The sequence below is a fragment of the Scaptodrosophila lebanonensis genome, unplaced genomic scaffold, assembly GCF_003285725.1.
Source record: "Scaptodrosophila lebanonensis strain 11010-0011.00,11010-0021.00 unplaced genomic scaffold, SlebRS2 tig00000001-arrow-pilon, whole genome shotgun sequence".
In the NCBI taxonomy this organism is placed as follows: Eukaryota; Metazoa; Arthropoda; class Insecta; order Diptera; family Drosophilidae; genus Scaptodrosophila; species Scaptodrosophila lebanonensis.
This window is the reverse complement of record NW_022060529.1, coordinates 4,620,728-4,676,316: the sequence shown is the minus strand read 5'-3', so window position 1 is coordinate 4,676,316 and position 55,589 is coordinate 4,620,728. Positions and strand designations below refer to the sequence as shown.

Here is a 55,589-nt window from a genome sequence, read left to right as displayed (position 1 = left end):
AAAGAGAATAGATTTTGGTCTGTTCTTCGACAGAAAGAGCGAAAAAGAATTAGAAAAGCTTAGATGCTTTGTATCTACATAGCTCAGTATAGAGTAAGGCCAAAGCAGCATTTGTCACGTGAGATTATCGTTTTACAATAATGGTCATATAAATAGACTAAACAATTCAGCAACGGGACGAACGCATTGAGAAATCATTAGAAATATTGCAAAATTAATAAAATAAATTGAATTTACTTAATTTGTCCACAAAAAAGTGATATTAGAAATATGCTCAGATTTTTACAGTCAATCAGTTTTATTCAAGTTATTTGCTTTAAAATTACCATTCTACCGATAATATACCTGCAAAGAATTTGAGTGCCAATGCTAATGTTTATTAACTATAAAAGTATAAACTGTTCTCATTTAAAAATTTATTAAATACTAATACACTTAACCCATAGTAGCACAACCATATCAAATATTGACAATTTAAAAAAATTTAATTAAATAAAATCAATACAACTCCGCTTGATTTGAGTATCTACTTTTTCATTTATATTTTAAGTATAATATAAGTGTACACATTTATAAAGCTTTCAGATGATAAGCTTATCTATTTTCTGAATGTTGGCAACGTTTATTGATAACAAATATAATTTCATGTGTTGTTGATTGTGATAGAAAGATATCAAAATAGTATTAAAAAGTAAACAATACGTTGGTGCACTTGATATATGCAAGGGTGTAGGCAAGGGGGGCCATTTGCCCCTCCCCCCCTAGAAAAAATGTTGCCATATAAAGTCGACCACAAGTTCATTAATATGACGCACTATTTCGCCTTTAAATTGATCTGAGTTGGATTTGTTGAAGTTTTTTCATCACATTCATAAGTTATTTTTTAAATGCATCGTGCATTATTTAATCAAAATTTTAATTTTTTGGTTTTTGCAAACCATTTTTTGATTTTAAATCAGAGCTGGAAAACCGAAAGAATTCGAGAATTATGCACCAACATGTGTACAGATGTCCACATGCATCAATAGGACTAAGTCTTAGTTGAATGCAATTGAAAAAGTGTCCTTATAAACATATCCACATCACGTACGCGACTTTTGCCAATTGCAGAAAATTGCACACAAATTATATCAATTTCGGAACGTAATCATTGAAACTTATCAATTTTTTCTGCACTGCTAGCGGCACAGAGACAACGCGACAGACTTGGCAAAAATGTGAAAATCAAATATTTATGATACGATTCAATAAATCTTTCCCTACGGCAAATGTAAACTACAAATTTTCTTTGACGCAGCGTAGAATTTGTGTTATTCCGTTTCTCTTCGCACAGATTTATGAGCAATTGCATGGCGTGGCAAAAATTCAATTTAATTTTCATTTCATGCCTTGCTTGCAAGGTTTCTTATAAATGTTTGAAAACGCAAATGGTGCGCATATACTATATAGATGTATATATGTATTGCTTTGCAGGAATGTTGCTGCTGAAAAGAATACATGTATATATAACCCAACCCAACAAATTAAACTGTTAAAATGTCAATGTTCAATATGGAGATCCTTAAATTAAATTTTAAGTACACAATTGGTTGAATAAAATCTGTGATTCTCTGAAACAAAGAGGTCGCTTTCCCTTCGTTTCTGTTCCTACTTAAATTGTTGATTGAATAAACTGTCAATAAAGCCCTCTAATTTAATAACGCACACAGACAGATCTCAACGGCAATTATGACAAGGCCTTATCCAGCAATAAATATAAGCAATCCGGACAAATTTGGAAGAATGTTTTTGCTGCTGCGAGCTTATAAATTGGATCGCCTGTGGCGGCTGGATTTAGGCATTGACATGTGCGCAAACAAAATCAATAGGACAAGGAGAAGACCACGGAGTGATGAAGGCGGCAGCGCGAACGCAAGCCAGAAACGGATGTGTGTATGGGTGGACCATTAAGAACAACAAAAACCACAACAACAGCGACAGCATCCAATTCTTTTGTGGGCCACACACTCAGGAATGCCCTTTGAGGGTGGGCCCGATGTGTGTGCTGTGAAACGATGCGTAGCTGTTAAAAACGACCCCCATAAAATAACACGATAATGAGTGGAAACTCGGAGGCATAGTGCGAATAAGTTCTCGCATTGGCATCTGTAATTGTAGCCAAGCATTCGATAATGGTCATTTCATGCAGTGTGGAAAATTCTTCGCACACTCTTCTTAGCCATGTTTTATTTTGGATTAGCGAGAAACTTTAGTTGGGGCTGCCGCAGTGGAGTTGACACAGACAAATCCACAGTCTTGGTGGAGCTCTACAGCATGTCAGTGTCAATAGTTTGCCGACAACCAAAATAAACGAGCTGGCATTCAATACGGCATTCGTACCCGTATCCCTGCTACTTAAGTAAGCTGCAGTTTAATCCTGCGCCAACGGGCATTGCATGGTGAAATATATTGGCAATATGCTGCAGTGTACAGTTACAAATGTCGGGGCGGAACGCCAATAAACACGCAACGACATTTTAGCATAATGCATGGCAAGTTCTCTTGAAGCCAAAACTAACAACACGACAAGAGCCAACTGAATGTCTGACACTTTGATGGCTTTACGTTTTGTGGGCTTGGATGTGGATGCGAGTGCGAATGCTTATGTTTATGTATATGTGCCTGTGATTGTAGTGGAACTGCGAAGGCAGGACACATTGAGAAAATGAAGCATTCTTTATGTGCGGTTCGATGGATGGCTCGTTGCAAATTTTGTTTTCTTAAACAAATGCAGTTTCAAAGGACTTATCTCTGAAAATGCATTCCCGAAGCCAATTTGCATACTTCCAGTGTATCAAAATTCCCCTTCTTGCAATATATACAAATGATGCACTAACAATAAGCTATTGATATGATAAAATAAAGGCTTAGTTCTTCTAATGAAATTCAATTAGCTGCCGTTTGACATCAAGACGATGTTTTTAGGGTGCAGTTTTAAAACCATTTGTTTTTACTTTTAAAAAAGTGAATGCACAATAATAGAGACAGGTTTGATTTTCTCAGAAGGCACTTAAATACCCATACCAGCATCAATAGAGGGCTCTTTGGGAAATTTTTTCCGCGTTACTTAGGAAAGTACCGAATAAAAAAAATCATATGATAAATTTAAAACCAGAGATCGCGCAGCGTAAATCGAACATTTAGTTAAAAACGATTTAAATATGGGCTTAAATAGTTTAAATAAAATTATATTGAAATGCCTATTAAGCAAGAGGTTATGCCACAGCTGCACCAAGCAATGGTAGCTAAAACGCGTATTGGGTCTGAAGTTTGTATACTGAAAATAAAAAACCCTATATTTTATTTTCAATACAAATATATACTTTTAAGGTTATTTTCAGTTTAAGTTTGTACAGAAATTAACGATATACTTGTTCTGACTCCAGTAGTAGTTTGAAAAGTAGACGTTGAACGCAAGTTTTGTAAATGGAATTTTTTTTAGAAACCTAAAAGACTGATTATGAAAAATAATTATTGGACTACATTTCAATTTAGCATGACGAGTATCAAATCAATAGTATATATATACGGGCTTTAAGCCACTTTTAAAAAACAAAGTGCATTACAAAAGTGTCGCGTGACTTAAGTGTAATTAAATATTTGCAACATTCTTCTTTGTCTTGAGTATAAATTATTATTTATATATTAATACGCAATACTTTTTAAATGTAACTGTACAAAGAATGTTCTGCATATACTTTATATTTATAGGATGTACGCATATGAGGGCTGGCATGCGGTATTACCTATATGGAATGGCTATGCGTTTCAATTAGTGACCTTTTGTTTAGCGAACCCATTCGATGTTGTTGTGTCAATAAGGGTGTTGGCTCTAAGCTTGTATATGTGTGTGCGTACCACTTTCTCCTTATTTGTATGTATAAGTAGTTCATGTGGCTTGAAACAACAAACATGGCCTTATTTTAAGCAGCATCGAGAAGATGTTTTCTTCAGGCCCGGCAAGTGAAATTCTATGCCCGTAAAATGTTTGCATAACACTTATTTTTAGTGAAAAGCTCGCAACGTCAGGCGCGCGACCGCGGTAGTTCATCTTCACATACTTACATACATATACGCATGTATGTATAAGTACATGTGCATAGTCGTACAGATATTAGTATGTACATAGTTGCACATGCATATACATAAGAGCTTTGCCGTCGTCATTCAAGAGCATATTAAACATAGCCAATGGCATTCTAGGCGTCTCAAGTGTTGGGCACGCTACGTCTTGGGCAAACACATAGACAAAGGACGACGGCTGCTGCAAGTGCGAGGAGGGCGATTGATGTCGCAGCTAAATCTGCCACCGACTCAAAATATGCAACGCGCCTACCTTTGTCAATGCCAAATCAAATGCAACAGAAAATGTGAAAAATTACAGCGGGATGTATATTTTATACTACAGAATAAAAATAATTGATTTTTATTTTTAGAGGTAAAATACTGAAAAATAAAAAAAATGTACAGAAATATTAATTATGCTGACAACGAAATTTTAAAAGCAAATGTTTTTGCGCATTCTCTTAATGTTTGTATGTACATACATATACATTAACATATGTATGCAGAAATGCTTTTACAAAAAACGTTGCATACCTTTGTGCTGCAATTTTAATTTTCCAAACCTAATTGTACTTGACAGATATTTTTTAGTAAAAATTTACAATCTGTAGTTGACAGTTACAAAATAAATTCTTTGATTTCAATGTTAGGACCTGCTCTCCAGTGCATATAAAATGTATATTTTTATGATATTTCATTATATATAAGGAGTAATTTCATATATATGTATATGTTTCATTAAAATACATTTCTTTTATACGCCGTAGCCAAGGGGTTAATGGATGTACTAAAACGTTTATATAAAGGCCGTAATGTTGCGAGGCATATACCTTACTGTAGGTATAAACTACGAGAACTGACCAATGAAACCAAGCTTGGTACACTATGTTAAGTAAGATCGTGCGAAGGATTGATTGCGATTAGATCACGCCATAAAGTTATGAGTTTTGTCTTGTGCCTCTTTATTCTGAAGTTTTATCAAGATTAGTGCATGGTAAACCATTTGTAGTGCATTACAATATTCAGAAGTTTTATAAATATAGGTTCAGATTATTGTGAGGCACTATTTAAAACCCATAAATACAAAATTTGGTCATACTGAAATAAATAGACCAGTCTTTATTAATTAGATTGACTTTTGTACCGTTCGTTTCTAGGACAGCTACATAATGTGAATTAAGCTTGCTGTTTCTGGTTACTGTTATAGCCATGGGATCTCACGCATGCTATCCTCTTTTATATACATTTAGTATAGTAGTATACGTTTTCCTCTTTGTGTAGGTTTAGGAAAATTAAGGACATATTTGTAAGCATTTGTGTTTTAAATAAACGTATAAATTTTTTGGAACGCATAAAGTTAATGACTTAGACTAAGCTGATACTTTTATAAACACAGAACTGTGGTTGTGAGGCGCCTCCAATCGCACCTATTTCTAAGCTGCTACTAACGTCTAACATGTTTGCGTTTTAATGTCATTAAAAAACCGACGGAGAAGTGCCTCTTAAATTACAAGCCATAATTTTCGCATATTAGTCGAACACTGCATGGGGAATCATATGCATTTAACATGCAATTGCGTGCCCTGGTAGGGAACGACAACGATGATGAGGACGACGATAGCGATGGCAGCGGCTATGTTGGGTTTGAATTCGCAAGGCTGAAATTAAAACATTATTCACAAGCAGACGAGTCCGACGAAGTCGACGTTAATGGCGAGCCAAGTCAAGGATCAACACTGATGGTGGGCTAGCCGAGCAGCCGTTTACCTGCTTCGCATGCCAACCAACCAGCGAACAAGCCGAAGAATCAGCGAGTCGGCCTTTCTCCCATCAAATTGTTGCGGGTTTAGTACTTTTTAAGTTATAACGAGACCAACGCGAGCCACAGAGCCTGGTAATTTTAAGCTTTACGTGCATGGCTCACTTGCAAACCCATTTGTGGCTAAGTGTGCGTGTATGCCTCCTTGCGGAGGGTTAAACTACTTATACATATGTGGGCTTGCCGACTGTTCGCTCTGCATCTTGAATGTAATCAAAACTGAAATCAAAATCCCCGGCGACTTTCTAATGAACTGGTTTGTTTCCACCATTTTGTTTTTATGCACATGCCCTGGCCGGGCCATTGCAGAAAATGGAGTCGAATTTATTGAGCTATAAAGGTGTCAAAATGTCTGCGTTGTTGTTCCTCGACTTGCTTGTGTTGTTGTTTTTGTATAAGGCTCTCTATTTGCCTTTGCTACATTTCATGCCTTATACGAGTATGCTCATTGTGAATAATTAGACCGGGTTGGCGTGTCTTTCAAATACCCATACATATGCTTATCGGGCTCTGTGTGGTTACTCGTATGTGTGCCCGTCATCAGCGTAAAAAATCTCATTAGGAGCAAATGTGTAATATAATGACTTTTCTTTGCCATACATGTGGCATTCATTAGGATATGTTAGCCACTGTTTCAGGTGAGCCTTGCCAACTGAAGAAGCCATCAATTGATTACTTTTATGTGTTCGTTAAAGGATGTTACAAGATGTAACATATGGGAGCGAATAATGAGCACAGGCTTTGATTCAAAAGGAATTTGAAGTAAAGGAGCTTTAATTTGTATTAGAAAACGTAATTCATATCTAAATTATTAATTTATTGTGAGCCCAGAGGCATGGCTGACTTATCAATTTGATAGGAAGCTGGAACAACAAATAAATTTGAGGACATTTTAACTGCTCAAATAGTATTTAATGAAACAGCAAAGTATATTATTTTAGGCATTCATTCTCCATTCGCATATGGCGTTTTCAGCTTAGAAACAGAATAATGTATAGAGCTTAAGAAAATGTATCTTCTATTGTTGTCAATACATAATGTTCCATACAATTCAATCAATAAGAAGTTTTATATGCTAAGTTATTAACTCCTTATTTTGCATAACGTGTGATATATTTTTGCTTAGATTTGTTGCTAGCGAAGCAGACAATACATTATAGCAACTCATTCATCTGTGTTATTCCCCCTTAATCACTGCTTATTCTTCTTTATGGTTCCCATGAAGTGAACTTAATTATTTGGTTATTTGATCATTTAGTTATCCTAAATTTACATTGATTTTAAACTCATTACAACTTTAAACATTGTTGGGTGAAAATCACAGAAATTTACACACGCTTTCCCTTGTTTTGTTTGCGAATTGATAGATAATTTTTGGAACCTTCCACATCCTACACTTCCTATAAGATGCCAAACTTGTAAGTATTTTGTGGTGTTTGCAAATGAGCCTAATTAATTATCCACACAATAGAGTATCTGAATGGGTTAACTGCTTTGGCAATGCAGAGCCAAGTGGCTCTGCGCCCCTGGCTTCACTTTTGAGGCCAATCACGTTTGAGCTTCGCTGCTTGCAGTCGGTGGCCAGTGAGGCACGCCGTTCTCAGATGCGGAGCTTGATCTTGAGAGATCTTGCGGAATATAGGAGCGAACTGGGTAAAATTAACAAGGGTTTGGTAATCGATGCAGCCTGTTATAGGTGCTTGTGTAGCAAGAAGAACAGTCGGGATATGCTGGATTGCATGCAGAATTAAAGGAGGCACGCATTCACTTACTCATTCAAATAAAACATTAATTTTGTCACAACAAAGGCGACAGGCACCCTAGGTGCGTTAATAAAGACTAATTATTTCGCCCGGAAATTCTCTTAAACAATCATTAAGGCAAATCTTACGTGGTGACTAAACACTTGGTACTTGGCCCTATTAAGTCTTTGGGGCGTTTCATCTTTGGCTCGCTTAATTAGGCATCGTGCTGCTAATTGTTTGTGGATGATGCGGCAGTTAGTGAATGAATCGCAACTTTCCAATGTTCATTTAAAAGTCATGAGCTTAGCCTTTGGGTCGAACTCTACTGCTTAGAAATCAGCAGCAATTGCTACTTCAATATGTTCGAGTACTTACATACATACTTAAATAAATTCGCACGGATGTGAGAAGCAGTCTCAGAACTTTGAAGTGCCCCCACTTCACTGCTCTGCGGTTTCCAACGAACCCTTCTCATAAGTGAATGGCCATAAGGAATATCGTGTGAAATATGTGCGCGCCCTTCTGCAGCACTACATGTGGCCTGGCCCATTGTCGTTTGTTGGTCAAATTGTTGTAAATTAGTTTTAACACCTGACTGAGTGGCTTTTCCACAGGGTATCTGCCTCTTTCTATGACTATAAGTGTGTGTGTGTGTGTTGTGTTAAGTTTTCCTCAACAACTTTTGGCTACTTTAGTGATTTGGCTGTCAGCTTTGGTTTTGTTCTGGCCGCCACAAGCAGGATGTGCCAGGATACGAACATGAGAAACCCTTTTGTTGTCCCTTCGTTGACTTTGTCATCTGTTTTGTGGTGTGTGAAATTAGTTTAATCGCATTTTCAGCATAAACTATGTAAGAACATTGGTTTTCAATTAAATTGGATTTTTGGGAAATGGGAAGTGGTTGGCAGTTCTGGGGTTAAGCAGTGAGTGCTGTTCCACTTGTTAAGTCTATTTATAAGTATTGATTTAAATTTAATGTGCTAAAAAGGTACGAATATGTTCTTCCATATCATTTTAAGCTCTTGAGTTAATTTGAATCAACAAATCGAGTCGAAAATTTAATAGAATTGCAAGTATGTTTTGATTCATTCTTTGTTACAAAGTGTGATTAAAGTGTGATTATTTTATATGCAATACTTTCAGTTTACAAGAAAAAGAAATGCTTAAGATACAAGAAAGTAATCATTATAATACTTCAAGAGAAAGTCCTTTCTAAGGAATATATTTTTAAAATCGTAAAAATATTTTAGTCGATATGTTGGTATATGTATGTATGCATATAGTATTTGTAAAACCCTCTTTATTACAATCATATTATTATTATTATTTCATGTATAATTTTCATAATTTTAATGAAACAATAATAACCGTATAAAATATTCCGCTAATATTTCGACTTTAACTTAAAGACTTTATGTATTGTGAATATATTAAAGTAAAGATACAAGAAATAATATGACTTTATAAAAAAGAATAACGAAGTAAATTTTTGAAAAATATCTTCATTTAAATTTGTGATCAGTGAAATTGAAAGGGAATTTGCGCACAACTATTGGTTTAGTATTTTATTAAATACTTATGGGTTGTATAATAATTTTGAAAAACTGAATAACGCATAAAATGTCATATATAGTATACTGCTAAGCTAATTAGATGTAAAAAGAAAACACTGTTGCTATTTTTATTTAATATGATTGACTGATCAAATTTGTGTTACAATTGGTATTATTTACATAATGAAAATATATGGAAAATAGTCATTGAAATGATGTCAGGAAAGTATTTTTCTGCATTTTGTGACTGTACGAGTATACTGAAAAATTTTGGTTTGTGGTTAATGTTTTGTAATTTATATTTGACAGCTTTGCAACATGTCATCGAACGGAAAGCAGCGAACTTCTTACAAATAGGAGGCTATGCTCTTCAGACATCTCACCACAGTTGATTTTACACTTTCGTCAGCATTTTGTGGCATCGGTTTAGGTGCATTTTTCATTTCCGCCTCAGCGTTGCGGTATTTCCGTTCATTTTTCACATATTCTACTCTGGCTACGAGGAGAGGCGACCCGTCGGGCAATATGTCGCACTTGTATGTTGTCGGTCCTGTTCGCCGTGTGCCGTGCTCTGCGCCCAAATGAAAATGCGAATTTCTCAGCAATTCATTTTTCACATTCACGTCGCCTGTGCCATTGCTTTCCTTGTCGCCGTCGTCGACGTCGGCGTTGGCGTCAGTGTCACACCAAAGCATTGCGTAATCCTTTTAGAAATGACTTTTTTCTGGAGCTTTTTATATTCGTTTTTGTGTTTGCTATTCAATAGTGTGTGTTGTATTTGGAATATGTGTGTGTGTGTGGATGTGTGCATGTGTATGTTTCATTCCGCTAAACGGCAACAGAACATCGTCAATTTTTCGACAATGAACGGCCTCTCAAGCGGCGACAGCATTAATCTTAAACGGGCTGGGACTTTCTGTCACATGTTGTGGGCATAAGCTCGGCGCACAAATATGTGGCAGCTGCGCGTTTAAGTGTTTGGATTTACTTGAGCGGGCTGAAGTGTTATTGCCACAACAACAAACGGCAGCAGTTGAAGCTGTAATAACAACAACAACAACAACAGCAGCAACGAATTCAACAGAAATAACAACGTAAACCCACATGCTTGTCCACCACCTGCCCAGCGAAACCGAAAAGAGCAACGAGTAATGCCGTAAGAAGTCATAAACCACTCAGTGGCCAACTAAAATACCACAAATATTTGCTGCTAACCAACTCCTTGCTTTCTCGGTTGCTCAGTCGCTCGCTCGCTGTAAATCCAAGCGCACACAATCAGTCCCAGTCTCAGTTTTAGCCCCACTCTCAGTCTCAGTCTCCTGGACAGCCCGGCTCTGAGCAGCCCAGGTTTGCAACTCTCCTGGCACTCACGTGCGCTCACGTTCGCAGGTTTATGTGCTTTACTCTTTCGCTTTTGATATATGACGGTTGCTCGGTTCGTCTCACGGCTCCACCTATCCAAATTACCTTTTCGGCATGAAGTTCTCGACGTGCCGCGTCTGGTGGTCTGCCCTTTTTAAGTATTGTACATACATACTACCTCCTTTTATGTATTAATGTGTAGGTGTGTTTGTGTGCCCCGACACTGAAAGTGCTGCCATTTATTTTATTGCCACCTTTTCGCATACAGCTGCAGTCGCTCCCAGTCAGAGAAAACAGCCACAGGAAACGGTCCTGCAATGAGTAAAAACTTTGAAAGCTGCCATAAAATAAACGAAAAAGTGACCCAAATGTTGTATTTTTACTGTATTTGGATTTGCGAAAAATTTTTTATGATTGGATTTTAACGAAATTTGGTTGTCAGTTCTAAGGACAAAAACGCTGAGCATCCCCGATTATATGCTTTATTTATCCGTCTTTCTATGTATTTTATACAGCGAACACGCACAGCAAGTCCCTATCTTTGCCCAGCGAGAAATGCAATTGCACTATATAGTAGTTGGCCGTTTTAGTTATTGTCGTGGGTCAAGTTTAACAATAAGCCGGCATTTGACATAGCCCCTCGACATGTGTGGAGCAACGCTTAAGTAAACAGAGTAAGATAAAAAGATAACTCTTTAACTGAGTTATTTGTGGTGTATAGATGTATCTTTTATAAAAGGTGGCTGAGTTATTTAAGATGTATATATATATATATATTATTTTAGCATAAATAAATCAGAGGTCAGTCAATGAAGTAACGATATAAAAATGCATCGCCTTAATACGTTTTGGTTAATTTTATACATTCTCAAATTTTAAAAAGCGAGGAAAAGGGGAAGCTTATGCAATAGGCTTAAGAAAACCTACTTACTCTCGAAAACGTTGTAAAATTTTCAGGCTTCCTTTGCATTACATTTTTTTAAAATATATTTGGAAGGCTAACATTTTAAAAATGAATGAAATATCTTTCAAACTTACACAATTTTGCGATATTTAAGAAGGTCTTAAATGGTCTTACAAATGCAATTATTATGAGAGATACAAAGTAGGTGCAATTCTTCCATTTTAATTTTTCTGAATTGATTGAACGGACATTTCCTTAAGTTGCCGTACCACTTTATCCGAAGTAATTCTTACCCAATAAAACATTACTATGTACATAGTACATACATTTCGATGTTAGTCAAAGTTTAGTGTTCATGTGGCAAAAAATACTTCTGTTTCAAGCTCAATCAATACAATTTTGGATATTGTTTCGGTTATTCGTTTTAGTTTTTGGCTTGTATTGTTTTAAAGACATAAAAATTCTAAACAGTTAAAAACAAAATTTGTTTTACATCGTCTCAATAATTAGTTGTAGAAATTTTTCCGTTCATTCAGCAGAGCGATGGATGTGCTCTCGATCAACCAAGAGGTATTTATCCAGCGCTCGGATGGGCGCATCCATAAGGCTTGCATCATTAAGTTGGACGGAGGGGTCAACAATGTAATCACCGTGGAGTGGTCCGAGGGCTCTACAGTTCGCGGCAAGGAATTGCCACTATCCGCCGTTGTTCAGATGAATCCCGAGCTATTTCAGCAGTCGAATTCCGCACATCCGTCGCATAGCAGCAAGGCTTTTCACCCGCAGCCAGTAACAACTTCTTCGCCCGCTTCGAATACCATCAATGGGCGGAGTGATGATCCTGGCATTCGCGACCAGCCTAACTCATATGTTAAAACTGCCGCTACAGAGCTGCCATTTCCAGAAGCTGACATACCTCTTACCATACATCGACTTGCTGGGCCGACTAATTCCAATATCAACACAAGGGCTCGTTCCCCACAATGCATAGCAGAGCCACGTAAGCGGCCAATGCCTAGCGAGCCAGAAATCCAAAACTCCGGTCGGCCCGATATAGTTCAAGTCATCGATCAGATGCGCGAGAGGCGTGAGAAACGCCGAGAGCTGCAGGCGTTGGCTAGGCAGCAACGGGAACAGATTAAGAACGCCGATCCGGATAATCCTAATTGGGAAATTGCGAGGATGATTCGAATGCATCAGAGGCAAATGGTGTTCGATCCGTTGCTTGGTCCAGGCCAGCCCTTAAAACAGCACCAGATAATGGTGTGTGTGCGCAAGCGGCCGCTCAATCGAAAAGAGGTGGCTGAGAAGGAGCAGGATGTGATCTCGGTGCCCACTAAGGATGTGCTGGTGGTTCATGAACCTAAAAAGCAAGTTGACTTGACCAAGTTCTTAGAAAATCACAAATTTCGTTTCGATTACACCTTCAACGAGCTGTGTTCGAATGCCACCGTGTACGAGTACACGGCCAGGCCGCTAGTCAAGCACATCTTTGATGGCGGCATGGCCACGTGCTTCGCGTACGGCCAGACGGGTTCCGGCAAGACCCATACCATGGGTGGCGAGTTTACGGGCAAGCAGCAGAACTGCCGCGATGGCATCTACGCCATGACGGCAAGCGATGTGTTTGCCCATCTGCTCATCCCTCGATATGCACAGCTCGGCCTGAGGGTTACCTGCTCCTTTTTTGAGATTTATGGAATGCGCGTTTCGGACTTGCTGGTGCCTGGAAAGCCGCAGTTACGTGTGCTGGAGGATGGCCATCAGCAGGTTCAGGTGGTAGGTCTCACCGAAAAGCCTGTGGAGAACGCAGAGGATGTCTTGCAGCTCATTGAGATGGGTCACAGTGTACGCACCTCCGGCCAGACGTCAGCGAATGCGACATCGTCCCGCTCACACGCCATATTTCAGATTGTATTGCGCGTTGGCAACAAAGGAAAATTACATGGAAAGTTCTCGCTCATAGATCTAGCGGGGAATGAGCGGGGAGCGGATAACTGTTCGGCTTGCCGGCGTACGCGTCTGGAGGGTGCTGAGATAAACAAGTCACTCTTGGCACTTAAGGAGTGTATTAGGGCGCTCAGCCGTCAATCACGGCACCTACCCTTTCGAGGCTCAAAATTAACGCAAGTCCTGCGAGACTCTTTTATTGGAGGCCGCAAGGTGAAGACCTGCATGATAGCCATGATCTCGCCAGGCCTGCACTCGTGCGAAAACACGCTTAACACTCTACGCTATGCGGATCGCGTCAAGGAATTGACATCGCAGCCAGAGGGAAAGGTGAAGGCAGCTACCTCAGGTGGACGCACCTATGAGATGGACAAAGGGACAACGGCGGCACAGAGCACCAGAATATCTCAGCCAGCCGCAGCATCTAGACCCAACCACACCGCTCCGCTTACTAACAATTTTAACGGCAGCTGTAATGTTTGGAATGTGACCAACGTAACTCAAGCATTAGATAAGAACAATATGGTGTTCCTTAATGCCATGACCGAGAGCTTTGTGGAAGCGCAGAAGCAGCTGTTGAATTCTTTTCATGCCTCAGAGCACAACTTGTCCAATAACCAGTCCACGGCAGCAACATCTCCAGGCGCCCCCAGTGAGTTGCCCATAGCATTTTCTTTTGAAGAAACTCTAGCATGTTCAACGCCTTTCTTGGAAGATAATTTAAGCAAAATAAGGGAGACATGTCATCAATAGCTACCTGGGGCCGATTCGGTGACGGACTATTCGCTAGCTGTAGGATTTCTACGACAAAATCAAATGATTCAGAAATCTTACCAAAATATTATAGTTAGTCAAAATTATATGTATCTAGATTAATTAATATATTTATACAAAACACTGTCTTTGGTTCATTCATCTACGGATACAAGTTTCCTTAAGTGAACACTAAGATGGAGCTGGGAAAGGCGAAAATTTAATAAGGGAAATGATTTACACATTTATAGTTTATGTAAAATGAAAGATTAGTTTTCTGTGCGTTTCTACAAGTATAAAAAACTAGGACGGGAGTATTTATCATAGATGGGTATCGCTTTAAAAGGTAAGTTATTGTATATATTTGATTCAAATTTAAATTGGAAAGGATTAAGTTAATATTAAAAATAGCAAAAACAGTTCAAAGAACAACGGGAGCTGTGCGAAATCCCTAATATAATACCGTGGATGTGGTAGGGATGCGTCAAGAAAAAAATATTAACTTTAGGGAAATAGGAATACCAAGTGGTTATGCCAATTCTGTTATGCTTTTAGATGGACAGATATGGCTATATCAACTTGTCTTGTTATACTGATCAGTAATACAAGTATATACGCATTTTCACTAACATTTTCACAGGGTATACTCGTAGTAGGAGATAAAAACCGAGGGGGAGATTGAAATTTAACATGAAACACACACATTAAAACCTCGAGTATCAATGTTTCATACGGGTTTTATCATTTTAGTGTTTTGATATTCCCTGACACAGAATTCAGTATATTTAATTGGATATCACATGCCGGTTTTGTATGCAAATTTCAGTAAATTCCATAGAAAATGCAACCACGAAGAACAACAAAAGAATAAAAAATCGAATAAATCAATAAGACTCTTGCCCAAAGTGAAAAACAATCAAATTCAATTCAAGGATATAAGCATTGTATGTACTATATACATATATATTATTTATGCAGAATATTTTTCCACAGGCTGATTTGAATGCGATGTTCGTAGACAACTTTGTCGGAGTGTGTGTGGATGTGGGTGTTCGGGCAGTTAGGGCAGTCTTTGAGTGCCACATGCCACAGCAAGTGGCACAAGAACAAAGCTATTGTCTTCAGTGTGCCATTTTTCATAACTCGAGGGCCGTTGACAATGTTTATGTGTGTTTGAACCCTTTGGGTCCTAAACTCTAAGCCCATACGAACATATGAACAAATTAACTAACAGGTCGGTCCACGAATCTCGTAGTTTCAGTTTCTATACATCACTGCTTGTCCACACCGATCTGAGCTCAGGTTGAAAGGTAAATAAGATGATTGTTGTTTCTTGGGTGCAATGTTGACTCTTTTTAACGTTTTATAAATGAATTAAAATAAATAAAGCCTGTCTGTGCTTGAGAAATTGCAGCACTATTTCTTAAACGTACAGCTTCTTTTCAACACTTTAATGTGTGGCCGCTTTCACTCGATTGAGCCGCATTCAATTCAAGTCCCATTAATTTTCCAAAGTCACAAGGAAATGCGAGAACAGACACAGTGTTCTTGAAATAATTTGTAATAAATCGTGGATTTTACTGCTCATTAATTTTGTGGCATTCTTTTCAAGTTACTCGACAATATATCAGTGCTACCGCACAATCTTTGGGGACAGTGGCAGATCAGACTGAATGGAATTTAAAGATTCGCGAGCCACACACATGCTGTTTAGTGTAAAGTGCTGATTAAGAAGATTATACAAGTATAATTAACCATTCAGCTGAGCTGCCCGATAAGCAAAGCCCCAAATGCACAGCTTTAACTTTAGGGCTTTAAGTGCGCTGTCAACGCTCATTTTGTTGTTCCTTTGGCTACTCAAAGGGTAAATAACATTCCAAACAAACAATGTGCCCGCCAAGGCCAGTCCCTAAACTTCTAAAGAGTGCCCAGGAGCAGACAGACAGACAGGGCAAATAAAAATAAAAACTTCACGCATTTTTATGTGTTCACATTATTTTTGCTGCTGTTTGCACTTTATTACATTTTGACAAACAAAACTTTGCTCCAACACTTTAGCAATTTGCTCCCCAATCCCCAATCTTCACTCGCCACTCTCCTATAATTTTTTTCTTCAATGCAGACTGACATGTGTTGTGTTATGTCTGTATATATCTATATATACTACATGTGTGTGTGTGTGTGTATTTTTTGTCTTACCCTTACATACTCCGTAAGAAAGAAATAACAAATCTCAACATTATGTTTGCTTCTTGTGTGTGTGTGTTTGTTAGTGTAGGGGCACATTATGTTGTTCGCAGTTTATTGTTCTTTGCAAAATTATGTTGTTCTTGGTTTTACTATTCCAACAATAATATCGTAACAACAACAAGTGTAACAATCGTAAAGTATCCGATCCTTCTGCCTCGTCTATATATGTGTATGTGTATGTAAGAGTAACTGTCTAGCAGTAAAAGAGTCAATAAAGTTTCTGAGCCATTGTGTATTTGGGCGATTGGTCTCAGGTTTCACGTTGAACAAATTTTGGAATTACAATGGATTGGATTGACATATTGCGCAAATCAATAAAACTGTCATGCCTAAAAAATGAACACATACGAAGATACCTTTATGCATAAAACATATAACTTGGTATTAAATAGTTGTCAAGGACATTCAAAACAAGGTCAAGTAGGCAGCGTCAAATTAATTTTTAAAAATGTGTATATGGATGTGTTCCGTGTGTTTGTTTAAGGGCCCTTAACTCAAAGTCACGCAAGCTTTGAGTCAAAATATTCCATTTAATTACTGCTTGTCGCTGGTGCAATTATAATTTGTTAAGTTTTCTTTTTCAGGCCTGGTATCGATTGAGTTACATAGGACTTGCAGTCAAGGCTTGCACCTCTTATAGTTACCGAGCAGAAAAAAAAATCACAGCGCGCTTTATTCTTTCAAAGCTTTTCATAAAATGAAGGAGCTCTTGGGATAATTCAAGTATTTGTAATTAATCTTGGAAAATTCTTATTTATTTTTCTTTTTATATGTTATGAGGAAATGTAACGAAAGTAATAATCAGCTAAAAGCTATGCAGAAGAAATTAATAAATTAATTCGTATAAAGTGTTTCCAATAATTAGGAATTCTTAGAAGATGACATTTTAAATCTGCTAACGTAGAAGAGTTAGTTGATTATTTAATTTTTGTATTATTTCCATATATATTTTATTATTTGAGTGCAAATTAAGAGCTCGTCACAAATGTTATTCCTTTCCGCTAAAGTAGCTTAATATGCTTTGTAGATCTAAAAGCAAACAAAAAGTAAAAGATTACAAGGACTTCACTCATAAAGTACAGAAAGAGAGCGTGTCAAGAAAAGTAAACACATTCCTTAAAAACGTGGTAGTTAGTTTGAAAAATAATAATATAAGAAACCTTATGTGGAAAAGGTCTTTATCTTCTGCTAGTTGTGTTTTTTTTAAGACTACAGAGCTCTTAGATATTTAATTTTGGTTTACTCAAAAACCAAGTCTATTTTGTTTTGCATAACCTCAATAAAAGAAGATAATTAATTAGCATATCATACCTTATAAAGATCAAAGATATCAAAAATATAAAAATATATGTAAATAAGTATATACAAATTTAATTAGTTCCTTTTCGTGTCACGCTACGATCTGTGATTTATTTGAATGAATCAACAAATGGGCAATTAAATACTTGTAGATTTTAATTTTAATTTCCCTAACACTGAAAAATATATATATTGCGAGGAGATGTCTATGATATGCTTCATTGGTATTATTAGAATAATAGCCCTTGTGTAGTATTCTGTTGAGCCTCGACGTTCGCCTCGATTGTTGTCGTTTTAGAGCCAGTAAATTGTTCGCAACTGCATGTTTGTCTGTTTACTTTTACAATATCTCTCTTGGTGTTGTTGTGTTTGTGTGTGTGTGTGTGTGTGTGTGTGTGTGTGTGTGTGTACGCGCAACAAATTGATTGTTATGTTTATGTGGGTGTGTCTTGGTCAATTGTTTGACTGGCACTGTGCTCCAATATACAGTATATACAACTAGTAGTATGTTCATAACTGAGTGTCGGTCTGCACGTCCGCTTGGCCGCCATTCCGTCTGAATGTCTGCATGAATTTGTATGGGTGTCTGTGCATGGTTGCCATTTCTGCTGAAGAATGACTTATGTGGAGAATTACAGTTAAATAATGTTCAACATTGTCCAGTGAAGCAACAAATAAATAACGTCTTATCCTTGAAAATATGCTCGCATAGCTATTTCACAATCGACCCTTTGATTGCTGGTTGAGGCATTTTGAGTTCAATTTACCATTAAGGAATTATACACATGCATACATACTTACAAATAAACGTACATAGTATGTACCTATGTGGCCTTCGAATGCATACTTGTAAAGTAAACATTCATACATACATACATACTAAGTATGTGTATCCAACTGCTAAGCTGTTGCTGTTTGTTTGCTGAAAATTTACGAGTCATGTAACTTTTATTTATAAATAAAACATAAGACTTAAAAATAACTATATGTAAGTATATAGTACTTACAAGTATGTATAATTTGATTGTTAATCCATTTAAATAAAGAATGTGGAAGAAAGAGAGCGAAGAAAAATCGGAAAGCCATGTGTAATGTTGCGAAGTCAACAATAGCAACAAAAACAATAATAAGTAACGCAAGTGGGGTTTAATTCTATAAAGTAAACTTAGTTGCCCTTCCGGGCCTCCATATAGTTGTGTAGGTGTACCTGTGTGTGGGTGTAAGTGTCAGTAGCTTTGTGCCTGTCATGCTAACATCAAGGCACATGTTGTGTGAAAAATATGTCAGAGTACGAGTGCTGTAAAAGGAGCGCGGACTTTGGTATATTTTTGTGCAACATTTTTTTATAAGTACGTCTGAATAATATTGTGTTAACACATGGAAGAAACATACACACACACACAAATATCTAGTTGAGTTTGCACCGCACAAACACATTTGCTTAGTCGAATTACAAGCATAAAAAATGGCTAGCGAAACATATGCGCGCCACGTTTTGAATTATGTATGCCACCATACACATACATATACACATGCAAACACGAATGCACTCTTACAAACACACACATACATATGTAAAACCACTGCCAAATGGCGACAGCTACAAAGGAATGTCAGGGACAAAAAAAAACTTCACACACACAAAATAGCCGACAAAAAAGAGTAATTCAAGCCTGTTTCTCATGCAGTACGGACGCAAAACTCTTGCTGGTGTAAATCGCCGTCAAAGGCACGAGGACGACCGGTGGGGCATGGACCTGATGCAAATGCTTGTTGTGGAGGAGCACGTCACACAATGCGCGGGAAGAGTCCCGTGTCTGCCCGCCAAGCACGGCCAGGACGGACAAGTTGCTGTATTATGCACAAAATGGCTAAATTCGCAGAGGAAAAAATCACAGTGGCACCCACGATCATCATACATACATATTCATGCGGCACTGAGTGAAAGGACTTGAAAGCTATGTTAGTTTCAGTTTTGCATAGACACATGGTTCTGGCTGTGGTCATGGGTTCCTCCTAATTGCAACTAATTTAGTGCAATAACTAATGTGGTTTTTTAATTTGTTCAATTAAGTTTGACTTTATAATCTGGACACCTCATGATTGAGGGAGAGCCTAGCGCGTGAGTTATGGTATGCCCCGTCCAGCTCACACATTCCCTTCTTATTAGTTATAATACATTCAGTTTTCGTTAAATTATTTAATTTAGTTAAATTATATTGTTTATTTCTCCTTTGTTTAACACATTCACACACACTGGTCTGCTCAACATCCCTGCTGCAACTGCCAAGTTCCCTCTGAGTGGTTTTAGCATAACCATTGCGTTTGGGTTTATGTGGATTCCCAAGCATAACGCAAAAAGAGAGCTCATCTACTGTCCTCGAAAAATTTCAGTTCAACTTTTAAGTATATACTTACTACCTCCATACTATGCCTGTGAGGCATCTGATTTGTGAAGAGCTTAGAATACTATATTGCGATTCTTTAATTAAAAATAGTAATGTAAAATGTTTCGATATTGCTGAGAATATGTATATTCTCTCCCTCCCACACAAATTTCCGAAACATTTAGTTACATGCACATACGTATAAGTATCCCAACTTGCAAACGCTTCACACACCATTTAAAGCTATCTCCATTGCCGCATTTTCTAAGTGCTGTTATCCTTTCAGCTCGCCAGCGGGGCACTCTGAATAGGTGACGTCATATATGCACATACATATATACACACACACTCACTCCTGTACAGAGACTTCGCCATCGTGGCCTGAGCAACTTTGGTGCAGTTTCGGTTTGGAAAATGCATTAGACAAAGTAATCGATACACATTTCGCAGCTCAAGTTGAAGGAGTGCTGTTGAAATAACTTTCCGAAATGGTTTTGGATAGCATTAAAAGCGCTCTACTTGTAGATTGTTTGTGGTTTCGCAGTATGGCACACGAAAGTTGTTTTTAATTCGTAATACACAATTAAATCAAATGGGGAACATTACTTTTAATGCATAGTTTAGAGCCTTGTGACCTGAAGAAGGGAAAATCTGTTTGATTAGCGATAACGGTGTGTGTGTGCGGTGTGTTTGTGGGCGCCGCATGTGTGTTTGCACATTAATAGGACTTATCAATTTCAAATTGAAATATTTGCGCTCGACTGAACCCGCACGCGCTTCCTTCCGCTTTCGGCGCTTCACCATTGCTATCGGCTTCGTCATCATCAGCTTTGTTGCTGTTGTTGGTGTTTGTTGTTCGTTTGTTTATTTGGGTATTTGGTGTGCATCGAAATTACTTAGGTGCCTTCTGTTCCTAGCTGCGGCATCTTCAGTATTTTCTATTCATGCAGACACACACTCTCAAATATAATGGCATACACACACAGACACAGACACAGACACAAACGCACCTTGTCACTTGTCGAGGCTGTCTCCCATCTTCCCTTCTAATCCCTTTTGCTGAGCACCTTCAGCCGTTTTAATGCCCGGTAAGGTAAACACTTGCAAAATGAATTAACTTAAAGCCGCAAAATTTGCACAAATGCATGTGTGTGCGTATGTGTGTTTGCGCATGTGTGCGTACACAAATGCTTGTGCTTCTAATTGTTTATTTACATAACTCGGCGAGAGATTAAGGACACTTTGATTAAAGGTGCGTGTTCTTGGAATTACATTTAGTAGATTAATTTTAAGCATTGCGATTGTTCATACAAGGAAATGAGATAAATAAAAATTAAATTCCATGAAACACAAAATAATGAACATAAGACCAAACAATAATTGCAAAATTACAAGTGATTGATGAGACACATAAACATTGCGAAAATGTGTTGATAAAAAGTATTTAATTTAAAGTTAGAATTAAACTAGAATTTGCTTTCCAATTTAAAGTATTCTAAAATATATATCACTGGTTTTGTGTGCTTGGAAAAAGGAAGCAAGAGCAAGAGTCGTACTTGTTATTGCAATGGAATTGTAAATGATACGATATCCAGCTCGAATAATAGAAAAGGCAACATATTGAAGTAAACTTCGTAGCTATTTTCATATCCTCTGCCCCAATGATTGAATAACAAGTACACATATTCTTAATGAGCATAATGACACAAATAAATCTACATAACCTCTTTATTTCGCATTTCGCCCGAGCCTACCCTGTACCCGAAGTTTATAAGAGTATAAAAAAAGACTAAGCGCTAAATTTCAAACATGTTTTAGGCACATAGTATGTGGAATGGTTATTAGTACTTAAGCCAATACCCCAGTAAGTATCCCTTGATCACACAAGTGGGGCTGGCATGAGCTTACTGTAGTAGTCAATATTTGTACATTGGCCTTCTAAACCTTTAATTAGACAACTTTAGAATTTAATTCAAAGGAAACTAAAACGTCCATCGATGACGCTGCCAATGCCTACAATAAATTCGAAAGAAAATGCAAATAAGTTAAAGTAAAAAGTAATTAAATGCATGTCGGGCGGAAAAGGCGTAGAGTATGAGGGGGTTTCAGTGTGGAGACTGTAACAGCAGTGGCAGCAGTTACTTTTTAATTAAAAAAGATTTCTCTTCATCAGCTTTGTGCAGTGCAAGTTTTTTGCCAAGCGTTATTAAACTTGAGTTGCGAGCCGTGCACGGTGCGTATGAGCAATGCTATCCTAGAACAACCAACAGAAACAGCTGCAACTACATCGCAGCATCATGAAAATGAACAACAACAACTGCCACGACTAAGAAGGTGGTATGGAGCGCATTGGAAAGTTGCGAGAACGTTAAAGTTGAGAGAATACGCAAATGTTTCTGCATTTTGTTTTGTTTTCTCTACTTATCTAGGTGCAGTTGTTAAAATTATTAATAATTTGTTTTCAATGCTAATGGCAAAAGTTTCAGTTGTAGTTCCAAATGCTTTAAGCACCATCTAGCAACGTGGTCCAAAATGTTCAGGCATAGTTCACATTCGCTTCTTTCTTGTATTTTATCTTCATACGCAAATTTGAATGCGATTTTGCATACCAAAGTATAGAAATGAAAATGAATACTCATGTTCTACTTTGCTTATATGTATGTGCGAATATCTGCTTGGCTTTACTATTAATTATAATAGGAATTTTGCAAGGCTGCAAATTTAATTTTTCAAATTTCCCATAGTATGGAATGTCGTCAATGCGACGGAAGGCAACGTGAAAATTCAGCTTTCTTTTGCGATGCTCCACATTCACAATATTTATGTGCCATGTATTTATCTGCGGGATTTGTGCGCGCCAAAAAGTTGAACGTCACTAAGATGGGCCAAAGCCTTTAAGCCATAATTTAATATATTGACACAAAGCTTTGTCGTAAGACGTGTCTTTGCCATAATCCTCAATATTGTATATTGACAGCTGTCACAACGCCGCTGATAAAAAGTACATGAGAGCAGAGGAAGGAACTAAAAATGTTATCAACGATGCCTCGAAGATTTCATACCCTCAACTTATTCAAATAATATAATTTATTTGGTAAATTTATCGAAGTAAATTACATTATTGCTCAAATTGCTTCAGTATACTTGTATAATGTTGAAGTGTTTACGTGTTGTCATAAGTTTTTGAAGTTTATGGACATTTCTAAGTGTAATTGGAGTTCTTCGTTGCATACTAGTGTCTCTTATAATATGTGTTTCACTAAAAAGTTCCATCATACAAAATTATTAAACAGATATTTTTTAAATTTACTTGAAATATTTTACTGATAGTATACAAAGTGACTTATTTTGTGTGATTCACAAATTTCTATGTAGTGGAAATACCTTAAGCAAGGGTACATGCAAAAAGAAAAGTAAGTTTTTGGCTTAATACGCAACTATGCGGAAAATATTTGCTTTTAGTTGGCCATAGCACAAGCGCTGGCGCACCCTCACTCTCACGCTTACTTGCTTACATACACATATGGTTGCTTGGCTAACAAATTAGCTTACGTAGAAGGTGAAATAAGAAAGCAAACCATATGCAGGGTACGTAATATAGTAAGATACTTTACGTATATGTGCTTATATATCTAGATTATAGACTCTTTAACATGGAAAAGTATTGTTTTTGTATTTTGTATTTAATTACCATGATAATAGGTTCAATCAAAGAATTATTTAAAAAAATGTTTAACCTTTTTTAAACATATTCATGTAAATTATTATTTAAGTTGTCCTGACTTATACAATTCCTCAGCCTTTTATATTTAAGTGCAAAAATATAATTTTTGAAAATCATTGTGTCTTCTTATTTGAGTTATTTTTCAACTGAAATAATCTTTTTTAACATCTCATGTGCTACGCGCGTGATATAGCATTTTACTTTTCACCATTTTTGTAAGTAATTCCTTTTCGCTGTTAATTTAACTTAGCACACAAATATTTGCGGCAAAACTTTCCTCTTTTTCCACTTAAATTCGTTATTGTTTTTGGGATTGAAGTTTTTTTTTCTTTTGCGGGAGTTTTCTTTGGATTTAATATGCGCCACTTTTCTGCACAATTGCGAAAATACATTTTTACTTACTTTGTGGAAACTTATGCAAATCACTTATACAGCAGCCGCACAGAGCAGTGCATTTCTTTTGTGAATGACCGCGACCCCTTGCACGTCCCGCGACCTCTGCCAAAAGTGAACTAAAATAAATGCCAGCTTTTGTTAGTCTGAGCTTAACTTCAGCATAAGGGGTTTGAGTGTCGGTTGGCTCAGTCAGTACTTTAGCTGTTTTGTTTTTAATGTGGGCAAAAAACAAGTGAAAAAGCGTAGCTGTGATATCAAAACACAAACATCATTTTAGTTATGCGCTGAACTGGCTGACACTGCTTCGTATGTATATACATATATATATATCTATATCCTTTTAATAAAGGAAAAGTATTTTACTACATCCGTCAAAAAGCAGCGCTTAGCTTCAGCTGAATGGAAAGAGAGGAAAAAGGAGCGCATCGCACAGTTTTTTTATTCACTTTCTCGTCATTGCCGCTACCACTCCAATGGAATCTACGCCAAGCCAATTTGTGGCCGAATTAGTAAGGTCTTGAGTACTTTTCTGGGAGTACTCGACAGACTTTTAACGATGTCATCGCTATAAACTTGTGCCGTCATACTTCTTTCTGCATTTTGCTCGCTTCTATCAATTACGCTTTTTAATGATTTCGTTTGCCAGTGCAGCTGCTTACTTGGATATCTTTTATTTTCTGTTCTCTTCTGTTCTGTTCTGTTCTGTTCTTTGCCTTTCTTTTGCTGACAAGTGCACATTTTTCTTGGCGCCCCCTTACGCCTTTGTAGGAGTATGTGCATGTGCCCTCTCTTATTCAGAAAACTTTTTGGTATTTTTTCTCTTCAAAAGTTTTACATCATCGAAATGTTTTTTCCTTAATTTTTATTTTTTGTCCTTTCATTTCTATTTTATTTTCTTTTTTGAGTATCGTCAAACTTTAAAAAATGCTGCAATTCATTTTCCTTGTGTTAGCTTTTCCAGTCATTCAGTCGTAAATACTTTGAAAGTGCTTCCTTGACTGATTCTTTGGAATTTACGCTGATTTCTTAAAGTTTTCCTTTTAATTAATTAGCTGACTTTATAAATAATTATTTTGGAGGCATAGTAGTAATACGTCTTTGCTTTCTTTTGTGAAAAAACCAATTAGTAAGCAAGATGACTGCTAATTAAGGAAAACTTTAAATAAATTGCAAGCAAAAGCTTTAAGCAAGTTTAAACGCTTAGCTCTCGATGTATTTCGGTATCTTAGAGTGTATTCACTGTGCCCTGTTACAAAATTCTCTGCCGTATAAATAGCAGAGTACAAAGATTGCCTTTGATGTCTTTATGTGGCCAATGTTAGCATATAACTATGCACAACTATATTTTCATAGACCCAGCATTTCGCACCCAGGGGCCCCCAGCGTGCCTCTCATTCATTTCGTCTTAGTTTCGGCTTTGGTACAAATCTGTGCTACTTTTTCAATGTCTATTTGTGCCACACAATGCGTATCGCAGTGCGATGATCAGATACACAGAAACAAACACCCCTTAAATCTTACGTCAAATATGAAAGTATTTATCACTTAATCTACGAGCGACAGGCAGAGGCGCCGTTTCATTCGAATGAAAGACAGTCAAGATGGCTGACTGACGGAACGACTGTTAGTGTGTGTGTGTGTGTGTGTGTGTGTGGGAATCTCGATGTTCATAAATATGCTTGGTGAGCTTTGTGTCTTGTGTGCTGGGCGCTAAAGCGAAACAGAACGCACAGCTGGGGCAACTTGTTGCAAATGCTTATCAATTAATAAAAATCATTGCCTACTTTTTTGCGCACAGCCTTTTGCGCTCCGTAGTAAGCTTATTCGGGCGTGTGTGTCTGCTGGCTGGTGCTTTATTTGTTGCATTTAATCCACATCATTTATACCCATTTGCAGTAAATAGTTTGCCATATATAAAAAGGCAAAAGTATTAATAAAGTATTTTTTTTGTGATTCATTTAACTATTGCGTGATTGCGTGTTTTCTGTGGCAAAAATGTACAACAGTTTACGAAAGCCGGTATCGATTTCTTAACAGGAGTGAATAAATGTTGTCTACTTATTATGCTAGTAGAGTAAATCAATTAAACTACGCTAATAACTATATTTAAAAGAGGGCAACAAATGAATTAAGCAAAGGTTACTCGCAATTCGCACAATTCACTAAAATTGAAAGAAAAAACAATTGTTTTAAAAATGGTAGGTAATAATAATGGCAACAAAAATGAGATTGTGCATAAATTATGCATACATTTTTAATCATTTGCAATACATATCATATTTATGACGGGCTTGTACAGATTAATTCAGCTGCAAGCAGCAGTTCATTGGAACATATAAAAATAGTGCTAATCGAATTTAATAGCTATGTATGCGTGATGAAACAACCGGATTATGTTTTGATTACTCAACAGCATAACAAATTATCACAAGCCAAGTTAATGTATACGAATAAATTGATTTTAGAGTGCACTATATGTATATAATATTTTTATATTTTTTTTAGCTCAAAATGGCGTGGAATTTATTTGTTAATTTTTCATACATTATTTTACTACAGTAGGCATACAAAAATAATTTCAATATCAGGTGATTACACGCGCTGAAAGTTAACATCCTTGTATCAAAGAAACTTTTACATTTAGCAAATTCTAGTAAAAGGAGTCAGGCAATCTTTTAGAGTCTTCATCTTTATTTAATAAAGTCTCGAAGCTACAATACAAAAGTAAAATAATAATAAAGGTGTGCTTTTCGTATTGTTTTAGGTTCTACTAATTTTGGAATATTTTCTGTTGGTTTTCAATATGATGTTCTTCCATTCTTTTTAGTCTTGGGCGTTGCTCAATGAAAAAGGCACATATCAATAAATAGTCTACATAACTTCTTCACCGCTGGGCGTTGTAAACGTCAAAGCCCTCGTTAAAGTACGAAAGCGAATTGCTAAATTCACTTGAGGCCGTAAAAGGGAAATAGAATAAATTAATATACCAGTCCAGCGGCAGTTGCTGCTATTTGCTGTTGTCGTTGCGTTCCGCAGGAGTTAAGGCACCGCAACTGTCCAGTGCCTAATTAATAAGGTTATTAGGACCGACACTTTCAACTTACTTTGCCGTCACTGTTCCAACTGGACACCATAAAATTCTAATTATTGTAGCTTGCTGAAGCTAAGAGAATTGCTTGTTTAACCGAAGTTGTAGCAAACTTGTTTACACTACATAAGTAGTGCCTCGGCAAACGAAATATTTTACATCAATATAAGTAAGGAACACAATTGCAGTCCTTAATTAGTCAGTTAACATCTTTGAGTTCCGGTGGAGCAAACACATATATGCCAATATTTGCATACTTGAATGTTGTATGATTACCTACGATTGTCGTTGTTGGCAGAGATTAATCTTTCTTATTCTTAAAATTCCTCTACTGGAGGAAGCTGTAATTATAATAGAAGGAAGATCTTCCAGTTGAAGGCGTTTTTACATGAGAAAACTATTCCATTAGTTTTAAAAAATACCACTTTCCATTGCAATAATAATTAGGCTTTGTAATTTTTTTCACTTTCGATTTCGTTTCATACATACAGGGAAGCGGAAATCTGCTTTTGAAACTACCAGACCAACTCTGAGCATCTTACTGCATTTAGTCGCCGCATCGGCAATGTTGCGGCAGTCTAAGCACAGCATAATACAAGAGAGTATGTTACTGCCGAGCTTTCAACTGTGAAATACCGTGCCCCCAAAACCTTACACTGGTGGTGTGCGCCCAAAAAAGAAGCAACAAAAAAAAGTAAAAATAAGCTGCTGCTGCCGCATTGTGGGCTTTAAGTTAGTTAATAGTAGTTGTAGAGAATATACAATACATATATAATATGTATGTGTGCGAAGCTTGACTTATGTAGACTTTCATTCAGGCATTCGAACAGAAATGTGTACATAAGTAGGTTCGTTTCGTTATGCTGTTCAAGACTATACTTATATGCTTAGAGGGGCAGAGATGCTGTAATCTGTCTGTTACGTAATTTTCACAAACTAAATAGAAAATATAAAAATATGAATAAGTAATGTATTCCATATGTCTCTCTCTTCGTTGCGTCCGTTTTTTCAATATAACATAAAGAAGTAGGATGTGAGCAAATGGAATAAGTATATAGGCGTATGTAATAATAATAGTTGAACAATTTTCCATTAGGTTTTAAAAATGTGTACAGAGTTGTCGCTATCGTAATATTGTTAATTTATTGATGGAACGGTGGCAGATTTTGGTTTTCAGAAAGTATTTTCTACAAAAATTGGTTATAGGTGCCACAATGGACCATTTTATGGATTTTAGGACACTTGAACTTTTTTTCGCACTCGTTTTTAGCATAATTGAAATAGCGGTAGGAATTAACAAGTAAAAAAGCTAAAGTCGGGTGTCCCGACTTTGAAATACTCTGTACATATGTTTACAATAATTATAGAAAATAAAAAAATTAAGAAAATAAAAAAAAAAATTTGATCGATTTTACCTTTCTCGGTATTCGAACTCACGTAAAGGGTGTATAATTGCACATTTACATAGCAATTGCGTCTGTGTGAGTGTATGTATGCCTATGCGCATCTATTCGTGTCTGTGTAAGCATTTTCGCAGTCAACCAAACAGCAACATCAACAACAGCCGCGGGCAGCGCTTGAGCAGCGCTGCATCAGCAAATATATTTATGGCTATAACTTCTTGTTAAATCGGTCTATCATAATGAAATTTGGCATACGGACACATAATAACCAACTGGGGGTATTTCCAAAATTTTAGTTCGAAATTCCAAGAATTACGGGAGTTACGATTTGCGGGGTAGAGGGGGGAGGGAGGGGAATTCCAAAATATAAATTTTCTGCGTATTCACATAAGGCATCTGGGACTAAAATTTGGTGTTGCTAGGTCTTATAGTCTCCGAGATATAGGCGATTATACGAATGGAAAATCGGGAAAACCCCCATAGGGGGGAAGTGGGGGGGAAAATCAAAAAAATAAAACAAACTCGTATAGAATACACACATAACGCATCTTTGTGCAAAATTTGGTGTCTCTATCTCTTATAGTCTCTGAGATCCAGGTGTTCATACGGACGGACAGACGGACAGACAGACAGACAGGGCTAGATCGACTCGTCTCGTCATGCTGATCAAGAATATATATACTTTGTGGGGTCTGCCACGCCTCCTTCTGCCTGTTACATTTTTCAGCTCCCGCAAACCTAATATACTCTTGTACATTTTATGTACAGAGTATAAAAATTCTATACTTCAATACGGTTCACATTTCAAAACCGAACCATTGCACACGTAATTTATATATATATCTACTTTTGTTTCAAATTTGACCCAAATCCCTCAATCCTTAGAAAAGTTATTAGCAAATAAATATCACTCCAGTAATACGCCCACAAGCTGCTGTATCAGGTTCGCTCTTCTTCTTCTTCTTTTTGCTTCTGATAGGAGCGGAAGTTTGTCTGGGTACAGGGTATTTCATTGTCGGGCAGCCGGCTGTAGAGTTTTCTCTTGTTTCTTTGGCTGTTTAGTCAGCTTTTCTTTGCTTCTAGTCAGCTCGTGCAACTGGGCGAATGCGTAATTTTCGTTAGCTTTATACAAAAATCTTCCATACTTGTTGGGGCCGAAACAAAAAGATGTTTGCTGAGGCCGACAACGACGTCGATAAGGCGACAAGAACAACAAACAATGATGATTTACTGTAATGATTTATGTGCAACATTCTATTTATTGCACATAATTCGTGGTATTTGTGTAATTTTTCCGACTTTTATTTTGTGTGCTGCACACCAAGAAACCCACAAACATTTATCTCTACATTTACGCACATGGGCTTAGTTTTACGCACACATCCATACACATATGTATATGTATATACATTGTTGCATGCGATAGCAAGGACATTGCCAGCATGGCTAAATAATCGAATGTCATTTTTTAGTGTCGCTTAAATAATATTTATTTACAGGCGGCGGCAAAAAGTAAAAGTTTCACGTAGTTACCTTTTACGTTTGGCAGGGTTGGCCTACGGTATGGGGCATGTGGCTTGGCTTGCCACCGACTTGTCGTTAACATATTGTGGCATATTTATTTCTTTCATGCCGGCGCGCGTCAATTTCGAAAACTGTTTGCACCAAAAACGGAACGCGGCGAACGAATTCCTTTCGTACGTGCCTGACATTTCATTGTTTCGATGGCATTCAGAAGTTTGGAGTTGGAAGGCATTTGTACACACTGCTTCCAATTCGCTGTTCACTGTTCTCGAACGCACCATCAATGCCACAACCTTCAAATGTCGTCTCTAAACCTAAACGAGCGTGAGTCGATACATTTTCGTTTTTTTCTATTCCTTATTTATTTTTTTTTCTGGCCGTTTCTATCGGAATGTGGCATGTCAATTTATTTGTCAAAGAGAAAAATAAGGCAGGTAAAAGTAAGAGAGAAATAGAAATAGAAAAACATAAAAGTGGCAAAGATACGAGCGTTGGGCTGCAGCCATTGCAAAACAATGACAGCCTTAAGTTCGGCTCGCTTAAGGTGTTACAACTGCCGCCGTCTGTGCGAGGCAAGGCGTGTGTGCGTGTGTATCTGTATACTCGTATGTATATATGTATTTACGTAAGGTGTGATAGGGCTGTTTGCCTAATGCTGGCATGTGTGGTAGTTGGTTCGTGTCTAGTGCTTTGTTTGTCGCCTTGATGGCAAAAATGCTGGCAACAAAGTAATCGATATTTATAGTTATGGAAATCGCAATGGCCATGGATGAGTATCACGTTTGCGTTGCTCAAGTTATTAAGATAAGAAATAATACATTGGCATGGAAATATGCGTTGAAATGAAATGCTATTACCTGCTGCTACATCTGGCCCTCTTCGTGTGTGACACTTGGCTAATAATTTTCCGATTTTAAACCAACGCAGTTTCGTTTTATTTCCCTTATTTCTTTTGCCCTCGAATGTGAAGGTAGATAACTATACTATATGTATATACGTAGATTGTTTTGATGTCTTGGCAACATTCAGTTGTATGGATGAGTGCTAGTACTTACACATGTAGTTTATTATAAATATGTCAAAGCCTGAAATTTCTGATAATTTAATTTAACGGCAAAAGTTTGCATGTCTCATCGTTAAGTGGAACTGCTTGTCTTGGCAACGGAAATAAACAGCTACTTTTTTATATTTAGTCTTGAAGAGTTTAGCGTAGTTAAGCAACTAAATTCTTACCCTTCAGCAGCCCTTCTTATAGAATTTTTAAAGTCGTTTCATACATAATGTTTGTTTTTAGAAATCTAAATTGTTTCCTGTTGAGCTATTAATGTGCAAATAAGCTCTGATTTTGAGTTCTTTGAAATATCTGTACAACAAACATGCTACATAAATGAAAGTCGTTTCAATGCCATTGTTTGCTTATTTAAAATATCTACTTTCATATTCAGATGAATACAATGCACCCAATATAGGCAGTCAATATGAACTCATACACACATACATACATACATATACAAGTATAGTAGATACATAGACATTTAACTTGCCGAAGTAATTGTGTTGCTAAAGTGATGCATTATTGACAGTTTATTAAATTGATTCTATTTAGAATTTAACAAACATGTCATGCTGCATCATCATCATCACCATGATAATCATTATCGAGTCACACGCAAACACACATGGCCGTGACAAAATCCGTTTTGCTCCCATCCAACCCCTACTTCATCTTGCAACCTCATGCCAGCACACGCGCCGGGTACTACGCTGGTTGGCATTATTCCCAGGATGCCTCAACTTTTGCTTCAGACGCCCGCAGGCAGTGTGTACATCAGGCGTGTTGACTTTTTATTGCGTGTCGCTTTTAACTGAGCATGTGTGTGGGTGTGTGTGTGTGCGTATATATGTGTGTCTCAGTCTTAAGTGCTCATAAAATATTTGTAAATGTTTGTGCAAAAAACTTGCATTTTCACACAACGACAATGACAATGATAACAAAGGATTTATAAGACATTCTCCCCTGACTGTCAATTTTTTTGGCTTCTAACGCTGTCAATTAGAGTCTGTAAATTGTTAAATGCTTTTAGCTTATTTATCAAACTCAAAGCTATACTAATAAATTCAATTTGGGCTTAACAAGCTTTCGGTTCGAATAAGTTTCACTGAACATCATGAAATAAAGTGCTACGTGATTTAAGTGTATTAACTACGAAGTTAAATAGCTCCCCCCTGTCTTAGGATGATAGAATTATAATATATTGAAATATATTACAAACTTATATTGATTTCTTTTTCAAATTGTTGTTTTGCTGTTTCCTTTCATTGACATTTTAAAAATGTTAAAAAGTAAATTGACATTTTAAAAGCAAACATTTACAATCACTACGCTATTTTTATTCATTTATTTATTTACATACAAGTATATTAGCATTAATAACAAAGAAAAATGTAAAACGAATCGGGACAATAATATATAGCAACGCCTCCGATTTGTCATCCGGCAAGCTTTGCAACGTGTATTCATAGCCAGACTTTTTACATAGAGCAGTTTGTTACTGTAGGAATAGTTAATTTTTTTTGAACCAACGTTTGATAACGACAGTTGAAATATGAAGATTTAAGCTGAGATTTAATTTAAAAGGAACTCCTTATCCTCCAACTGTCAATATACGTACATTGCAATCTCTGGATGAGGTAGTGTTTAGATTGCGCATCCTTTTACTGTAATTGCCTTAATATACGAGTGTATGTAGACTACCATTATTTTTTCTGGGGGCTATAAACTTGAATACCACACAATAAACTTAAACTTATCAGTAATATAATTAAGAAATAACAACGAATTTTAGAAGCCAAGAGAATGCAGTTGCAACAGAAAAGTGTAATTGGCAATTTATAATGAGTGCATGTTATCTTTGTGGCATACAAGAGCACTACGAACATGAAGCAACTTTAGTTATCGTGAATGTTAATGTAGATTTCTTGTGGAACTACGAATTTATTTCTTTGGGAAGGTGCAAGAAAAAAAAACAACTAGATAAGCTACGCCAATTTCGCGTTGAAGGGCCTGCGATGAATTATTTGCGAGGGGAAGTGTGTATTATACGAAATGAAGTATACTTTCAGGTACAACACTCATTGATGACGTGCATGGCGAAAACGCAACGTTCACACACCCACCCACACATACATATATGCATAATCACCCTGTAGCTCGGATGGTGGTCGGTTTACGGTCTACGCCAGCACAGCATAAAACTAGGACGAGTAGCTGGCACTGCAAGCGTAAATGGAAGTAAGCTACCGAACCAATAATGAAGAAAAACGCTTTTGAGTTGGGGAAGTTCTTCCATATCTCTCTCTTTCTCCTTCGCACCCAAAAACTACAACTCATGAAGAAAATTAGTGAATAATAATGTTTGAGCCAGATATGTGAATGAAATACAAAATGTACATTGCACAATCCTAATGCACCCGTTTCACCCTACGGATACAGGGCATACAAATTGACTTCAACATAAAAAATATTTTTAATCAAATCACAAATATTTTAAGTTTTTTACTTCTATAAAATGGCTAAGAGGGGCCTGGCATAGCTGAACCAGCCAGCAAGAATCCCATTGTGAGTTCGTATCTGAGTGTACACACCGATTTGAACCTCGACACAAGTACTAATTGCTTGAAGATCGATACTGAAAATTCACATTAAAATAAAATAATATCCGTCTCATAAAAAGGCGACACAATCGGTGATGGCGATTTCCTTGTAACAAACGTACCCAAAAGTGCCAAGTAACAAAAAAAAAAAAATAAAAAAAATAAATAAATAAAAAGAAATGGCTGCACCAATGCAATTCAGGAGCCTAGGGAAACTATGGCTGACCTAACGGTACATTGCTTGTCTAGGATCTATCGGAGCCTTTAAAGCCGAAAACGACGGAAAACGCACCTCCACTTTAACTTATCCAACCATATAAAACATATCAGGTGCAGGTACAGCTGACTGGTCTCTGACACCAATGCACCTGAAAATTCTTTGGTGTGTGGGCTGGTTCCCCGAACTACATGGTTCAGGGCATATTCTTATACATTCGCACACAGATATGTTTGCATAAGCGGAGGCGTGTGTAACGTACGAAATTGTTATTTATTTTTTGGACTGGTCGTACACTCTTTCACTCCCTCTCTTTCTCTCTCTCTCTCTCTCTCTCTCTCTGTTGCCTGCACACGTGCATGCAGTGTGTTGATGAGTTGGTGTATGTGTGTGTGTATAGTATGTGTGTGCGCTGTGTTATGTACACAGCTGTATCGCTTGCAATGGAAGGCCAACACGTGCGTGTAGACACACACACTCGCTTTTGCCTTGGCATGCACGTGCTCGTTGTAGCCCCATTCGGCGCATTTACCAAATTTACCGTGTAATTATCAGTAGGTAGGAGAATGATATAAATAGCAACAAATGCAACAAGAATTGCACAAATAAGAGGTTTTGGCGTTTTCTTTGCAAATATTGAATATACTTACATATATCTGCTGCACGTATGTGTACGACTGTATGTATGCCTATGTTTTGCATCTATTTTCCATGCTTTGCTTGCTAGACTGCTTTATTTGTTTGACTTGCCAACAGGCAGGCGGCTGGCTCTCTACACATTAATCGACATTTCATTTTGAATTTTCATTTCAATTTCCCACATCACGATTGCATGCACATATGCATATAAGAAGAATTTTCGGTTGACTTTTCACCAGCAGTCCATAATAATGCAAATCGTTCTCTGCATTGTCCATATTGTGGGCAACCTTTCGAACACATACGAATACATATAAATATAAACTCACAGATACGAGTACGTATGTGATATTGAATAATAGCCAATGCTCTGGTAGCGCAATTTAAATGGGTAATCCCACTATTTGAACTAATCCGCTTACACTGTGAAGCAAAATGCATGGAAAGACACTAAGCGCCTTTCAAATGCCATTTAGTTTTGTTACGTAAAAGGGTTATGCAGTATAGCACATAAAATTAGTATGTACAAAGATAAATAAGTTACATAAATAGTTAATCGCTTTACGAGTACCAGGCCTTGCTTCAATATATGACGCATTAAAAGGGGATTAATTAAAATTAGCTTAAAAACGCATTTTTTTTATAGTTCACCAGTTCACTTAATAGGACCTATTGGTTTTAAATATAATTTTTTAATTTAACTTCAAACATCATTGACATTTTGTTATTCTAATAATCTTTCATTGGCATGAATCCAATCGTATATTTCTAGTAAATATTTCATGCCATCTACTCGTATGTGCTCGCATTTATAGCCTTTTCGAAATAGCTTTTCACATTTTTCAAAGTAAAAACTATAATAAACAAGAGAGAACGCTACAGTCGAGCAAGCCCGACAGTGTAATACCCTGTACCCAGGTAAACTTCCGTCACTGAGTTATATGCGCCCATAGCAGCAGCAAAAAGAGGAAGAAGAAGAGCGAACTTGTTGCTGCAGTTTGTGGGGGTTGTACTGGTGAGAATTTGTTTCGCTAATAACTTTTCTTAGAATTGACCGAATTTGATAAAATTTTAAACAACAGTAGATAATTGTATAGAAATTATGTGTGCAAAGTTTGGTTTAGGTAGCATTTGAAATGTGGACGCTATTGACGAAATTCTGTAGCGGGGGAAGGGGGGGAAAATTAAAAAAAAAAAAAATAAACTCGTCCTTACTCGGACCTAGGAGAATCTGGATGCCAACTTTGGTTATTCTAGCTTTTATAGTTTCTGAGATGCTTGCGTTCATCCAGACGGACGGACAGACGGACAGACGGACGGACATGTCTAGATCGATTTCTCTCGTCATGCTGATCAAGAATATATATACTTTATGGGGTCGGAGATGCTTCCTTCTGTATGTTACATACTTTGCACAAACCTAATATACCCTTTTTACCCTACGGGTACAGGGTATAAAAACTATAGCATACAAATGTGTGGGTATGGACTAGATGAACAAAAGCAGCACAGTAGACTTTTTACTTTTCCTTTTCATTTATGAGTGAAGTGATTTCCGCAGTAGTTCTTGGGATGTACTTCTCCTGGCAGCGCGTTCAATGGAGGGCACTTTCCGCAAGCAATACTTGAACTGTATAGAAAAGGCGCATAACAATAAAATATGCAACCTTTTGTTTGCACACTCCTTCGTACATTTGTTGTGGTTCCGCCACTATGGTGTTGCATTGTTCGGCTTGAATGTACAATGTAATCCGCATACATTTTGAGACAATTGGTGCAAGACATGTCGATAAACTCGGGCATTGTCTGGCCATTGAGGCAATGTACAATTTATAGTACGAAACGGGATATCCGTTTACTTACAAATTGGTGAAAAATTAAGTTTAATCGATATAAGGATTAAGTTTATTAGTCTTTCATTTATTGAAATTGCGAAATCGTTTGCTAAAAATATCTGATTTTTTTTTTTACTTTTTCTTCTATATTTTCATTATACTTCCAGTTTTCCAAAACAATTGCTTAGTATTTATGTTTTTCTGTGATTTCTTTAAATTGGTACTACCAGTAGTATACACATTCGACTTAAAGTTGGAATATATGAGTCGGATGATAGCTGGGAATAAGGAAATACTATATAAAAAGTCATGGTCATATTTTAAAAAGCATTTGGGCTTACATATCCTCGCGAGCAAAGCGCAAGGTCTCGATTAGACGGGTTAGGGGTGCATCGCCAACGCAAATTTTATATATAGTTGTGAACAAGGGAAATCTGTAGAAGAGGCACAACATTCAATGTTATTGCTAAGCAATTTGGCCATATATATATCAACTACTCACTTTTCCTCAAGACCCTTGTTTGACAGCATAATGTTGACCATTTCGGCCGTAACTGGCCCTAGTGGCTCATGGCCAGGTATGAGAATATGCTCCAATTCACTTAAAGGTTGTCCTGTCTTGACAAATGCCTCGGCTAGCTTGCGATTACGATTGGCTGAAATAAATAATTTGTTAGGGTTTCAACTCACTCAACTGTTGTGACTCAACCATAGCAAGAAGTCACCAGATCGGAAAGGCCGCAAGCCTCAAAAAATGTGGCCATGCGACTGCCAGGGTAGAAAACGTCCACAAACTGTATGATCTCCAGGAAGCCCCGTCGAATAAGGCCAGCTTTTGTGTTTTCATTCAATTCCATACCATCCGCACAGCCGGCACCAAAGGCAATTATGTTCTGCACGAGCGGTGTTAGGCACAAAAATAAAATTATAACAATTTGAGATCCTCACCCGTAGTGCAGCGCAAATCTCGACACAGTCGGCATCGTCTGTGACTACTACACGAAAGGTGTCCGATTTAAAAATGTCGGGCAGTACGCGAAAGAACTTCTGATCCCTACAACCAATAGTGCCTTCACAGTAGTTATCGTTGGAGATCTCATGCGCTAAATTACAGCCAACGAGTACGGAGCAGGGTATCTTCAACTGGCGCATAATAATACCGGAAATGAGGATAATGTGACCGTCGTCACCACGTTCAAACCCCTTGATGAGTGAGACAGCATGTGCCGTTGGCTTGACCTTTCCGAGTAAAGTTCTGCAGCAGCTGCTTACAAAGGTCGGCGGTATGGCAAAGATGAGAATATCGGCATCGCGAGCAGCCTCCACCACATCATCCACAGCAATCTCGAAGATACACATATAAGTTGTTAATGCTAAAGCTTTAGCGGCAGCAAATTATCTTATGACCGTACTTACTATATTCGGTGGTAAAACGTAATCGGGCATATACTTGACATTTATGTGAGTTGTGTTGATAATGTCCGTCAATTTTCGCCCATCAATATATTCCTCGTACACATACATATTTACGAGGGGCTCCAGCATCTGGTGACGGGCAGCATTATTTCCCACGTTGCGCGCTATTGTCGTGGCCCTGCAAATATACACATAAATGAATCAGTTATTACCCTCGCTAAAGAGAATACGAGAACTACCAGTTTCCAGAGCCAATAATACAAACGAAATGCTTATCCCCCATTCTTAGTACCGAAAATATTGAAAATGTTTTTGTTGAATGTTATTTATTGTTCTGTGAATATTAGTTGATTGTATTTCAAGTATAACAGTAGATGAAATATGTTCACCAGCCAACTTAATATTAAATTTTTTTATTGTGATTTATTTATTCCTTTTGACCCATCACTATTGAGCAAACTAGTCTGCCAGAATTTAAACCACCATGATGAGATTTTGAGCATAAATTTCTCGTTCTTGCCAAGATTTTGATGTGTAAGCCCTAATTATGAAGCTAAGAGTCGGCTTAGACTGCCATAACATATAACTATCAAAAATGTTTTTAAGTTATTTTAAGCGATACTTAGCCCATTTATTACTGGACAATTCTTTAAAATAAGTTATGGTGTGGTTTGTAAAAGTCTGAATAGTCTTTTTAAACTAAATATATACATCATATATATAGTACATATACGAGCCATCGGTATTACATGTTAAAGATAAATTTGGTGCTAGATATACATAAGTAAAACTGGAAGTATTATGCCAATAATTCGAAGGTAGCACTAAATTTATCTTTTAAATTTAATATCGATGGTTAATATGTACTTAAGAGTATAATTTTATATTTGTATATTGATGGAATGTTGGCGAAACAAATAATTCATGAGTAAATGCATGCTTGCGCTGTATTTACAAGATAATCAAAATAAAAATTACGTATGCGTCACGTTCGCACCACTGACTGGCAAATAATTAACTGTTGACTGGCTGGCTGCTGGCTGCTGGCTGCTGGCTGCTGGCAAGCCGTCGGGTATCGACCGTGGCACTTTGCTCGTATGGCCTGCCTGCTTTGTTTGTGGCAAATATATGAAGCGTCGTATTTATTTTTTAATTACGTCGAGTTTAAAGTTGGCTGCGCGAGTATTTATGAGGAGCACCGGCAGGAATGCCGGCACTCCCTCCCACTTAATCCAGAAAGTTTCCAGCTAAATAAATAAAATATCAAATTGTAAGTGCTCATAATACGAGCAAAAGCCAAGTGAAAGTTTGACAGCGAAATCAATGTGCAAGAAAGTAAACACTTTTAAAATTTGCGTGCCCCTCCCACTGTCTAGTGAAGGAAGGCGCGAACAGAAAACGTTGCGAGGCCCCGAAACGCCATCGGATCACCCTCTTTCCCGCCCATCCTGCGCCAGGCACTCGACTATGAAATCAAAATGGATGATGGCAAAATGAAAATGGAATTTTTAATGAGTTGGTGCAGGCAGGAAAGGCCGAGCTCAACAGAAAACAATAGCGACCAGCCAGCATCAAGTTTCTGACTGCAGTCAAATAAATGGAGTGGGCTAAGGGTTTGAAGGGCTGAAGGAATGATGCTACGGGAGTCGTTTGCATGCCAAGTGCTTTTAAAAATATAAACGTTATTTGTGCAGCAGTGAAACTAAGCTTATATACTCGTATTTATATTTTTCAACGTTTTTTTCCACTATTTATGCTGCTGGAAGCTTTGTAAACATTGTTCATTTTTTTATAGTTGCTCTCGCACAATAATATTTTGCAATTGGACTGCAAAATGTTTTCACGATATTCAGAAATAAACATTTTTGTTTAAACAAGTTCGTTATTTACAAATTAATTTTTGCGGTAATTTGAAATTGTATGTATAGCAACACATTTTTAATAATAATTTGGAACTTATGCAAACAAATTTAATTGCAAATTAATTTACTCCTCTAATTAAATTCATGAGCTTAAAGTCAGACTTTTTGAAGAAAATGTTTGATATGCTTTGCGATACGAATTTCACTTTTTCACGAGTTTTATTTAATACATTTTAGTTCTGTTTACTAAAAAAAAAAAATTAAATACAACTAAAACATAAATAAAAAGAATTCAAAAAAAGCTAAAAAAATTGTTGAAGTTGATTTAGATTGTTGTTATTCATAGATAATATAGTCCCAGTTGTATTCCAATACAAATTTTAACAAAAGTGCGATCTGCATGTTTGATCTTAGTTCTCGTTGTTCAAAATATTAAATTGCTTTGATAGTACAATAGCTTCTTGTTGCCCTTTCACCCCCGAAAATGTTCCCTGATATTAATATAAGAAAAATTTAAATTAATCAAATCGTTTCGATTATGCCTTTGATTACAATTATGTGGCTATGTAATTTAAGATATTTTCAAACTCTTTAGATATGATATTAACATGCATGGATTTGTGCAAAGTTAATTTTTAAAATACAGTTCCATGGACCGAAATGAAAAGCTTGATGAACAGTCTAGCTGGTAAGAGTTACTCAAGATTGGGACCTGCGTCTGTTGAAATAACATCCATGCAGACTATAACATATTTTGAAAGGTTAAAGCTTCATATTCATATATTTACATTATTTGAGGTCGGGCACATTCACACTCAAACAGACAAATGTATTTGTGCATTATTTTCGAATTTTATTTTTTACCATATGAAGAAGAACTTAATATTGGGTGTCTGCTTCGTATTCTTTTTTCCTCATTTATTGCAGCAAAATTTCGCACAAAGAGCAACATATTGTATTCGTAATGTTTGTACGCATTTTTATGTTTTTACATTTTTCGTTTGCCTTTGCGCGCTGCTGTGACTTTTCCTTCTTCGCCCCCTGTGCTCATGCGTTTTTCCCAGCTTTTGTGTGCCACTGTTTGTATTTTATTACATTTGTGGCTAATAAAACTTTCCACCTACCAATGCGCCTCACACTTTCTCTTCGGCTGCGGTTACTTGCCACAAAGCGCACGCATCAAACTTGCCGACTTACTTGCCACAAAAGCGAACAGGAAGACTGCAGTTGTGTGGGTGAGGCAGAACCGGGGTATGAAGGCAGATATGTTTTGTACTACAAACTTGAATCGTAAATAAAATTATGCCAGTGTTTTGTATGTCGGAACGTGATTTTGTCTGTGCGCTGCCAGCAACGAGAAGTGGAAGCAGAAATCATAACTCAGCTGAGCGATCAATAATATGGCCTAGAAGATGTGTAATTATGTTTACATTCCACTAAAGTTCTCTACAACGGCTGTTCGATGAGAATGAAGTGTGCTCCAGTTGATGCTTGAATGAGCGCCTTCGGCATGGCATCAATCACAATACAGTTTATTAGTGAAGCTGATTTAAGCTTTTGTTATTATTGTATACAACTACGAGTTTATACCGGATATAGGCCCGTTTAGAAAATAGTGTAATTTAATGCATCCATGCCATCCAACATGACATCCTTCTTGTAGTTCAGCCTGTTGGATAATTAATTATTGATTAGCAAAGCCAAGGTTAGGTCCTTTGTATTCCCCCAACTTCTCTTACAAGTGCATTTGTATTGTTTTAAGTTATATGGTGGCTCTTTACCTTATTTTGAAATATTATTTGAAGGAAAAATGTCAATGCAAAAGTTTTAATTTTTTGAACTATACTATAAGCCACAATTAGTTGAGAATTTGATATATCGTAGCTCTTTTGTATTATGATAAGTTCGGAAGAATGTCTTTTATATCCAAAGTGTACAAATATATGGTGTATTATGATTGTGTAAAGCAGAAAAACGCATCTTGTACTCCATAAAATAGATATATTATATTTTAGCATAATGAGACAAGTCCGCCCGTCTGGATGGATTTCGCTTGGATTTAGACTCTCCTAGTGTCTAGACACCACCAGTTTATTTTACTATTCACTTCTTCCAGAACTTGGGTAATACTATCCACAATTCCAAATCTGCATTAACTAAACTTTACAGGCGTAAATTATAAGTATCTCACTGAAATTCAGAATCTCTGTTATTATCGTGATACTGGAGAGATAGCGCTTGCTAGCAGTTGACTGCGTTTGACTCTAGTAAAAACTTGAATGCATCAATTATTGTAAAAACTATTGCTACTCGTATAGTAGCTGCCTTTCCCACAAACAGAAGTTTCTTATTCTATATAAACTTAATGTGCATCCCAGAAGTCATGAGTTTGCCTTCGCCTATCAAACAGCAAACTTTCACGGACTCTACGTTTTATACAAGTTTTGACACTTATTAAGTCTCTTGAACTCTACAATTATCACTCATACGTATGTACATTGAAAATAAGCAACCCGTGTAGTATATAGTATGAGTATATAGCCTGTTGTTCGTTGCTTACCATTTTGTTTCGGTTACCATTAGATATATGTTAGTATGCTCGTAGCTGAAAAGTTTTCCAGTCTACTTTAAATGGCATTAAATTACGCGTAAAGAAAGTTTCGCCAAAGTTTAAGGCTATTCTCGGCGCGACTTTGACTGAAATCAGATACAGATACAAGGCTTCTTTGCCACTAGAGTGAAATTCTCTGCGATTGCGTGAGAAATGCAAAAGGCAAAAAGTTGGTCATGTTTTGTGCGTCGACTAAAACAACTGAGGCAGGCTTAACCTATAGTTGGAATGACACAAGGGGAGCGACGCATCACCATGCTGAATAGAAATGAAATCGAGATAAACTACTTACAATATTTACTTTTAATTGGAGAAGTTCAAAGCATAAACAAATGCCGGCAAAACTTTTTTTGCCTCGCCTTGACTATATCGATTGCAATTATACAGAAATAGACACAGACCTATGCCAATAGACTGCTGTCAGCAGCTTACGAGTATGACTATCTAATTAAAGTGAGCAGAGTTTTAGAAAATGCCTTCTAGATCTGGGTTGCATCTAATTTTAAAGTCAACAGCGTAAAAAACACAAATAAGCCGCGTCTGGTGCAGTTTGTTTATAATTTTATAATTTTCCTTTGCTTCTTGTTTTGGCATATTTGCACCAAATGGTCATTAAAATATGAAGCAGCCGCCTGGCCGGCAATTAGATGTGTTTGCTAGTCTGCCCTCTCTGCGCTTTTTTCCTACTTTTAAGAGCGGACAGCTCAAAGTGCCTATTGGGTCAACTACATTTAAATTACTCTTCAGTTTAGACGCTGCGGTTAAATAACTATGAGTGAAGTGTGAAGGCTCTTCAATGCTCTTGCTTTGAGGTTTTGCGATGAAATAAAAAAGTGATAGGTGGTGAAACGTAACACTTTCGAGTGGTCTCTTATATGAAACCGTTTGTGGGCAGAAATATTAAATTTATTAAGTGTTTGAAGGCATGCTTTAAATTCGCTTTTAAGCTAAAAATATTTAAAGACTGGAAGTTCTTGCCCCGACAAAGTTTCAAAAATTAGTTGGTGGGATTTTTTCCTTAGCTCAATGCCATATCTCTGGGGCCTTTTTAGGGTACTTCCAGCAACGGTGACAGGCAACGCAGCTGAAGCGAACCTGAAAGTATGTCAACGAAGCTATTTAGCAAAACTGCCGCCACTTTCTTAGTGCGATTTTTTGCGCTGCTTTTTTGCAGCGGAGCATGACGAGCAGGATGAAAATGATGATGATGACGATGGCGGCATAAATAATTAGGCGAAGCGAGTCGATGAGGAGCACTCTGGAAACAGGCGTGTCTCCTGTGCATCTTCAAATCTAAATTGTTGTCGGGCTAGTTACATGTAATTATGTCGTTTTCCAACTCCTGTTGCCTGCAAATTCTGTCTGAGGTGTAGATAATACTATATATGGTGGAGTGGTGGTGCATTAAGTATGGCGCGATGAAAGTTATGTGCATAGCTTTCAAAATCAGCAGACTGTGAGATTTCAAGCGGCTTCTGCATTTAAGTTGATTGCCAATTTAATCGTGACACAATTTCCGCTAACACAACGCGCACCCAAACAGACAAACATAGATTAGGCAGCAGCGCCCAAAATGGTACTCGAGTAGTAAGTGTGAGTGTGTGTATGTGTGTGCGCGTATCTGTGTTCATGTGTGTTCTTATGTTCTTAGGTATTTGAGTGCCAGCAGAGAGAGAAAGAAGTAGCTGATGTTATAAGATTGATACATTTTGGTTTCACGATACAAATATTGTATTTTTATGAATACTTCGATTTTAGAAAATAGATGGTGGACTTTTATTAATAGCCCATAGACTTATTAATATTAAATCACATTTAAATAATATGCATCATCAAGGTATCAACTTTTCTCGTCGAATGTCTGTGACCATCGTCTCTTAATATAGCCATGTAGCTTTGCCCCGATTTTTGGTAATTTTCCGATTTGGGTTTAGGAGTGTAATAGTCACCAAAGTGGGAGATTCAGCAATATTTTTGTAAGCATTTGGCAGTGTAATTCATAATTTAGTCTCGTAACTCTGAGCAAGCATCATTTTTAAATAATTACGATTAGTTGAGAGTAGGTGTAATACACATCAATAAAAATATCCAAAAATTTTCTCTGATAAATGAACTAATAATGTTGTACACGATAAAGAATACCATTTGAATCATTTCCCAGCTGTTATAATGTGAGAAATATTGCCTATGTGTGGTGTCAACAAAATGAAGCGGGAATTATGTGTGAACATCTCATAAGAGTTTCACATAATGATTGGTCAATTATTGTTCACTACACTTATATTTCTTTTGTTCAGATTTGATGTGCAATTGTTACAATAAAATTTCAACTTTATTTTGCCGCGGTAAAGCCATTTTCATTTGTGTGCGTTATAACAGTGACGATAAATGTAAATCAGCCTGCATTTTTTGATTTTTTATGGGATCCTACGCCTCTGAAAATTAGACAACTTGCATACATGGATAATATTTCCAAAGCATTTCTAAATGCAGAAAGAAATTATGTTGAATAGGAAAGCCTTACAGAGCACACAGGGTAGTTATGGTTGGTTTCTTATATACGGTGCTATCGAGTTTCTCTGAGTGTTGTGTTGCGAGCCCATCATGCGCTTTTGGCGTTACTTTCAAGTGATTTTGCTCGTGCAGCATAGCTATTCAAGCAAATTGTGCTATTCTGCATTTCTATCCATTTATGTACATATGTTCGAATATATAGTGTAGTATCTCCGTATCTATATACACACATGGGCCTCATTGTTACTGCTACGACTGTAGGGCTCTGTTCTCCATTCACTGGAGATGCCTGGCTGTGTCATATTTCCAGAGTCATGCCATTCTTCTGCTGGCACATAATTCAAATACGTGCCGCGCATATGTCCGCAGACCACTTTTTATATTGTTAATTTGATGAAAGCAGCGCAAAAAGTCTCCTCCCCGCCCCACAGACACACACACACACACACACACACACACTACTGACAAAGAGGCAGACCATACGTGATTGCAAATAAAGAGGTGCAATAAGGAACGCTCATGCATTTCTGTGTGAAGCTTTGCTTTCGCTTTGGTTTGCTTTTGTGTGTGTGGTGTTCATATAAAGTCAGTTGTTAAATTGGTGGAGCCAGCTTTGGGGCTTACGTTTCTACATAGCGCACGAGGTGGTTCTTGTCGTTATATACTGGACGCTCAGGTGGTTGGCTGCATGACATTTCTTCTTTTTTTTTTGGCGCTCATATGTTGGCGTGGTAGTGAGCGCGTGTGGATATTTATTTTGTTCTTGTTGTTCGTGGTTTTGTTATGTTGCCGCATTCTTACTTTCATTTTGTGTGCCATTTTTCATACAATTTTTTGTCCGCCCCTCAAATAGACTTTAAATATTTTTGCACTAAATTTATCTGACGGTTGGGCGTTCACACATTCGCATGCCTCGATAAGATTTATGACAAACACCTGCAGTTTTACATATGCACTGAGAGCAGAGGTGGTCGGGAGAGTTGGAATATTTTTCACTTTTATTCAGCAAACATTTAAATTCTGTGCTTGTTTTCATTTAAATGGCATTTTCTGCATGCGAGCAAAGAAAATAAAACCAAAATGGAGTATTTTTCGATAGCTATTTTAAATTGTTTACTAAAAATGACAATTTTTCATATCATTTCTTTCTTTTCGCTATGATAAAATACGAGGGACTACTATTACATTTAGAATTTAAGATTTTGCGCATTTTAAATGGATTCATTTTGTGCAACAAATAATTCTCCAGAAATGTATTTAGCATGAATCATCCTTGTAAGTTAATGTTTGTATTTTTTTCTAATTGCACATGAAAGTCATTTTCGGATTTCAATTATGAAGTTATCTGATTTGGATATGGATAACAATAATAACCTCCAATAACTGTACTCGATAACGGCCAAGTCTGCATTATTTTACTTCAAACTCGTATGTACATGTGTACATAACGGTTATTATATGTATATAAATGTATATATAAATATTTGTATTATTAGCTGCTGAAATCGTGCCTTTAATCATCCATTCCTCAATAAGAGGAGTCTTCTTTTAGCGTTGCAAGTATTAGATTACTTTTAAATTATTACGCAAGTTAATATATAGTATTTAATTATCTCCAACTTATAATTTGGTTATTTTCATAGTAGCAATGGTTAACAAGAGTTATCCGGCGGCGAATCACCTGTTCACGTCATTATTTTGTTATTATTTTTATTGACTACAACTTTAAAGATGAGGCGATCGAAGTTATGGCAGCTAAATAAAATAATGAGGCAATATATGGTTTGTAATAAACTAGTTCTGCGTATTGATCAGAAAAGTCTACAAACCAAGTTTTGTGTATCTGGTTAGTGCGGCTCAGAAGTATTCGGTACTCATCCAGACGGAACCATACATGGGTTATGCCAATGTTAACATTGTTTCCATAACACAATATTGAATGTTTCAACAGTATATCTCAGTATATAGAATAATGCTTGCCATTTCTTCTTTTTTTATATTTTTTCTCAAAGGCAAAACGCCAAATTTGCATTTGAGATATTATAAATCACTGCGATAAACTACAATAAGCACCTGAAAATGTTTATGATTCGAAAATGTATGCAACGTTTTTTCATATTCAACTAAAAGAAACTTCGGCAATTTTGCCTTCCGTGCACATTTTTTCTGAATTTATAACGAAAAGTTTTACTTTTTGCAAATCACGTTTAACACCTGCGGCAGGTTAAAGTTCAGCAGTTAAGTTAACAAATAACAAAAAGAGAAACAAAAATGGAAAATAGTGTTAAGAATCGTCCGCAAACTTTGCGAATTAAGGGAGAGCAACATTTTCATACTTTATTTAGCTTAGCGGACGTTTCATTTAAAATGAGTTAAACTACTAATGGTACTATAATGGGCGACCGGGCGATATACTACATATATTTTCCAAAGTCGGAATTTGTGTTAGCTGATTACGCAAATCGCCAACTTATACTCAACTAAGTAAACACAGTGAGCTTGCAAAATATATATTGAGGCATCTCCTTAGGCCTTTTCACGGCAGTGCGAATAGTCGTGGACCGTAATTCGTGCGGCTCGTAAATTTCAGTGTCTTCGTTGTCACCGATTTGACTTCGTCAGGCGGACAAACTATACGAGTATGCGGATAAAGTGCGCGCTCATGAAAATATAATGCGTGCCCCTTTGATTAAAGTTTAACTATGACATAGAGGCGCCAGAATGCGAGCACATTTGTCCTCACACCTATCCCTGGGCAAAGTTAAGCGGCAAAATGCTCGGGGCAATTTAGGAATATGAAGATTTATGGCTAGGTAATCGACACAGTAAGCCCATAAATTCGAATACAGTGCGAATGGCAATTGGCGATGAGCCCAAAGGTAAATTGCGTATTGAATGTGTATTCCAACTCCAGCGTTTATGGCTTCGCTCTCTAAAGATTCGCTGGTTAATCAAGTCATCTTATTCTGTACGCAATATTCGCATAAGTACAAATGTACTATACTTGTATATTCGTTTGATGTCTACCTGAGAGAATATTTCAGTGCGTTATTGAGGTCTTTTGGTTTCTCTCTCTTTCATTTGGTTTTTGTACATATTTTAAAACTTTTAGAAGGCCACAGAGAAGTTTTCAACTTTCAAAGTCAAATATATAAAAAATGTTCAGCTGTTTTATATTCCTTACCATTGAATTTTGTTTCTCACGCAGGTGCAACTGATGGCCCAGCACAAAATTTATGACTATGTGACCAATAAATTAAAAAACTTTTATTTGTTAAACATGGGTTAGAACGTGCTGAGTGTTGGCTAATGCTTTGCCCAAAGCATGTGTGGGTGTCGTCTAGCCCAAAAAAACTGCAATTCGATGAATTAACGCCTCTCTGCCGATTTAATTGAAAAGTTTAAAGTTACGCAAGTGGCGCTCGCCTGGCCGACACGCCCATTAGAGGCAATTACAAATGCCGTTAAGAAGACGACGCCAGCCATTTCACACGCACCGGAAGCCATTATCACAATGGACGCACAAAGGCAACTACAATTCTCGCATCCCTTGGCCTTCCCGCTTCCAATTCCAATCCGCTTCAGTTACAACTGCAGCGTCTCGCTGGGTTCTCTTTATCGTTAAGTTAATTATATGTTTGTGCGACCAGAGGTAATTACAACTCGGATTTCATTGTCGTCCCAGCCAGTTTGGCTGGGGCTATGTCTGTGGCTGTCGATGATGTCCGTGAATTGTGCACAACGCACCCGCTAAGTTGTAATTAATTTGAAAGCAAACATCGTACGCCAGCCTTTGTCGTCCCCGCCCCCGGCCCCGGCCCCGGCCCCGCCATTGCCATCGCTCTCGCCTTCGCCATCAACATAGACGACGCCTTCTGATGTGGCTGACGGTCTGCTGCCTATGGCTTCATAGCAAGAACTTTATGGGTCTTGTGTGCAAAATTAACGTATTCACACACACGCACAACAAGGCAGAGGCATATATTAAAATAAAATGCCGCCCTTTTGCATTTGATATGAGCCTTAAGCTGGGCAAGCGACCTGTCAAAATAGACAGACATATGGGTTTATTGCGCGTCCCTTGTAAGCTCATTAGGAGCAAGCCATTACATGGACCTGGACGGTCCGAAGCTCGGACGCTCAGACCGTAACCCACAATTATTCCAGTAAATTTGCTTTGAGCTAGAATATTTACAAATTATGCAAAGCCGGCGTTTAGCGCACTCGTAACTTTGAAAACTGTCAAAATTATCTTGAGCAAAAGTTTGGCGACTCTCCGGAAAGTGCAGGAAAAGTGCAGCGAGCCGAAACAATTTAAAAAAGACCTTGATGCAAAAGCAAACTTTACATTAAACACATTTCATTAAAAAGCGTAAAACAGAGCGCACAGCGCACAATCCATTAAAACTGACCAAATGAGTTGGAGCAAACTTTTCTGTCCATTTTACTACATGGCCGATTTTTTCGGTCGCTCTGAAATGTTTGCAAATCCGTTTGGCATTTTCCAATGCTTACAAAGCTTTTAAACATTTTCTCGAAAACTTTTCTTGTTTGTGACGAGTGTTCGCAACATTTTTTATTTGCAAAAGTTTTTAATAAGCTTATTTTTTAGTTTCGTTTGCATATCCGCTTCTCTTACAGTAATACTTGTAGAAAGGTTCGATTTTGAGAATATGTAGAATATATATTTAAATGTATTCTCCTTTTTAAATAGAAAAGTTATAATTCGCAAATAAAGTAAACAATAATACAAATAATTGAATAATGTATTCGCAATTAATATAAAAAACAACTAAAAACAAGAGAGAACGCTACAGTCGAGCAAGCCCGACAGTGTAATACCCTGTACCCATGTAAACTTCCGTCACTGAGTTATATGCGCCCATAGCAGCAGCAAAAAGAGGAAGAAGAAGAGCGAACTTGTTGCTGCAGTTTGTGGGGGTTGTACTGGCGAAAATTTGTTTTGCTAATAACTTTTCTTAGAATTGACCGAATTGAATAAAATTTTGAACAACAGTAGACAATTATATATAAATTATGTGTGCAAAGTTTGGTTTAGGTAGCATTTGAAATGTGGACGCTATTGACGAAATTCTGTAGCGGGGGAAGGGGGGGGGGGGGAAATTAAAAAAAATAAAATAAACTCGTCCTTAGTCGGACCTAGGAGCATCTGGATGCCAACTTTGGTTATTCTAGCTTTTATAGTTTCTGAGATCCTCGCGTTCATCCAGACGGACAGACGGACAGACGGACGGACATGTCTAGATCGATTTCTCTCGTCATGCTGATCAAGAATATATATACTTTATGGGGTCGGAGATGCTTCCTTCTGTATGTTACATACTTTGCACAAACCTAATATACCCTTTTTACCCTACGGGTACAGGGTATAAAAAACATTCTCGCTGGCACAATAAAATGTATGTTGTACATATATTAACTACCTTTGAACTAGAAATAACATAATTTTATATCATACTATAAAAACATACAAGTATGTAACCTCTCAAATTGTGAAGGCCCAAATCGGAAGATCGAGAACTATGTATGTATACCATGGGAGGCGAAGCTTATTTTTGAATTTCCTGTGAGTTTATGCAACACTAAATATCTTATAAAATTAGAGAGAAATAATGCAGAGCTTAGCCGGAAACATGTCATAAACATTCAACGAGTTTGTTACACATTAATTGGCAAAAAGCTACCTGACTGTCATTTACGAGCCGAAACAGCCGTGAGAGGCATTCCAAAATAAATACCTAGAAGTGTGTATGTTGACATTCTAGTATGTATACTGTGGTATACATATGTATGTAAGTAATTAGCTAAATGTTGTTTGGGCAGCAGAATTCAAATAAAAATAACAACAACTGCCATCAAATATCAGTGGCCATGCAAAACAGTACGGTCTGTGGGGCTCGAACATCAACATGCTATTCCCAAACATCATATCTCATTAGTGGCAGCATTACTGTATTCGTCAGGATAATGAAGATTATCCCTTATATGTATATATACACATAAAGATAAAGATAATTTCGGCTTTTTGCATGTCCATACCATTTTTGTTGTTGTTTTTCTGTGCAAAGGTCAAAGGAAGTGCACAAAAATATTTCTTCTGGCCAAAACATTTAGTGTTGTTGTGTCTAATTGCATATTCGAGAACTGTGATGTTTGCGCTCATGCCTTGGCAATGGACGACAACTCACAATTATTTGAATATCCAGCTGTGCGCTGTTTGATGTCGATGTCGCCTGCAGACAAAATGGATGGCCACAAAGGTCCTCACCAATGCGGCACGGCATGGCACTCACGCTCACGCTCACGGACTGCCCAAGCTGTAATATCTAATTAAAAGCATGTCCATGGAACTGGCACGACCAGCATGCTGTTAATTTATGTAAGCATATTAATGCCATTCGTTGCTGTTGTTCGACTCGTTCTCTTTTTGTAAGACCTCTAAAGTTTTGGCCATAACTTAAAGCGCACACATAAATTTTGCATTGCTCGTTCCATACATCTGCGCCACTGGCATAAATAATAAACAATGCCAGCTACTAAGACATAATTATTCTCACTTTAGTTTGTCCAATCAAAAAATATGTGGGCCTAGTAGGCATTGATTCTTTTTTCGGATTTATTAGTATAAGTATTTCAGTACAGATACACAGACACGGAAAAGTTGTAAAAAAATTCCAGATTTTCTTCTCATTTTGTATTTTTTCCGATCAAAATTTTTAGTGAAAAATGGATGTTGACATAGACGAATCTGAACTGCAAGGTGAGGGCCAATCACCTGGGGAGGGAGCAGCCGAATTGAACCTAAATAATGAGCGCTTGGATTGCGAAAACATGGGTATGTTCAACACCCCCCTAATAAAGATTACATTCCAACTATATACACACTTATCTCAAACAGACGACGTTACGCGAAAGGTTGTCGAAATAATTCGCCCATCCTTCTTTACAATTGTCTTCCGTTTCTTTGGCAATATTGTTGGTAGGTATTTGGAATTTGTAGTATTATCAGTATTTTCTGAAAATGCAAACTTAAACATAATTTGTTTTTTTGTTCCAAAGTCGACGTAGTCCGCACCGTCTTCTAAGCAGAAAGCAATATTTGGAAGCCCATATTTGGAAGATCTCTGTCGTAAAGGGTCCTGTGCCAATACATGCTGTGGCGTTTTCTCCATTACTCCAATGATGCCTCTTCTAATCCTCCCAAGTATGAAGAGCTTTTCTCCCCAAACAGGAGAAAATCAAGCGACTGCTTGGATCAGGACATACTCCTGTCATATCAACATCATTGTCTGGACAATTAGTTACAAATGTGCATTTTTTAGAGAGCAATAAAATATATAGAGTGTCACAATTTAAATGGCTAAGCAACTTGAAAACACACTCCAATCCACATAATTGTAGGAACAGTCCGCGCTATCTACTAATGAAACTCAGTTATGTAATAATTGGAACAAAGGCTGCCTTACTCGTATTTGTATTTATATATTGTATGTAAAGGTTTAAAAAATCTGCTCAATGACAAAATGTGCTGTCATGAACGACCCTCTGGCAGTGACAGGTTTGGGATTCTTGGTTAGCAATTATCTCAGCAACATCACTTAGAAAGTTCTCCATGTTCTGAGGATCGTGCAAAGCTTTTAAGTTGATGTTCTTCTTGTAGTCTCCCAAAACTTTCCAGCGTCTCATGCTGGCAATTACATCGCCGCAAAAGTCGCGTCTATGCTTCTTCTGCCGCTCCAAAATCTCCTGCTGCTGTTTACGTCGCTTCTCTGTACACAAGGGAATATTATGTGGATGCGTAAACTTTGCACGGCCCTCAACTTACTCTCGGCTAGGCTCTGGGTCACCCTCTGGGCATGCTCATCGCGCTGGGATTGCTCGTAGAGGGCAATGACCTTGTACATGCGTCTGTCCATGTCTTTCGTCGAGATCACGTAGTCGTCATGTTGTGGCCCGCATATGCCCGTGAAGTTCGGCCCAGCATAGGGCACATTGGTGTATCTTGCGGCTAACATAAATCGTTTGCGCTGATACTCTGCCAGCGCAGCCCGTGAGCTCATGACGGTGCGCACGCGATCGTTGTGAAAGCGATAGTTCATACTGGCGAGCAACTTTTCGACGCGCGAGAGGCAGCTGGGGATAGACAGGGGCTTGCATAGGTGGACCACAGTCTGGTAATATAGTTTGCCACTTACTGAGAGTTGCGGATTGAGTAGACGCCAGGTATGCTGTATGTGCGTTGCAGATGGTGCAGGTAGAAGGCTATGCAGTTGAGCAGATCCTCGGCCGCACTCCTTTGCATGCGTCGAAGGCTGCTTACATCGTGCACAGTCTGACGCACCCACCAGCCGCGGAAAAGAGCCTGTATTTTAATCGCCGCCCGATTATAGTGCTCAATGATGCTTCTCTGAAGCATGTCCTCGATCTTGTTGAAAAAGTTGTGGCGCACATAAAACCCTCGCCACCATCTCTGTATGGTGATGGCAGCCCAGACTGTTAGGTCCTGCCGTTGGCGATAAAAGTAACCGCGCCAGGCGCTTTGAATCCGTCTAGCAGCCTTGAATTGCATATAGTCCCGGATGAGTAGCTCGGTTCTTCAACGCAGGCCATTACTTAAGCTGAGCTTGGACCATAGGTTTGTTTCAACTTACCGCGAGAGTACACGTTCAACCTTCGGTTCCTCCTCCGACTGTTCATCCCAAATTTCGGTCTCATTCGAGAAATTGCTACAAAACGAATATACATATATTCCATATATCTGGGAATGCATTTTGAAGGCACTTACTCAAAATCGACGTCGTGAATTGAAGCTAGGGTTTGTGTATCCATTGTGGTGGTCTGAATACGTGTGCCCAAGGGCTTGGTCCTCATATCGCGGAACATGGCTGACTATATTCAATGCTATATATATATTGATTGATTGATTGTGTTTGTGGTACCTTACTACCGTATGTACTAAGTATGTATATGTATGTCTTCTGTTTTTTGGAGTAGTGTAGATGTAGAGGTAAGTATAATAATTGACATTAGTCAGCTGACTGACATTTCAAAGAACCCTCGCTTGAACGTCAAAATACTATCTAGACCATTACTGTTTGCATTATTCAGATTTTTAATGGAATTTTCAAATGTTCACAATTAGGGAAAATATTAAAAAAAAACATACGAAATGTGGGCGGGCAATAAAATTTAATTAACGATTTGTCCTCAACGAACAGTAGTTGGCGCATCATTGGTGATACCTATTTTTCCAAAATCAAACTTCAGGTTAACCAACAATATCAATTCCAGAAAAATAAAGAAATATAGCAAACTCTCGTGGAGGCTAAATCACTCAAAAAAGGGCACGAATTGAGTCAACTAGAGAAGAAAATAGAAAAGGTGGATATTAAGTGATCACGAGATGCAACAATGAATCACTCACCAATAATATTGCCAAAGAAATTGAAGAGAACTAATAGAAACAGCTGCCCTCCGCCGCTCTTTTCCTTCGAGTCTTCATTTCTAGGATCACAGCCCGATTGCTCGTTGGTGGTTGCTGGGCTGTCTGCATCCTGAGCTCGCACAATCGCACGCCGAGCATGAGCAGCTCGCTCCGCTGCTTCCATGCTAAATCTACTTCTTTAGAAGTTAAATATAATCAAAATACTTTCTGTTTTCTGACAACTTTTTCTCGACAAAATTCAAAAGAAGGTGTGTACGGATACTCCTGATAAATGTATGTATTGTAATTTCTAGGAAGTAGCTGCTGGAAGCACCACTGTACTAATCACATTAAGTCTTTTACTGATCCTGCGAAAAAGGGAGTGAACAGGAAAGGAGCGGATCAGGGCTTGATTGTTTGGATGAAAGGAGAAACAGTGTAGCAGAGCAAATTATATCCAGAAATTGGAATTATTTCAATCTACATCTTAAAAGTGTACTCCAAACGTATCATCCATACCTTATTGGTTGGCATCATGAAATATAATCTTAAACAAAGCTTTTGTTGGCGTTGTTGTCTTGCTACAGTTTTCTAGTCATTGTTGCTGTCTTTTGAGAAATACGGGTGATTCCATTTTGTTTACGGTTGATGGGTGGATTGTATTTGGTCATTACAAAAATTTGTATTTAAGGTGGACAATGAAATTTCTTTAGAAGTGCCTCACTGTTTCGAAAAAATGTGGATCCGATTAACTAGGAACTATTTTAAAAAATTGGGTCGAAGAAACTTCCAGGTCTATTAATATCTATTCTAAGTAACCAAGCTTATTCGAAATCTGTACGAGTAGGTACGAAAATATTGGATTGTAATGCTTGAAGGAAGCAAAATATGGTTTGCGAAACAGTGAAGTTTGTTGTATTTCAATAGAAACCTTTGATTAATTGATAACCGGTATTTATAAGTTTTGCTGCCATTTTGAGAGGTACATATGTGAGAATATTTTCCTTTTTATCCCGTTATCCTCCTTATGAGCATTGTGCTCGTGAATTGAATCCACAATTGGGCCTGGATGGCAGGAGTCAGAGCCACTGACAGTGCATTAATCAAAAACTGTACAGTATGACTAATTCTGACA

At 37.5% G+C, this 55,589-nt stretch overlaps 4 protein-coding genes across 5 annotated transcripts; 2 read left to right on the top strand and 2 right to left on the bottom strand.

The window, feature by feature from the left end:
• Window positions 1-11,963: 11,963 nt before the first annotated feature.
• LOC115630964 (kinesin-like protein Klp59C) lies at window positions 11,964-14,335 on the top strand. Its single transcript, XM_030527547.1, has one exon. It carries the CDS (start codon window positions 12,031-12,033, stop codon window positions 14,188-14,190), a length of 2,160 nt encoding a protein of 719 aa, XP_030383407.1. The 5' UTR covers window positions 11,964-12,030; the 3' UTR covers window positions 14,191-14,335.
• Window positions 14,336-36,670: 22,335 nt separating this feature from the next.
• Window positions 36,671-38,395, bottom strand: LOC115633787 (glycerol-3-phosphate dehydrogenase [NAD(+)], cytoplasmic). Of its 2 annotated transcripts, XM_030531262.1 has the most exons (7): window positions 38,262-38,395; window positions 38,023-38,200; window positions 37,555-37,950; window positions 37,316-37,499; window positions 37,109-37,262; window positions 36,948-37,040; window positions 36,671-36,884 (listed from the first exon to the last, which is right to left on the bottom strand). In XM_030531262.1, exons 1-7 carry the CDS (start codon window positions 38,303-38,305, stop codon window positions 36,854-36,856), a joined length of 1,080 nt encoding a protein of 359 aa, XP_030387122.1. In that variant the 5' UTR covers window positions 38,306-38,395; the 3' UTR covers window positions 36,671-36,853. The 2 variants fall into 2 exon arrangements, with proteins under 2 accessions (XP_030387122.1, XP_030387124.1); XM_030531264.1 differs by lacking the exons at window positions 36,671-36,884; window positions 36,948-37,040 and having other exon boundaries at window positions 37,223-37,262; window positions 37,332-37,499.
• Window positions 38,396-51,667: 13,272 nt separating this feature from the next.
• Window positions 51,668-52,387, top strand: LOC115634247. The gene is made up of 3 exons (XM_030531841.1): window positions 51,668-51,865; window positions 51,929-52,009; window positions 52,090-52,387. The coding sequence occupies exons 1-3, from the start codon at window positions 51,757-51,759 to the stop codon at window positions 52,113-52,115; spliced, it is 216 nt and encodes a 71-aa protein (XP_030387701.1). The 5' UTR covers window positions 51,668-51,756; the 3' UTR covers window positions 52,116-52,387.
• Window positions 52,388-52,492: 105 nt separating this feature from the next.
• LOC115634172 lies at window positions 52,493-54,018 on the bottom strand. Its single transcript, XM_030531757.1, has 5 exons — window positions 53,816-54,018; window positions 53,682-53,756; window positions 53,226-53,624; window positions 52,856-53,163; window positions 52,493-52,799 (listed from the first exon to the last, which is right to left on the bottom strand). Exons 1-5 carry the CDS (start codon window positions 53,911-53,913, stop codon window positions 52,543-52,545), a joined length of 1,137 nt encoding a protein of 378 aa, XP_030387617.1. The 5' UTR covers window positions 53,914-54,018; the 3' UTR covers window positions 52,493-52,542.
• Window positions 54,019-55,589: the final 1,571 nt, after the last annotated feature.

Excerpts from the sequence above, each read along its gene's own strand:
- LOC115630964 (XM_030527547.1), top strand. The coding sequence starts at position 12,031 with ATGGATGTGCTCTCGATCAACCAAGAGGTATTTATCCAGCGCTCGGAT.
- LOC115633787 (XM_030531262.1), bottom strand. The coding sequence starts at position 38,305 with ATGGGGGATAAGCATTTCGTTTGTATTATTGGCTCTGGAAACTG. Across the intron at positions 38,201-38,261 it reads ATTATTGGCTCTGGAAACTG|GGCCACGACAATAGCGCGCA; the intron begins GTAGTTCTCGTA and ends GTATATTTGCAG. Across the intron at positions 37,041-37,108 it reads AACAAGGGTCTTGAGGAAAA|ATTTCCCTTGTTCACAACTA; the intron begins GTGAGTAGTTGA and ends CCTCTTCTACAG.
- LOC115634247 (XM_030531841.1), top strand. The coding sequence starts at position 51,757 with ATGGATGTTGACATAGACGAATCTGAACTGCAAGGTGAGGGCCAATCA. Across the intron at positions 51,866-51,928 it reads CTTGGATTGCGAAAACATGG|ACGACGTTACGCGAAAGGTT; the intron begins GTATGTTCAACA and ends TATCTCAAACAG. Across the intron at positions 52,010-52,089 it reads TTTCTTTGGCAATATTGTTG|TCGACGTAGTCCGCACCGTC; the intron begins GTAGGTATTTGG and ends TTTGTTCCAAAG.
- LOC115634172 (XM_030531757.1), bottom strand. The coding sequence starts at position 53,913 with ATGTTCCGCGATATGAGGACCAAGCCCTTGGGCACACGTATTCAGACC. Across the intron at positions 53,757-53,815 it reads ATTCACGACGTCGATTTTGA|CAATTTCTCGAATGAGACCG; the intron begins GTAAGTGCCTTC and ends TTCGTTTTGTAG. Across the intron at positions 53,625-53,681 it reads GTTGAACGTGTACTCTCGCG|AACCGAGCTACTCATCCGGG; the intron begins GTAAGTTGAAAC and ends CCTGCGTTGAAG.